The following is a 72,089-nucleotide window of genomic DNA, read 5'->3' as shown; positions in this document are numbered from 1 at the left end:
TGATTTTTGTTCTCTTGTGTACGTCAGTGCTTGGGCGCAGAATCTCATTCTGATTTTTATTTCTTGTTGTTTCACAGCTACAACCGCGAAGACAACATTAGCCACAACTCCCAAAGGTACGAGGAAAGATTAAATTTCAATCTCACTCTGACACAGCCTCTCTGATTGATTGATATTGACTGACACTGATTGACTCTGACACTGATTGGTTGATACAGTCTGATGCTGATTGCTTGATACTGACTGACGCTGATGATTGATTCCAAGTTGATTGATTCTGACACTGATTCATACATTGATTGATACTGACTGACACTGATTGATTGGTACAGATTGTCACGGATTGATTGATACTGACTGACACTGATTGACACAGATTGGCACGGACTGGTTGATACTGACACGTTTTGATTGATAGTGACTGATACTGATTGATTGATACTGACTGATGCTGATTGATTGATTCTAAGTTGATTGATTAATACTGACTGGAGCATATTTATTAATTTTGATGCTGTATGTTACAGACTGTGTGACTGAATCTCACAGTCACTCAATGATACTGACTGACATCATTCTTATGCTCTTCTCTGCCTGATTTTTGTTCCCTCGTGTACGTCAGTGCATGGGCACAGAATCTCATTCTGATTTTTATTTCTTGTTGTTTAACAGCGACAACCGCTGAGACAACTTTAGCCACAACTACCGAAGGTACTAGGAATGATTAAATTTCAATCTCACTCTGAACCAGCCTCTCTGATTGATTGATATTAAGTGACACTAATTGATTGATTCTGACTGGTATGATTGATTGATATAGACTGACGCTGATTGATACTGACTGACACTGATTGATTGATCCTGTCTGATACTGATTGATTGGTACAGATATTCTCGGATTGATTGATACTGACACATATTGATTGATAGTAACTGATACTGATTGATTGATGCTGACTGATGCTAATTGATTGATCCAGTCTGACACTGACTGATTGATACTGACTGACGCTGATTGATTGATTGTAAGTTGATTGATTAATGCTGACCGCAGCATATTTATTGATATTGATGCTGGATGTTACAGACTGAGTTACTGAATCTCACAGTCACTCAATGATACTGACTGACATCATTCTTATGCTCGTCTCTGCCTGATTTTTGTTCCGTCGTGTACGTCAGTGCATGGGCACAGAATCTCATTCTGATTTTTATTTCTTGTTGTTTAACAGCTACAACCGCGAAGACAACATTAGCCACAACGACCGAAGGTACTAGGAAAGATTAAATTTCATTCTCACCCAGCCTCTCTGATTGATTGATATTGACTGATACTGATTTATTGATATTGACTGACACTGATTGACACTGACACTGATTGATTGATACTGTCTGATGCTGATTGCTTGCTACTGACTGACGCTGATTGATTGATTCGAAGCTGATTGATTCTGACACTGATTCTTACAGTCTGATGCTGGTTGATTGATCCTGACTGACTTTGGTTGATTGATTCTAAGTTGATTGATTAATGCTGACTGGAACATATTTATTAATATTGATGCTGGATGTTACAGACTGAGTGACTGAATCTCACAGTCACTCAATGATCCTGACTGACATCATTCTTATGCTCTTCTCTGACTGATTTTTGTTCCCTCGTGTACGTCAGTGCTTGGGCGCAGAATCTCATTCTGATTTTTATTTCTTGTTGTTTCACAGCTACAACCGCTAAGACAACTTTAGCCACAACTACCGAAGGTACTAGGAAAGATTAAATTTCAATCTCACGATGACCCAGCCTCTCTGATTGATTGATATTGACTGACACTAATTGATTGATACCGACTGGTATGATTGATTGATATAGACTGACACTGGTTGATACTGACTGACGCTGATTGATTGATACTGACTGATAATGATTGATTGGTACAGATTGTCATGGATAGATTCATACTGACTGACACTGATTGATTGATACAGATTGACATGGATTGATTGATACTGACATGTATTGATTGTTAGTGACTGATACTGATTGATTGATACTGACTGATGCTGATTGATTGGTACAGTCTGACAGTAATTGTTTGACACTGCCTGAAGCTGGTTGATTGATACTGACTGACGCTGATTGATTGATTGTAAGTTGATTGATCAATGCTGACCGCAGCATGTTTATGAATATTGATGCTGGATGTTTCAGACTGAGTGACTGAATCTCACAGTCACTCAATGATACTGACTGACATCATTCTTATGCTCTTCTCTGCCTGATTTTAGTTCCCTTATGTACATCAGTGCATGGGCACAGAATCTCATTCTGATTTTTATTTCTTGTTGTTTCACAGCTACAACCGCTGAGACAACATTAGCCACAACTCCCGAAGGTACTAGGAAAGATTAAATTTCAATCTCAGTCTGACCCAGCCTCTCTGATTGATTGATATTGACTGACACTGATTGACTCTGACACTGATTGGTTGATACAGTCTGATGCTGATTGCTTGATACTGACTGTCGCTCATTGATTGATTCCAAGTTGATTGATTCTGACACTGATTCATACATTGATTGATACTGACTGACACTGTTTGATTGATACAGATTGACACGGATTTATTGACACTGACACGTATTGATTGTTCGTGACTGATACTGATTGATTGATACTGACTGATGCTGATTGATTGATACAGTCTGACAGTGATTGATTGACATTGCCTGAAGCTGATTGATTGATACTGACTGACGCTGATTGATTGATTGTATGTTGATTGATTAATGCTGACTGGAACGTTTTTATTAATATTGATGCTGGATGTTACAGGCTGAGTGACTGAATCTCACAGTCACTCAATGATACTGACTGACATCATTCTTATGCTCGTCTCTGCCTGATTTTTGTTCCCTCGTGTACGTCAGTGCATGGGCACAGAATCTCATTCTGATTTTTATTTCTTGTTGTTTAACAGCTACAACCGCTGAGACAACATTAGCCACAACTCCCGAAGGTACGAGGAAAGATTAATTTAAATCTCACTCTGACCCAGCCTCTCTGATTGATTGATATTGACTGATACTGATTTATTGATATTGACTATCACTGATTCACACTGACACTGATTGATTGATACAGTCTGATGCTGATTGCTTGAACCTGACTGACGCTGATTGATTGATTCCAAGTTGATTGATTCTCACACTGATTCATACATTGATTGATACTGACTGACTCTGATTGATTGGTACAGATTGTCAGGGATTGATTGATACTGACACGTTTTGATTGATAGTGACTGATACTGATTGATTGATACTGACTGATGCTGATTGATCGATACATCCTGACAGTGATTGATTGACACTGCCTGAAGTTGATTGATTGATCCTGACTGACGCTGATTGATTGATTCGAAGCTGATTGATTCTGACACTGATTCATACAGTCTGATGCTGGTTGATTGATACTGACTGACGCTGGTTGATTGATTCTAAGTTGATTGATTAATGCTGACCGCAGCATATTTATTCATATTGACGCTGGATGTTACAGACTGAGTTCCTGAATCTCACAGTCACTCAATGATCCTGACTGACATCATTCTTATGCTCTTCTCTGCCTGATTTTTGTTCCCTCGTGCTCGTCAGTGCATGGGCACAGAATCTCATTCTTATTTTTATTTCTTGTTGTTTCACAGCTACAACCGCTAAGACAACATTAGCCACAACTACCGAAGGTACTAGGAAACATTAAATTTCAATCTCAGTCTGACCCAGCCTCTCTGATTGATTGATATTGACTGCATCTAATTGATTGATACTGTCTGGTATGATTGATTGATATAGACTGACACTGATTGATACTGACTGACACTGATTTATTGATACTGACTGATACTGTTTGATTGGTACAGATTGTCACGGATTGATTGTTACTGACTGGCACTGATTGATTGATACGGATTGGCACGGATTGATTGATACTGACACGTATTGATTGATAGTGACTGATTCTGATTCATTGATACTGACTGATGCTGATTGATTGATACAGTCTGACAGTGATTGATTGACATTGCCTGAAGCTGATTGTTTGATACTGACTGACGCTGTTCGATTGATTGTAAGTTGATTGTTTAATACTGACTGCTGCATATTTATTAATCTTGATGCTGGATGTTACAGACTGAGTGACTGAATCTCACAGTCACTCAATGATCCTGACTGACATCATTCTTATGCTCTTCTGTGCCTGATTTTTGTCCCCTCGTGTACGTCAGTGCTTGGGCACTGAATCTCATTCCGATTTTTATTTCTTGTTGTTTCACAGCTACATCCGCAAAGATAACATTAGCCACAACTACCGAAGGTTCTAGGAAAGATTAAATTTCAATCTCACTCTGACCCAGCCTCTCTGATTGATTGATATTGACTGACACTGATTTATTGATATTGACTGACACTGATTGACTCTGACACTGATTGATTGATACAGTCTGATGCTGATTGCTTGATACTGACTGACACTGATTGATTGTTTCCAAGTTGATTGATTGTGACCCTAATTGATACAGTCTGATGCTGATTGATTGATACTGACTGACACTGTTTGATTGGTACAGATTGTCACGGATTGATTGATAATGACTGACACTGATTGATTGATACAGATTGGCACGGACTGGTTGATACTGACACGTTTTGATTGATAGTGACTGATACTGTTTGATTGATACTGACTGATGCTGATTGATTGATACAGTCTGACAGTGGTTGATTGACACTGCCTGAAGCTGATTCAATGATGCTGACTGACGCTGATTGATTGATTCTAAATTGATTGATTAATACTGTCTGGAACATATTTATTAATATTGATGCTGGATGTTACAGACTGAGTGACTGAATCTCACAGTCACTCAATGATACTGACTGACATCATTCTAATGCTTGTCTCTGCCTGATTTTTGTTCCCTCGTGTACGTCAGTGCATGGGCACAGAATCTCATTGTGATTTTTATTTCTTGTTGTTTCACAGCTACAACCGCAAAGACAACATTAGCTATAACTCCCGAATTTACGAGGAAAGATTAAATTTTAATCTGACCCAGCCTCTCTGATTGATTGATATTGACTGACACTGATTGAACATAAGAACATAAGAGCATCAGAAATAGGAGCAGGAGTAGGCCATCTCGCCCTTCGAGCCTGCCCCGCCATTCAATAAGACCATGGCTGATCTGTCGTGGCTCAGTTCCACTTTCCCGCCCTCTCCCCATAACCCTTAATCCCCTCTCTTATCAAGAACCCATCAACCCGCTTCTTAAAAATATTTAGCGAGGCAGCCTCCACCACTTCAACGGGCAGAGAATTCCAGAGATTCACCATCCTTTGAGTGAAGAAGTTCCTCCTCAACTCTGTTCTAAACCGCCTCCCCTTTATCTTGAGGCTGTGCCCCCTAGTCCTACTGTCTTTTTTGAGCGGGAAGAGTCTCTCCACCTCTATCCTATCCATCCCATTCATCATCTTATATGTCTCAATGAGATCTCCCCTCATTCTTCTAAACTCTAACGAGTACAAGCCTAGTTTATTCAGCCTCTCCTCATAGCTCAATCCCCTCAACTCCGGTATCAGCCTAGTAAACCTCCTCTGCACTCCCTCCAGGGCCAAAATATCCTTGCGCAGGTGCGGCGCCCAAAACTGCACACAGTACTCCAGCTGCGGCCTCACCAATGCCCTATACAGCTGCAGCAAGACCTCCCTACTTTTATATTCAATCCCCCTCGCTATGAAGGCCAGCACCCCATTCGCCTTCCTGACCACCTGCTGCACCTGCAAGCTGGGTTTTTGCGACTCATGCACAAGGACCCCGAGGTCCCTGTGCACCGTCGCCTGCTGCAGCTTTTCGCCCCGTAAGTAATAGTCCTTCCTACCATTTTTCCTACCAAAGTGGACCACCTCGCACTTGCCAACATTAAATTCCATTTGCCATTTCCTGGCCCATTCGCCCAGCCTATCTAGATCCTTCTGCAGACTCTCCACACCCTCCGCACAATTTGCCTTTCCCCCAATCTTGGTGTCATCAGCAAATTTCGACACCCTGCACTCGGTTCCCTCCTCCAGATCATCTATATAAATGGTAAATAGCTGAGGCCCCAGCACCGACCCCTGGGGCATTCCACTAGTCACCAACCGCCAATCCGAATAGCACCCATTGACCCCCACTCTCTGCCTCCTATTTGACAACCAATCCTCTATCCACGCTAACACCCTACCCCCAACTCCATGTCCCCTGACCTTCTGCAATAACTTCTTGTGAGGTACCTTGTCAAACGCCTTCTTGACACTGACACTGATTGATTGATACAGTCTGATGCTGATTGCTTGATCCTGACTGACGCTGATTGATTGATTCCAAGTTAATTGATTCTGACACTGATTCATACATTGATTGATACTGATTGATTGGTACAGATTGTCACAGATTGATTGATACTGCCTGACACTGATTGATTGATACAGATTGACACGGATTGATTGATACTGACACGTATTGATTGATAGTGACAGATACTGATTGATTGATACTGACTGATGCTGATTGATTGATACTGTCTGACAGTGATTGATTGACACTGTCTGGAGCTGATTGATTGATACTGACTGACGCTGATTGATTGATTCTAAGTTGATAGATTAATACTGACCGCAGCATATTTATTAATATTAATGCTGGATGTTACAGACTGAGTTACTGAATCTCACAGTCACTCAATGATACTGACTGACATCATTCTTATGCTCGTCTCTGCCTGATTTTTGTTCCCTCGTGTACGTCAGTGCTTGGGCGCTGAATCTCATTCTGATTTTTATTTCTTGTTGTTTAACAGCTACAACCGCTAACACAACATTAGCCACAAGTACCGAAGGTAGTAGGAAAAATGAAATTTCTATCTCACTCTGACCCAGCCTCTCTGATTTATTGATATTGACTGACACTGATTGACACTGACACTGATTGATTGATACAGTCTGATGCTGATTGCTTGATACTGACTGACTCTGGTTGATTGATTCTAAGTTGATTGATCAATGCTGACCGCTGCATATTTATTAATATTGATGCTGGATGTTACAGACTGAGTTACTGAATCTCACAGTCACTCAATGATACTGACTGACATCATTCTTATGCTCTTCTCTGACTGATTTTTGTTCTCTTGTGTACGTCAGTGCTTGGGCACAGAATCACATTCTGATTTTAATTTCTTGTTGTTTCACAGCTACAATCGCTAAGACAACATTAGCCTCCACTACCGAAGGTACGAGGGAACATTAAATTTCAATCTCAGTCTGACCCAGCCTCTCTGATTGAGTGATATTGACTGACACTAATTGATTGATACTGACTGGTATGATTGATTGGTATAGACTGACACTGATTGATACTGACTGACACTGATTGATTGATACTGACTGATACTGATTGATTGGTTCAGATTGTCACGGATTGATTGATACTGACTGACACTGATTGATACAGATTGACACGGATTGATTGATACTGACACGTATTGACTGATAGTGACTGATACTGATTGATTGATACTGACTGACACTGATTGATTGAAACTGACTGGAGGTGATTGATTGATGCAGACTGACACTGATTCATATTGATTGACCTTGATTGATACCGAATGATGCTGACTGATTGATACTGACTGACATTGATTGATATTGATTGTCCCTGATTGATTTATACTGACTGATGCTGATTGATTGATAATGACTGACACTGATTGTTCCGGTTGATTGACACTGACTTATGCTGATTGATTGATACAGTCTGGCAATGATTGATTTACGCTGACTGACACTAATTGAATGACAAGCACTGATGCAGATTCACTGATAATGATTGCAACTGATTGACTGGTAATGATTCACAATGATTGATAATGACTGAAGCTGATTGATACTGACTGACGTTGATTGATTGACATCATTTTTACGCTCGTCTCTGCCTGATTTTTGTTCCCTCGTGTACGTCAGTGCATGGGCACAGAATCTCATTCTTATTTTTATTTCTTGTTGTTTCACAGCTACAACCGCTAAGACAACATTAGCCACAATGACCGAAGGTACTAGGACACATTAAATTTCAATCTCAGTCTGACCCAGCCTCTCTGATTGATTGATATTGACTGACACTGATTGATTGATACTGACTGATAGTGATTGATTGGTACAGATTGTCACGGGTTGATTGAGACTGACTGACAATGATTGATTGATACAGATTGACGCGGATTGATTGATACTGACACGTATTGATTGTTAGTGACTGATACTGATTGGTTGATACTGACTGATGCTGATTGATTGATACAGTCTGACAGTGATTGAGTGACATTGCCTGGAGCTGATTGATTCATACTGACTGACGCTGATTGATTGATTGTGAGTTGATTGTTTAATACTGACCGCAGCATATTTATTAATATTGATGCTGGATGTTACAGACTGAGTGACTGAATCTCACAGTCACTCAATGATACTGACTGACATCATTCTTATGCTCTTCTCTGCCTGATTTTTGTTCCCTCGTGTACGTCAGTGCTTGGGCGCAGAATCTCATTCTGATTTTTATTTCTTGTTGTTTAACAGCTACAACCGCTAAGACAACTTTAGCCACAACTACCGAAGGTACTAGGAATGATTAAATTTCAATCTCACTCTGAACCAGCCTCTCTGATTGATTGATATTAAGTGACACTAATTGATTGATACTGACTGGTATGATTGATTGATATAGACTGACGCTGATTGATACTGACTGACACTGATTGATTGATCTTGACTGATACTGATTGATTGGTACAGATAGTCTCGGATTGATTGATACTGTCACATATTGATTGATAGTGACTGATACTGATTGATTGATGCTGACTGATGCTAATTGATTGATCCAGTCTGTCACTGACTGATTGATACTGACTGACGCTGATTGATTGATTGTATGTTGATTGATTAATGCTGACCGCAGCATATTTATTGATATTGATGCTGGATGTTACAGACTGAGTTACTGAATCTCACAGTCACTCAATGATCGTGACTGACATCATTCTTATGCTTGTCTCTGCCTAATTTTTGTTCCGTTGTGTACGTCAGTGCATGGGCGCAGAATCTCATTCTGATTTTTATTTCTTGTTGTTTAACAGCTACAACCGCTAAGACAACATTAGCCACAACGACCGAAGGTACTAGGAAAGATTAAATTTCATTCTCACTCTGACCCAGCCTCTCTGATTGATTGATATTGACTGATACTGATTTATTGATATTGACTGACACTGATTTACACTGACACTGATTGATTGATACAGTCTGATGCTGATTGCTTGCTCCTGACTGACGCTGATTGATTGATTCGAAGCTGATTGATTCTGACACTGATTCATACAGCCTGATGCTAGTTGATTGATCCTGACTGACTTTGGTTGATTGATTCTAAGTTGATTGATTAATGCTGACTGGAACATATTTATTAATATTAATGCTGGATGTTACAGGCTGAGTGACTGAACCTCACAGTCACTCAATGATCCTGACTGACATCATTCTTATGCTCTTCTCTGCCTGATTTTTGTTCCCTCGTGTACGTCAGTGCATGGGCGCAGAATCTCATTCTGATTTTTATTTCTTGTTGTTTCACAGCTACAACCGCGAAGACAACATTAGCCACAACTACCGAAGGTACTAGGAAAGATTGAATTTCAATCTCACGATGACCCAGCCTCTCTGATTGATTGATATTGACTGCCACTAATTGATTGGTACCGACTGGTATGATTGATTGATATAGACTGACACTGGTTGATACTGACTGACACTGATTGATTGATGCTGACTGATAATGATTGATTGGTACAGATTGTCAAGGATTGATTCATACTGACTGACTCTGATTGATTGATACAGATTGACATGGATTGATTGATACTGACACGTATTGATTGTTAGTGACTGATACTGATAGATTGATACTGACTGATGCTGATTGATTGGTACAGTCTGACAGTGATTGTTTGACACTGCCTGAAGCTGGTTGATTGATACTGACTGACGCTGATTGATTGATTGTAAGTCGATTGATTCATGCTGACCGCAGCATATTTATTAATCTTGATGCTGGATGTTTCAGACTGAGTGACTGAATCTCACAGTCACTCAATGATACTGACTGACATCATTCTTATGCTCGTCTCTGCCTGATTTTTGTTCCCTCGTGTACGTCAGTGCATGGGCGCAGAATCTCATTCTGATTTTTATTTCTTGTTGTTTAACAGCTACAACCGCGAAGACAACATTAGCCACAACTACCGAAGGTACTAGGAAAGATTAAATTTCAATCTCAGTCTGACCCAGCCTCTCTGATTGATTCATATTGACTGACACTATTTGATTGATACTGACTGGTGTGATTGATCGATATAGACTGACACTGATTGATACTGCCAGACACTGATTGATTGATCCTGACTGATTCTGATTGATTGGTACAGATTGTCACGGATTGATTGATACTGACACATATTGATTGCTCGTGACTGATACTGATTGAATGATACTGACTGATGCTAATTGATTGATCCAGTCAGACACTGATTGATTGATACTGACTGATGCTGATTGATTGATTGTATGTTGATTGATTAATGCTGACAGGAGCATATTTATTAATTTTAATGCTGGATGTTTCAGACTGAGTTACTGAATCTCACAGTCAGTCAATGATACTGACTGACATCATTCCTATGCTCTTCTCTGCCTGATTTTAGTTCCCACGTGTACGTCAGTGCATGGGCACAGAATCTCATTCTGATTTTTATTTCTTGCTGTTTAACAGCTACAACCGCAAAGACAACATTACCCACAACTCCCGAAGGTAGTAGGAAACATTAAATTTAAATCTCACGATGACCCAGCCTCTCTGATTGATTGATAATGACTGACACTGATTTATTGATATTGACTGACATTGATTGACACTGACCCTGATTGATTGATACAGTCTGATGCTGGTTGCTTGATACTGACTGACGCTGATTGATTGATTCCAAATTGATTGATTCTGACACTGATTGGTACAGTCTGATGCTGATTGATTGATACTGACTGACGCTGATTGATTGATTCTAAGTTGATTGATTAATGCTGACTGGAGCATATTTATTAATGTTGATGCTGGATGTTACAGACTGAGTGACTGAATCTCACAGTCACTCAATGATACTGACTGACATCATTCTTATGCTCGCCCCTGCCTGATTTTCGTTCCCTCGTGTACGTCAGTGCATGGGCACAGAATCTCACTCTTATTTTTATTTCTTGTTGTTTCTCAGCTACAACCGCTAAGACAACATTAGCCACAACTACCGAAGGTACTAGGAAAGATTAAATTTCAATCTCACTCTGACCCAGCCTCTCTGATTGAGTGATATTGACTGTCACTGATTTATTGATATTGACTGACACTGATTGACTCTGACACTGATTGATTGATACAGTCTGAATCTGATTGCTTGATACTGACTGACGCTGATTGATTGATTCCAAGTTGATTGATTCTGACACTAATTGATGCAGTCTGATGCTGATTGATTGATAATGACTGACACTGGTTGATTGATTCTAAGTTGATTGATTGATGCTGACTGGAACATATTTATTAATATTGATGCTGGATGTTACAGACTGAGTTACTGAATCTCACAGTCACTCAATGATACTGACTGACATCATTCTTATGCTCTTCTCTGCCTGATTTTTGTTCCCTCGTGTACTTCAGTGCATGGGCACAGAATCTCATTGTGACTTTTATTTCTTGTTGTTTCCCAGCTACAACCGCGAAGACAACATTAGCCACAACGACCGAAGGTGCTAGGAAAGATTAAATTTCAATTTCACTCTGACCCAGCCTCTCTGATTGATTGATATTGACTGACACTAATTGATTGATACTGACTGGTATGATTGATTGATATAGACTGACTCTGATGGATACTGACTAACACTGATTGATACTGACTGATAATGATTGATTGATACAGATTGACACGGATTGATTGATACTGACACGTATTGACTGATAGTGACTTTTACTGATTGATTGATGCTGACTGATGCTGATTGATTGATACTGACTGACACTGATTGATTGAAACTGACTGAAGGTGATTGATTGGTGCAGACTGACACTGATTCATATTGATTGACCCTGATTGATACTGAATGATGCTGACTGATTGATACTGACTGACATTGATTGATATTGATTGTCCCTTATTGATTGATACTGACTGATGCTGATTGATAATGACTGACACTGATTGTTATTGATTGACCCGGATTGATTGATACTGACTTATGCTGATTGATTGATACAGTCTGGAAATGATTGATTTATGCTGACTGACACTAATTGATTGACAAGCACTGATGCAGATTCACTGATAATGATTGCAACTGATTGACTGGTAATGATTCACAATGATTGGTAATGACTGAAGCTGATTGATATGGACTGACGTTGTTTGATTGATACGGACTGACGCTGATTGATTGATTGTAAGTTGATTGATTAATGCTGACTGGAGCATATTTATTAATATTAATGCTGCATGTTACAGACTGAGTTACTGAATCTCACAGTCACTCAATGATACTGACTGACATCATTCTTATGCTCGTCTCTGCCTGATTTTTGTTCCCTCGTGTACGTCAGTGCATGGGCACAGAATCTCACTCTTATTTTTATTTCTTGTTGTTTAACAGCTACAACCGCAAAGACAACATTAGCCACAACTCCCGAAGGTACTAGGAAAGATTAAATTTCAATCTCACGATGACCCAGCATCTCTGATTGATTGATATTGACTGACACTAATTGATTGATACTGACTGACACTGATTGATTGATCCTGACTGGTACTGATTGATTGGTACAGATTGTCACGGATTGATTGATGCTGACACATATTGATTGATAGTCAATGATACTGATTGATTGATACTGACTGATGCTAATTGATTGATCCAGTCTGACACTGATTGATTCAAACTGACTGACGCTGATTGATTGATTCTGAGTTGATTGATTAATGCTGACCGCAGCATATTTATTAATATTGATGCTGGATGTTACAGACTGAGTTACTGAATCTCACAGTCACTCAATGATCCTGACTGACTTCATTCTAATGCTAGTCTCTGCCTGATTTTTGTTCCGTCATGTACGTCAGTGCATGGGCACAGAATCTCATTCTGATTTTTATTTCTTGTTGTTTAACAGCTACAACCGCTAAGACAACATTAGCCACAACGACCGAAGGTACTAGGAAAGATTAAATTTCAATCTCACTCTGATCCAGCCTCTCTGATTGTTTGATATTGACTGACACTGATTGACACTGACACTGATTGATTGATACAGTCTGATGCTGATTGCTTGATCCTGACTGACGCTGATTGATTGATTCGAAGCTGATTGATTCTGACACTGATTCATACAGTCTGATGCTGGTTGATTGATACTGACTGACTTCGGTTCATTGATTCTAAGTTGATTGATTAATGCTGACTGGAACATATTTATTAATATTGATGCTGGATGTTACAGACTGAGTGACTGAACCTCACAGTCACTCAATGATACTGACTCACATCATTCTTATGCTCTTCCCTGCCTGATTTTTGTTCCCTCGTGTACGTCAGTGCATGGGCACAGAATCTCATTCTTATTTTTATTTCTTGTTGTTTCACAGCTACAACCGCGAAGACAACATTAGCCACAACTACCGAAGGTACTAGGAAAGATTAAATTTCAATCTCAGTCTGACCCAGCCTCTCTGATTGATTGATATTGACTGACACTAATTGATTGATACTGACTGGTATGATTGATTGATATAGACTGACACTGATTGATATTGACTGACACTGATTGATTGATCGTGACTGATACTGATTGATTGGTACAGATAGTCTCGGATTGATTGATACTGACACATATTGATTGATAGTGACTGATACTGATTAATTGATACTGACTGATGCTAATTGATTGATCCAGTCTGACACTGATTGATTGATACTGACTGACGCTGATTGATTGATGGTATGCTGACCGCAGCATATTTATTAATGTTGATGCTGGATGTTACAGACTGAGTGACTGAATCTCACATTCACTCAATGATACTGACTGACATCATTCTTATGCTCGTCTCTGCCTGATTTTTGTTCCCTCGTGTACGTCAGTGCATGGGCGCAGAATCTCATTCTTATTTTTATTTCTTGTTGTTTAAAAGCTACAACTGCTAAGACACCATTAGCCACAACGACCGAAGGTACTAGGAAACATTAAATTTCAATCTCACTCTGACCCAGCCTCTCTGATTGATTGATATTGACTGACACTAATTGATTGATACTGGCTGGTGTGATTGATTGATATAGACTGTCACTGGTTGTTACTGACTGACACTGATTGATTGATACTGACTGACACTGATTGATTGATACTGACTGATACTGATTGATTGGTACAGATTGTCAAGGATTGATTGATACTGACTGACACTGATTGATTGATACAGATTGACATGGATTGATTGATACTGACACATATTGATTGTTAGTGACTGATACTTATTGATTGATACTGACTGATGCTGATTGATTGGTACAGTCTGACAGTGATTGTTTGACACTGCCTGAAGCTGGTTGATTGATACTGACTGACGCTGATTGATTGATTGTAAGTTGATTGATTAATGCTGACCGCAGCATATTTATTAATCTTGATGCTGGATGTTTCAGACTGAGTGACTGAATCTCACATTCACCCAATGATCCTGACTGACATCATTCTTATGCTCGTCTCTGCCTGATTTTTGTTCCCTCGTGTACGTCAGTGCTTGGGCTCAGAATCTCATTCTGATTTTTATTTCTTGTTGTTTAACAGCTACAACCGCGAAGACAACATTAGCCACAACTCCCGAAGGTTCTAGGAAAGATTAAATTTCAATCTCACTCTGACCCAGCCTCTCTGATTGATTGATATTGACTGACACTGATTGACTCTGACTCTGATTGATTGATACAGCCTGATGCTGATTGCTTGATACTGACTGACGCTGATTGATTATATAAGAACATAAGAACATAAGAAATAGGAGCAGGAGTAGGCCATCTAGCCCTTCGAGCCTGCCCCGCCATTCAATAAGATCATGGCTGATCTGTTGTGGCTCAGTTCCACTTTCCCGCCCTCTCCCCATAACCCTTAATCCCCTCTCTTATCAAGAACCCATCAACCCGCTTCTTAAAAATACTTAGCGAGGCAGCCTCCACCACTTCAACGGGCAGAGAATTCCAGAGATTCACCACCCTTTGAGTGAAGAAGTTCCTCCTCAACTCCGTTCTAAACCGCCTCCCCTTTATCTTGAGGCTGTGCCCCCTAGTCCTACTGTCTTTTTTGAGCGGGAAGAGTCTCTCCACCTCTATCCTATCCATCCCATTCATCATCTTGTACGTCTCAATGAGATCTCCCCTCATTCTTCTAAACTCTAACGAGTACAAGCCTAGTTTATTCAGCCTCTCCTCATAGCTCAATCCCCTCAACTCCGGTATCAGCCTAGTAAACCTCCTCTGCACTCCCTCCAGGGATTGATTCCAAGTTGATTGATTCTGACACTAATTGATACAGTCTGATGCTGATTGATTGATACTGACTGACACTGGTTGATTGATTCTAAGTTGATTGATTCATGCTGTCTGGAACATATTTATTAATATTGATGCTGGATGTTACAGACTGAGTTCCTGAATCTCACAGTCACTCAATGATCCTGACTGACATCATTCTTATGCTCTTCTCTGCCTGATTTTTGTTCCCTCGTTGTGAGCAATAGGTAAAGATGTTGTTAACACATATATTTGTAGAGCATGGAGAAATAGCTTGATGTTAAATAGATTGGATATAGTTAGGCATATTGATAACCCACTTTATTGAAACAACTGTGAGTTTAGTCACAAACATAGGACATAAGGTTCGATGCTGCTAACACAGCAATAATTAGGGATAATAAAAAGACTGCCTGTAATGTAGAGATAACATCAGAGATGTGATGTGCAGTGAAGCAAACACCACATCCTGCAGGAATGTAAGAGGCCCACGTTATAAAAAGCAAATGGTCTGCAAGATGTGTTGTTTATACAACTAAACATAAAAGGGGGAAGGGGTCACTGAGATAGTCGGGACAGCAGTGATTAAGTTGGCAAAGGATTGATTACTGCCAATCTGAACTGGACATGTAACAGTATTGGATAAGATGGATGAGTTTGCTGATGCACTCTTGTGATAACAGGAGACATTGTTAGATGGGGAGTAGAGGTGATAGGAACTTAGGGCACCTCGAGCCAATAGGAGAATGTCAACACATAGATGGGACAGGGACCACCAATTAGGAGAGAACATCACATTGCAAAGCCATTACAATGCTTGTAAAAAAGGTATAAAATGTGCTGCAAATCTATGTGAGGTGTGCCTATTTCGCTAGACACCCGGTCTTGCAAGAACGTCAAATAAAATCTTGCTCCTTCAGAACTTGACTTGACTAAATTGTTTAACTGTGAGCTGTGTTTCTCACACTCGTGCACTTCAGTGCATGGGCACAGAATGTCATTGTGATTTTTATTTCTTGTTGTTTAACAGCTACAACCGCGAAGAGAACATTAGCCACAACGACCGAAGGTACTAGGAAAGATTAAATTTCAATCTCACTTTGACCCAGCCTCTCTGATTGATTGATATTGACTGATACTGATTTATTGATATTGACTGACACTGATTGACACTGACACTGATTGATTGATACAGTCTGATGCTGATTGCTTGATCCTGACTGACGCTGATTTATTGATTCGATGCTGATTGATTCTGACACTGATTCATACAGTCTGATGCTGGTTGATTGATACTGACTGACGCTGGTTGATTGATTCTAAGTTGATTGATTAATGATGACCGCAGCATATTTATTAATATTGATGCTGGATGTTACAGACTGATATTGACTGACACTGATTTATTGATGTTGACTGACATTGATTGACACTGACACTGATTGATTGATGCAGTCTGATGCTGGTTGCTTGATAGTGACTGACGCTGATTGATTGATTCCAAATTGATTGATTCTGACACTGGTTAATACAGTCTGAAGCTGATAGATTGATACTGACTGACACTGATTGATTGATTGTAAGTTGATTGATTAATGCTGACCGCAGCATATTTATTCATATTGACGCTGGATGTTACAGACTGAGTGACTGAATCTCACAGTCACTCAATGATCCTGACTGACATCATTCTTATGCTCTTCTCTGCCTGATTTTTGTTCCCTCGTGTACGTCAGTGCATGGGCACAGAATCTCATACTTTTATATTTTGATGTTTCACAGCTACAACCGCGAAGACAACTTTAGCCACAACTACCGAAGGTACTAGGAAAGATTAAATTTCAATCTCAGTCTGACCCAGCCTCTCTGATTGATTGGTATTGACTGACACTAATTGATTGATACTGACTGGTATGATTGATTGATATAGACTGACACTGATTGATACTGACACTGATTGATTGATACTGACTGATACTGATTGATTGGTACAGATTGTCACAGATTGATTGATACTGACTGACACTGATTGATTGATACAGATTGACACGGATTGATTGATACTGACACGTATTGATTGATAGTGACTGATACTGATTGATTGATACTGACTGATGCTGATTGATTGATACAGTCTGACAGTGATTTATTGACATTGCCTGTAGCTGATTGATTGATACTGACTGACGCTGATTGATTGATTGTAAGTTGATTGTTAAATACTGACTGCTGCATATTTATTAATCTTGATGCTGGATGTTACAGACTGAGTGACTGAATCTCACAGTCACTCAATGATACTGACTGACATCATTCTTATGCTCGTCTCTGACTGATTTTTGTACCCCCGTGTACTTCAGTGCTTGGGCAGAGAATCTCATTCCGATTTTTATTTCTTGTTGTTTCACAGCTACAACCGCAAAGACAACATTAGCCACAACTCCTGAAGGTAGTAGGAAACATTAAATTTCAATCTCACTCTGACCCAGCCTCTCTGATTGATTGATATTGACTGACACTTATTTATTGATATTGACTGACATTGATTGACACTGACACTGATTGATTGATACAGTCTGATGCTGGTTGCTTGATACTGACTGACGCTGATTGACTGATTCCAAATTGATTGATTCTGACACTGATTGGTACAGTCTGATGCTGATAGATTGATACTGACTGACGCTGATTGATTGATTCGAAGTTGATTGATTAATGCTGACTGGAGCATATTTATTTATATTGATGCTGGATGTTTCAGACTGAGTGACTGAATCTCACAGTCACTCAATGATACTGACTGACATCATTCTTATGCTCGTCTCTGCCTGATTTTCGTTCCCTCGTGTACGTCAGTGCATGGGCACAGAATCTCATTCTGATTTTTATTTCTTGTTGTTTAACAGCTACAACCGCTAAGACAACATTACCCACAACTCCCGAAGGTACGAGGAAAGGTTAAATTTTAATCTCCCCCAGCCTCTCTGATTGATTGATATTGACTGATACTGATTTATTGATATTGACTGACACTGATTGATTCTGACACTGATTGATTGATACAGTCTGATGCTGATTGCTTGTTCCTGACTGACGCTGATTGATTGATTCCAAGTTGATTGATTCTGACACTGATTCATACAGTCTGATGCTGGTTGATTGATACTGACTGACGCTAGTTGATTGATTCTAAGTTGATTGATTAATGCTGACCGCTGCATATTTATTAATATTGATGCTGGATGTTACAGACTGAGTTACTGAATCTCACAGTCACTCAATGATACTGACTGACATCATTCTTATGCTCGTCACTGCCTGATTTTTGTTCCCTCGTGTACGTCAGTGCATGGGCACAGAATCTCATTCTTATTTTTATTTCTTGTTGTTTCACAGCTACAACCGCTAAGACAACATTAGCCACAACACCCGAAGGTACTAGGAATGATTAAATTTCAATCTCACTGTGACCCAGCTTCTCTGTTTATTTGATATTGACTGATACTGATTTATTGATATTGACTGACACTGATTGACACTGACACTGATTGATTGATACAGTCTGATGTTGATTGCTTGATCCTGACTGACGCTGATTGATTGATTCAAAGCTGATTGATTCTGACACTGATTCATATAGTCTGATGCTGGTTGATTGATACTGACTGACGCTGGTTGATTGATTCTAAGTTGATTGATTAATGGTGACTGGAACATATTTATTAATATTGATGCTGGATGTTTCAGACTGAGTGACTGAATCTCACAGTCACTCAATGATACTGACTGACATCATTCTTATGCTCGTCTCTGCCTGATTTTTGTTCCCTCGTGTACGTCAGTGCATGGGCACCGAATCTCATTCTTATTTTTAATTCTTGTTGTTTCACAGCTACAACCGCAAAGACAACATTAGCCACAACTACCGAAGGTACTAGGAAAGATTAAATTTCAATCTCAGTCTGACCCAGCCTCTCTGATTGATTGATATTGACTGCATCTAATTGATTGATACTGACTGGTATGATTGATTGATACAGACTGCCACTGATTGATACTGACACTGATTGATTGATACTGACTGATACTGATTGATTGGTACAGATTGTCACGGATTGATTGATACTGACTGACACTGATTGATTGATACAGATTGACACGGATTGATTGATACTGACACGTATTGATTGATAGTGACTGATACTGATTGATTGATACTGACTGATTCTGATTGATTGATACAGTGTGACAGTGATTGACTGAAATTGCCTGAAGCTGATTGATTGATACTGACTGTCACTGATTGATTGATTGTAAGTTGATTGTTTAATTCTGACTGCTGCATATTTTTTAATCTTGATGCTGGATGTTACAGACTGAGTGACTGAATCTCACAGTCACTCAATGATACTGACTGACATCATTCTTATGCTTGTCTCTGCCTGATTTTTGTTCCCTAGTGTTCGTCAGCGCTTGGGCATAGAATCTCATTCCGATTTTTATTTCTTGTTGTTTAACAGCTACAACCGCAAAGACAACATTAGCCACAACTCCCGAAGGTAGTAGGAAACGTTAAATTTCAATCTCACTCTGACCCAGCCTCTCTGATTGACATTGACTGACACTGATTTATTGATGTTGACTGACATTGATTGACACTGACACTGATTGATTGATGCAGTCTGATGCTGGTTGCTTGATAGTGACTGACGCTGATTGATTGGTTCCAAATTGATTGATTCTGACACTGATTGATACAGTCTGAAGCTGATAGATTGATACTGACTGACGCTGATTGATTGATTGATTGTTAGTTGATTGATTAATGCTGACCGCAGCATATTTATTGATATTGACGCTGGATGTTACAGACTGAGTGACTGAATCTCACAGTCACTCAATGATACTGACGGACATCATTCTTATGCTTGTCTCTGCCTGATTTTTGTTCCCTCGTGTACGTCAGTTCTTTGGCTCAGAATCTCATTCTGATTTTTATTTCTTGTTGTTTAACAGCTACAACTGCAAAGACAACATTAGCCACAACTACCGAAGGTACTAGGAAAGATTAAATTTCAATCTCAGTCTGACCCAGCCTCTCTGATTGATATTGACTGTCACTAATTGATTGATACTGACTGGTATGGTTGATTGATATAGACTGACACTGATTGATACTGACACTGATTGATACTGATTGATTGGTACAGATTGTCACGGATTGATTGATACTGACTGACACTGATTGATTGATACAGATTGACACGGATTGATTGATACTGATACGTATTGATTGATAGTGACTGATACTGATTGATTGATACTGACTGATGCTGATTGATTGATACAGTCTGACAGTGATTTATTGACATTGCCTGAAGCTGATTGATTGATACTGACTGTCGCTGATTGATTGATTGTAAGTTGATTGTTTAATTCTGACTGCTGCATATTTATTAATCTTGATGCTGGATGTTACAGACTGAGTGACTGAATCTCACAGTCACTCAATGATACTGACTGACATCATTATTACGCTCGTCTCTGCCTGATTTTTGTTCCCTCGTGTTCGTCAGCGCTTGGGCATAGAATCTCATTCCGATTTTTATTTCTTGTTGTTTAACAGCTACAACCGCAAAGACAACATTAGCCACAACTCCCGAAGCTAGGAGGAAACATTAAATTTCAATCTCACTCTGACCCAGCCTCTCTGATTGATTGATATTGACTGACACTGATTTATTGATGTTGACTGACATTGACTGACACTGACACTGATTGATTGATGCAGTCTGATGCTGGTTGCTTGATAGTGACTGACGCTGATTGATTGATTCCAAATTGATTGATTCTGACACTGATTGATACAGACTGAAGCTGATAGATTGATACTGACTGACACTGATTGATTGATTGATTGTAAGTTGATTGATTATTGCTGACCGCAGCATATTTATTGATATTGGCGCTGGATGTTTCAGACTGAGTGACTGAATCTCACAGTCACTCAATGATCCTGACTGACATCATTCTTATGCTCGTCTCTGCCTGATTTTTGTTCCCTCGTGTACGCCAGTGCTTGGGCGCAGAATCTCATTCTGATTTTTATTTCTTGTTGTTTAACAGCTACAACCGCGAAGACAACATTAGCCACAACTCCCGAAGGTACGAGGAAAGTATAAATTTCAATCTCACTCTGACCCAGCCTCTCTGATTGATTGATATTGACTGATACTGATTTATTGATATTGACTGACACTAATTGACACTGACACTGATTGATTGATACAGTCTGATGCTGATTGCTTGAACCTGACTGACGCTGATTGATTGATTCCAAGTTGATTGATTCTGACACTGATTGATACAGTCTGATGCTGATTGATTGACACTGACTGACAGTGGTTGGTTGATTGTAAGTTGATTGATTAATGCTGACCGCAGCATATTTATTAATATTGATGCTGGATGTTACCGTCTGAGTTACTGAATCTCACAGTCACTCAATGATCCTGACTGACATCATTCTTATGCTCGTCTCTGCCTGATTTTTGTTCCCTCGTGTACGTCAGTGCATGGACGCAGAATCTCATTCTGATTTTTATTTCTTGTTGTTTCACAGCTACAACCGCTGAGACAACATTAGCCACAACTAACGAATGTACTAGGAAAGATTAAATTTCAATCTCACGATAACCCAGCCTCTCTGATTGATTGATATTGACTGACACTAATTGATTGATACTGACTGGTATGATTGATTGATATAGACTGACACTGGTTGATACTGACTGACACTGATTGATTGGTGCAGATTGTCAAGGACTGATTGATACTGACTGACACTGATTGATTGATACAGATTGACACGGATTGATTGATGCTGACATGTATTGATTGTTATTGACTGATACTGATTGATTGATACTGACTGATGCTGGTTGATTGATGCAGTCTGACCGTGATTGATTGACATTGCCTGAAGCTGATTGATTGCAACTGACTGACGCTGATTGATTGATTCCAAATTGATTGATTCTGACAGTGATTGATACAGTCTGAAGCTGATGGGTTGATACTGACTGACGCTGATTGATTGATTGTAAGTTGATTTATTAATGCTGACCGCAGCATATTTGTTGATATTGACGCTGGATGTTACAGACTGAGTGACTGAATCTCACAGTCACTCAATGATCCTGACTGACATCACTCTTATGCTCGTCTCTGCCTGATTCTTGTTCCCTCGTGTACGTCAGTGCATGGGCTCAGAATCTCATTCTGATTTTTATTTCTTGTTGTTTCACAGCTACAACCGCAAAGACAACATTAGCCACAACTCCCGAAGGTACTAGGAAACATTAAATTTCAACCTCAGTCTGACCCAGCCTCTCTGATTGATTGATATTGACTGACACTAATTGATTGATACTGACTGGTATGATTGATTGATGTAGACTGACACTGGTTGATACTGACTGACACTGATTGATTGATACTGACTGATACTGATTGATTGGTGCAGATTGTCACGGTTTGATTGATACTGACACATATTGATTGATAATGACTGATACTGGTTGATTGATACTGACTGATGCTAATTGATTGATCCAGTCTGACACTGATTGATTGATACTGACTGACGCTGATTGATTGATTGTATGTTGATTGATTAATGCTGACCTCAGTATATTTATTAATATTGATGCTGGATGTTACAGACTGAGTTACTGAATCTCACAGTCACTCAATGATCCTGACTGACATCATTCTTACGCTCGTCTCTGCCTGATTTTTGTTCCCTCGTGTACGTCAGTGCATGGGTGCAGAATCTCATTCTGATTCTTATTTCTTGTTGTTTCACAGCTACAACCGCTAAGACAACATTAGCCACAACTACCGAAGGTACTAGGAAACATTAAATTTCAATCTCAGTCTGTCCCAGCCTCTCTGATTGATTGATATTGACTGCCACTAATTGATTGATACTGACTGGTATGATTGATTGATATAGTCTGACACTGATTGATACTGACACTGATTGATTGATACTGACTGATACTGATTGATTGGGACAGATTGTCACAGATTGATTGATACTGACTGATACTGATTGATTGGTACTGATTGTCACGGATTGATTGATACTGACATGTATTGATTGATAGTGACTGATACTGATTGATTGATACTGACTGATGCTGATTGATTGATACAGTCTGACAGTGATTGATTGACATTGCCTGATGCTGATTGATTGATACTGACTGACGCTGTTCGATTGATTGTAAGTTGATTGTTTAATACTGACTGCTGCATATTTATTAATCTTGATGCTGGATGTTACAGACTGAGTGACTGAATCTCACAGTCACTCAATGATACTGACTCACATCATTCTTATGCTCGTCACTGCCTGATTTTCGTTCGCCTCGTGTACGTCAGTGCATGGGCACAGAATCTCACTCTTATTTTTATTTCTTGTTGTTTCACAGCTACAACCGCTAAGACAACATTAGCCACAACTACCGAAGGTACTAGGAAAGATTAAATTTCAATCTCACTCTGACCCAGCCTCTCTGATTGATTGATATTGACTGACACTGATTTATTGATATTGACTGACAGTGATTGACACTGACACTGATTGATTGATACAGTCTGATGCTGATTTCTTGATCCTGACTGACGCTGATTGATTGATTCCAAGTTGATTGATTCTAACACTGATTCATACAGTCTGATGCTGGTTGATTGATACTGACTGACGCTGGTTGATTGATTCTAAGTTGATTGATTAATGCTGACCGCAGCATATTTATTAATGTTGATGCTGGATGTTACAGACTGAGTTACTGAATCTCACAGTCACTCAATGATACTGGCTGACATCATTCTTATGCTCGTCACTGCCTGATTTTTGTTCCCTCGTGTATGTCAGTGCATGGGCACAGAATCTCACTCTTATTTTTATTTCTTGTTGTTTCACAGCTACAACCGCTAAGACAACATTAGCCACAACTACCGAAGGTACTAGGAAAGATTAAATTTCAATCTCAGTCTGACCCAGCCTCTCTGATTGATTGATATTGACTGCATCTAATTGATTGACACTGACTGGTATGATTGATTGATATAGACTGACACTGATTGATACTGACTGACTCTGATTTATTGATACTGACTGATACTGTTTGATTGGCACAGATTGTCACGGATTGATTGTTGCTGACTGACACTGATTGATTGATACAGATTGACACGGATTGATTGATACTGACACGTATTGATTGATAGTGACTGATACTGATTCATTGATACTGACTGATGCTGATTGATTGATACAGTCTGACAGTGATTGATTGACATTGCCTGAAGCTGATTGTTTGATACTGACTGACGCTGTTCGATTGATTGTAAGTTGATTGTTTAATACTGACTGCTGCATATTTATTAATCTTGATGCTGGATGTTACAGACTGAGTGACTGAATCTCACAGTCACTCAATGATCCTGACTGACATCATTCTTATGCTCTTCTGTGCCTGATTTTTGTCCCCTCGTGTACGTCAGTGCTTGGGCACAGAATCTCATTCCGATTTTTATTTCTTGTTGTTTCACAGCTACATCCGCAAAGACAACATTAGCCACAACAACCGAAGGTACTAGGAAAGATTAAATTTCAATTTCACTCTGACCCAGCCTCTCTGATTGAGTGATATTGACTGACACTGATTTATTGATATTGACTGACACTGATTGACTCTGACACTGATTGATTGATACAGTCTGATGCTGATTGCTTGATACTGACTGACGCTGATTGATTTATTCCAAGTTGATTGATTGTGACCCTAATTGATACAGTCTGATGCTGATTGATTGATACTGACTGACACTGGTTGATTGATTCTAACTTGATTGATTCATGCTGATTGGAACATATTTATTAATATTGATGCTGGATGTTTCAGACTGAGTTACTGAATCTCACAGTCACTCAATGATACTGACTGACATCATTCTTATGCTCTTCTCTGCCTGATTTTTGTTCCCTCGTGTACTTCAGTGCATGGGCACAGAATCTCATTGTGATTTTTATTTCTTGTTGTTTACCAGCGACAACCGCCAAGACAACATTAGCCACAATGACCGAAGGTACTAGGAAAGATTAAATTTCAATCTCAGTCTGACCCAGCCTCTCTGATTGATTGATATTGACTGACACTAATTGATTGATACTAACTGGTATGATTGATTGACATAGACTGACACTGATTGATACTGACTGACACTGATTGTTTGATCCTGACTGACACTGATTGATTGGTTCAGATTGTCACAGATTGATTGACACTGATTGATTGATACAGATTGACACGGATTGATTTTTACTGACACGTATTAACTGATAGTGACTGATACTGATTGATTGATACTGACTGACACTGATTGATTGAAACTGACTGGAGGTGATTGATTGATACAGACTGGCACTGATTAATATTGATTGACCCTGATTGATACTGAATGATGCTGACTGATTGATACTGACTGACATTGATTGATATTGATTGTCCCTGATTGATTGATACTGACTGATAATGACTGACACTGATTGTTATTGATTGACCCGGATTGATTGATACTGACTTATGCTGATTGATTGATACAGTCTGGCAATGATTGATTTATGCTGACTGACACTAATTGATTGACAAGCACTGATGCAGATTCACTGATAATGATTGCAACTGATTGACTGGTAATGATTCACAATGATTGATAATGACTGAAGCTGATTGATACAGACTGACGTTGATTGATTGATACTGACTGACGCTGATTGATTGATTGAAGTTGATTGATTAATGCTGACTGGAGCATATTTATTAATATTGATGCTGGATGTTTCAGACTGAGTTACTGAATCTCACAGTCAGTCAATGATACTGACTCACATCATTCTTATGCTCTTCTCTGCCTGATTTTTGTTCCCTCGTGTACGTCAGTGCATGGGCACAGAATCTCATTCTGATTCTTATTTCTTGTTGTTTCACAGCTACAACCGCTAAGACAACATTAGCCACAACGACCGAAGGTACTAGGAGAGATTAAATTTCAATCTCACTCTGACCCAGCCTCTCTGATTGATTGATATTGACTGATACTGATTTATTGATATTGACTGACACTGATTGACACTGACACTGATTGATTGATACAGTCTGATGCTGGTTGATTGATCCTGACTGACGCTGGTTGATTGATTCTAAGTTGATTGATTAACGATGACCGCAGCATATTTATTAATATTGATGCTGGATGTTACAGACTGAGTTACTGAATCTCACAGTCACTCAATGATCCTGACTGACATCATTCTTATGCTTGTCTCTGCCTGATTTTTGTTCCCTCGTGTACGTCAGTGCATGGGCACAGAATCTCATTTTTATTTTTATTTCTTGTTGTTTCACAGCTACAACCGCTAAGACAACATTAGCCACAACTACCGAAGGTACTTGGAAAGATTAAATTTCAATCTCACTCTGACCCAGCCTCTCTGATTGATTGATATTGACTGACACTAATTGATTGATACTGACTGGTATGATTGATTGATATAGACTGACACTGATTGATACTGACACTGATTGATTGATACTGACTGACACTGATTGATTGGTACAGATTGTCACAGATTGATTGATACTGACTGATACTGATTGATTGGTACTGATTGTCACGGATTGATTGATACTGACTGACACTGATTGATTGATACAGATTGACACGGATTGATTGATACTGACACGTATTGATTAATAGTGACTGATACTCATTGATTGATACTGACTGATGCTGGTTGATTGATACATTCTGACAGTGAGTGATTGACAATGCCTGAAGCTGATTGATTGATACTGACTGACGCTGATTGATTGATTGTAAGTTGATTGTTTAATTCTGACTGCTGCATATTTATTAATCTTGATGCTGGATGTTACAGACTGAGTGACTGAATCTCACAGTCACTCAATGATCCTGACTGACATCATTCTTATGCTCGTCTCTGCCTGATTTTTGTTCCCTCGTGTACGTCAGCGCTTGGGCATAGAATCTCATTCCGATTTTTATTTCTTGTTGTTTAACAGCTACAACCGCGAAGACAACATTAGCCACAACTCCCGAAGGTTGTCGGAAACATTAAATTTCAATCTCACTCTGACCCAGCCTCTCTGATTGATTGATATTGACTGACACTGATTTATTGATGTTGACTGACATTGATTGACACTGACACTGATTGATTGATGCAGTCTGATGCTGGTTGCTTGATAGTGACTGACGCTGATTGATTGATTCCAAATTGATTGATTCTGACACTGATGGATACAGTCTGAAGCTGATAGATTGATACTGACTGACGCTGATTGATTGATTGTAAGTTGATTGATTAATGCTGACCGCAGCATATTTATTCATATTGATGCTGGATGTTACAGACTGAGTGACTGAATCTCACAGTCACTCAATGATCCTGACTGACATCATTCTTATGCTCGTCACTGCCTGATTTTTCTTCCCTCGTGTACGTCAGTGCTTGGGCTCAGAATCTCATTCTGATGCTGGCCTTCATCGCGAGGGGGATTGAATATAAAAGTAGGGAGGTCTTGCTGCAGCTGTATAGGGCATTGGTGAGGCCGCAGCTGGAGTACTGTGTGCAGTTTTGGGCGCCGCACCTGCGCAAGGATATTTTGGCCCTGGAGGGAGTGCAGAGGAGGTTTACCAGGCTGATACCGGAGTTGAGGGGATTGAGCTATGAGGAGAGGCTGAATAAACTAGGCTTGTACTCGTTAGAGTTTAGAAGAATGAGGGGAGATCTCATTGAGACGTATAAGATGATGAATGGGATGGATAGGACAGAGGTGGAGAAACTCTTCCCGCTCAAAAAAGACAGTAGGACTAGGGGGCACAGCCTCAAGATAAAGGGGGGGCGGTTTAGAACGGAGTTGAGGAGGAACTTCTTCACTCAAAGAGTGGTGAATCTCTGGAATTCTCTGCCCGTTGAAGTGGTGGAGGCTGCCTCGCTAAATATTTTTAAGAAGCGGGTTGATGGGTTCTTGATAAGAGAGGGGATTAAGGGTTATGGGGAGAGGGCGGGAAAGTGGAACTGAGCCACGACAGATCAGCCATGATCTTATTGAATGGCGGGGCAGGCTCGAAGGGCTAGATGGCCTACTCCTGCTCCTATTTCTTATGTTCTTATGTTCTTATTTTTATTTCTTGTTGTTTCACAGCTACAACCGCGAAGACAACATTAGCCACAACTACCGAAGGTACTAGGAAAGATTAAATTTCAATCTCACTCTGACCCAGCCTCTCTGATTGATTGATATTGACTGACACTAATTGATTGATACTGACTGGTATGATTGATTCTGACACTGATTGATTGATACAGTCTGATGCTGATTGCTTGATCGTGACTGACGCTGTTTGATCGATTCGAAGCTGATTGATTCTGACACTGAGTCATACAGTCTGACGCTGGTTGATTGACACTGACTGACGCTGGTTGATTGATTCTAAGTTGATTGATTAATGCTGACTGGAACATATTTATTAATATTGATGCTGGATGTTACAGACTGAGTGACTGAATCTCACAGTCACTCAATGATACTGACTGTCATCATTCTTATGCTCTTCTCTGCCTGATTTTTGTTCCCTCGTGTACGTCAGTGCATGGGCACAGAATCTCATTCTTATTTTTATTTCTTGTTGTTTCACAGCTACAACCGCGAAGACAACATTAGCCACAACTCCCGAAGGTACGAGGAAAGATTAAATTTAAATCTCACTCTGACCAAGCCTCTCTGATTGAGTGATATTGACTGACACTGATTTATTGATATTGACTGACACTGATTGACACTGACACTGATTGATTGATGCAGTCTGATGCTGATTGCTTGATCCTGACTGATGCTGATTGCTTGATTCGAAGCTGATTGATTCTGACACTGATTCATACAGTCTGATGCTGGTTGGTTGATACTGACTGACGCTGGTTGATTGATTCTAAGTTGATTGATTAATGATGACCGCAGTATATTTATTAATATTGATGCTGGATGTTACAGACTGAGTTACTGAATGTCACAGTCACTCAATGATACTGACTGACATCATTCTTATGCTCTTCTCTGCCTGATTTTAGTTCCCTCGTGTACGTCAGTGCATGGGCACAGAATCTCATTCTGATTTTTATTTCTTGTTGTTTAACAGCCACAACCGCTAAGACAACATTAGCCACAAATCCCGAAGGTACGAGGAAAGATTAAATTTAAATCTCAGTCTGACCCAGCCTCTCTGATTGATTGATATTGACTGACACTGATTTATTGATATTGACTGACACTGATTGACACTGACACTGATTGATTGATACAGTCTGATGCTGATTGCTTGATACTGACTGACGCTGATTGATTGATTCCAAGTTGATTGATTCTGACACTGATACAGTCTGATGCTGATTGATTGATACTGACTGATGCTGATTGATTGATTCTAAGCTGATTGATCAATGCTGACCGCAGCATGTTTATGAATATTGATGCTGGATGTTACAGACTGAGTTACTGAATCTCACAGTCACTCAATGATACTGACTGACATCATTCTAATGCTTGTCTCTGCCTGATTTTTGTTCCCTCGTGTACGTCAGTGCATGGGCACAGAATCTCATTCTGATTTTTATTTCTTGTTGTTTCCCAGCTACAACCGCGAAGACAACATTAGCCACAACTACCGAAGGTGCGAGGAAACATTAAATTTCAATCTCACTCTGACACAGCCTCTCTGATTGATTGATATTGACTGACATAATTGATTGATACTGACTGCTGTGATTGATTGATATAGACTGACACTGATGGATACTGACACTGATTGATTGATACTGAGTGGCACTGATTGATTGATCCTGACTGATACTGATTGATTGGTACAGATTGTCACGGATTGATTGATACTGACACATATTGATTGATAGTGACTGATACTGATTAATTGATACTGACTGATGCTAATTGATTGATCCAGTCTGACACTGATTGATTGATACTGACTGACGCTGATTGATTGATTGTATGTTGATTGATTAATGCTGACTGGAACATATTTATTAATATTGATGCTGGATGTTACAGACTGAGTTACTGAATCTCACAGTCACTCAATGATACTGTCTCACATCATTCTTATGCTTGTCTCTGCCTGATTTTTGTTCCATCGTGTACGACAGTGCATGGGCGCAGAATCTCATTCTGATTTTTATTTCTTGTTGTTTCACAGCTACAACCGCTAAGACAACATTAGCCACAACACCCGAAGGTACTAGGAAAGATTAAATTTCAATCTCACTCTGACCCAGCTTCTCTGTTTATTTGATATTGACTGATACTGATTTATTGATATTGACTGACACTGATTGACACTGACACTGATTGATTGATACAGTCTGATGTTGATTGCTTGATCCTGACTGACGCTGATTGATTGATTCAAAGCTGATTGATTCTGACACTGATTCATATAGTCTGATGCTGGTTGATTGATACTGACTGACGCTGGTTGATTGATTCTAAGTTGATTGATTAATGGTGACTGCAGCATATTTATTAATATTGATGCTGGATGTTACAGACTGAGTTACTGAATCTCACAGTCACTCAATGATACTGACTGACATCATTCTTATGCTCGTCTCTGCCTGATTTTTGTTCCCTCGTGTACGTCAGTGCATGGGCACAGAATCTCATTCTTATTTTTATTTCTTGTTGTTTCACAGCTACAACCGCGAAGACAACATTAGCCACAACTACCGAAGGTACTAGGAAAGATTAAATTTCAATCTCAGTCTGACCCAGCCTCTCTGATTGATTGATATTGACTGCATCTAATTGATTGATACTGACTGGTATGATTGATTGATACAGACTGCCACTGATTGATACTGACACTGATTGATACTGACTGATACTGATTGATTGGTACAGATTGTCACGGATTGATTGATACTGACTGACACTGATTGATTGATACAGATTGACACGGATTGATTGATACTGACACGTATTGATTGATAGTGACTGATACTGATTGATTGATACTGACTGATTCTGATTGATTGATACAGTGTGACAGTGATTGACTGAAATTGCCTGAAGCTGATTGATTGATACTGACTGTCACTGATTGATTGATTGTAAGTTGATTGTTTAATTCTGACTGCTGCATATTTTTTAATCTTGATGCTGGATGTTACAGACTGAGTGACTGAATCTCACAGTCACTCAATGATACTGACTGACATCATTCTTATGCTTGTCTCTGCCCGATTTTTGTTCCCTCGTGTTCGTCAGCGCTTGGGCATAGAATCTCATTCCGATTTTTATTTCTTGTTGTTTAACAGCTACAACCGCAAAGACAACATTAGCCACAACTCCCGAAGGTAGTAGGAAACATTAAATTTCAATCTCACTCTGACCCAGCCTCTCTGATTGATATTGACTGACACTGATTTATTGATGTTGACTGACATTGATTGACACTGACACTGATTGATTGATGCAGTCTGATGCTGGTTGCTTGATAGTGACTGACGCTGATTGATTCCAAATTGATTGATTCTGACACTGATTGATACAGTCTGAAGCTGATAGATTGATACTGACTGACGCTGATTGATTGATTGTAAGTTGATTCTTTAATTCTGACTGCTGCATATTTATTAATCTTGACGCTGGATGTTACAGACTGAGTGACTGAATCTCACAGTCACTCTATGATCCTGACTGACATCATTCTTATGCTCGTCTCTGCCTGATTTTAGTTCCCTCGCGTACGTCAGTGCATGGGCACAGAATCTCATTCTGATTTTTATTTCTTGTTGTTTAACAGCTACAACCGCTAAGACATTAGCCACAACTACCGAAGGCACTAGGAAAAATGAAATTTCTATCTCACACTGACCCAGCCTCTCTGATTGATTGATATTGACTGACACTGATTTATTGATATTGTCTGACACTGATTGACACTGACACTGATTGATTGATACAGTCTGATGCTGATTGCTTGATTCTGACTGACGCTGATTGATTGATTCCAAGTTGATTGATTCTGACACTGATACAGTCTGATGCTGATTGATTGATAATGACTGATGCTGATTGATTGATTGATTCTAAGTTGATGGATCAATGCTGACCGCAGCATGTTTATGAATATTGATGCTGGATGTTACAGACTGAGTTATTGAATCTCACAGTCACTCAATGATATTGACTGACATCATTCTTATGCTCTTCATTGCCCGATTTTTGTTCCCTCGTGTACGTCAGTGCATGGGCACAGAATCTCATTCTTATTTTTATTTCTTGTTGTTTCACAGCTACAACCGCTAAGACAACTTTAGTCACAACTACCGAAGGTACTATGAAACATTAAATTTCCATCTCACTCTGACACAGACTCTCTGATTGATTAATATTGACTGACACTAATTGATTGATACTGACTGGTATGATTGATTGATATAGTCTGACACTGATTGATACTGACTGACACTGATTGATTGATCCTGACTGATACTGATTGATTTGTACAGATTGTCACGGATTGATTGATACTGACACATATTGATTGATAGTGACTGATACTGATTGATTGATACTGACTGATGCTAATTGATTGATTGTATGTTGATTGATTAATGCTAACCGCAGCATATTTTTTGTTATTGATGCTGGATGTTCCAGACTGTGTGACTGAATCTCACAGTCACTCAATGATCCTGACTGACATCATTCTTATGCTCCTCTCTGCCTGATTTTTGTTCCGTCGTGTACGTCAGTGCATGGGCACAGAATCTCATTCTTATTTTTATTTCTTGTTGTTTCTCAGCTACAACCGCTAAGACAACATTAGCCACAACGACCGAAGGTACTAGGAAAGATTAAATTTCAATCTCAGTCTGACCCAGCCTCTCTGTTTGATTGATATTGACTGATACTGATTTATTGATATTGACTGACACTAATTGACACTGACACTGAATGATTGATACAGTCTGATGCTGATTGCTTGATCCTGACTGACGCTGATTGATTGATTCGAAGCTGATTGATTCTGACACTGATTCATACAGTCTGATGCTGGTTGATTGATACTGACTGACGCTGGTTGATTGATTCTAAGTTGATTGATTAATGCTGACCGCAGCATATTTATTAATATTGATGCTGGATGTTACAGACTGAGTTACTGAATCTCACAGTCACTCAATGATACTGACTGACATCATTCTTATGCTCGTCCCTGCCTGATTTTTATTCCCACGTGTACGTCAGTGCATGGGCACAGAATCTCACTCTTATTTTTATTTCTTGTTGTTTCACAGCTACAACCGCTAAGACAACATTAGCCACAACTACCGAAGGTACTAGGAAAGATTAAATTTCAATCTCTGTCTGATACAACCTCTCTGATTGAATGATATTGACTGACACTAATTGATTGATACTGACTGGTATGATTGATTGATATAGACTGACACTGATTGATACTGACTGACACTGATTGATTGATACTGACTGATACTGTTTGATTGGTACAGATTGTCACGGATTGATTGATACTGACTGACACTGATTGATTGATACAGATTGACATGGATTGATTGATACTGACACGTATTTATTGATAGTGACTGATACTGATTGATTGATACTGACTGATGCTGATTGATTGATACAGTCTGACAGTGATTGATTGACATTGCCTGAAGCTGATTGATTGCAACTGACTGACGCTGATTGATTGATTGTAAGTTGATTGTTTAATACTGACTGCTGCATATTTATTAATCTTGATGCTGGATGTTACAGACTGAGTGACTGAATCTCACAGTCACTCAATGATACTGACTGACATCATTCTTATGCTCTTCTCTGACTGATTTTTGTTCCCTCGTGTACGTCAGTGCTTGGGCAGATAATCTCATTCCGATTTTTATTTCTTGTTGTTTAACAGCTACAACCGCAAAGACAACATTAGCCACAACTCCCGAAGGTAGTAGGAAACATTAAATTTAAATCTCACTCTGACCCAGCCTCTCTGATTGATTGATATTGACTGACACTGATTTATTGATATTGACTGACACTGATTGACACTGACACTGATTGATTGATACAGTCTGATGCTGATTGCTTGATACTGACTGACGCTGATTGATTGATTCCAAGTTGATTGATTCTGACACTGATACAGTCTGATGCTGATTGATTGATACTGACTGATGCTGATTGATTGATTCTAAGCTGATTGATCAATGCTGACCGCAGCATGTTTATGAATATTGATGCTGGATGTTACAGACTGAGTTATTGAATCTCACAGTCACTCAATGATACTGACTGACATCATTCTAATGCTTGTCTCTGCCTGATTTTTGTTCCCTCGTGTACGTCAGTGCATGGGCACAGAATCTCATTCTGATTTTTATTTCTTGTTGTTTCCCAGCTACAACCGCGAAGACAACATTAGCCACAACTACCGAAGGTGCGAGGAAACATTAAATTTCAATCTCACTCTGACACAGCCTCTCTGATTGATTGATATTGACTGACATAATTGATTGATACTGACTGCTCTGATTGATTGATATAGACTGACACTGATGGATACTGACACTGATTGATTGATACTGAGTGGCACTGATTGATTGATCCTGACTGATACTGATTGATTGGTACAGATTGTCACGGATTGATTGATACTGACACATATTGATTGATAGTGACTGATACTGATTAATTGATACTGACTGATGCTAATTGATTGATCCAGTCTGACACTGATTGATTGATACTGACTGACGCTGATTGATTGATTGTATGTTGATTGATTAATGCTGACTGGAACATATTTATTAATATTGATGCTGGATGTTACAGACTGAGTTACTGAATCTCACAGTCACTCAATGATACTGTCTCACATCATTCTTATGCTTGTCTCTGCCTGATTTTTGTTCCATCGTGTACGTCAGTGCATGGGCGCAGAATCTCATTCTGATTTTTATTTCTTGTTGTTTCACAGCTACAACCGCTAAGACAACATTAGCCACAACACCCGAAGGTACTAGGAAAGATTAAATTTCAATCTCACTCTGACCCAGCTTCTCTGTTTATTTGATATTGACTGATACTGATTTATTGATATTGACTGACACTGATTGACACTGACACTGATTGATTGATACAGTCTGATGTTGATTGCTTGATCCTGACTGACGCTGATTGATTGATTCAAAGCTGATTGATTCTGACACTGATTCATATAGTCTGATGCTGGTTGATTGATACTGACTGACGCTGGTTGATTGATTCTAAGTTGATTGATTAATGGTGACTGCAGCATATTTATTAATATTGATGCTGGATGTTACAGACTGAGTTACTGAATCTCACAGTCACTCAATGATACTGACTGACATCATTCTTATGCTCGTCTCTGCCTGATTTTTGTTCCCTCGTGTACGTCAGTGCATGGGCACAGAATCTCATTCTTATTTTTATTTCTTGTTGTTTCACAGCTACAACCGCGAAGACAACATTAGCCACAACTACCGAAGGTACTAGGAAAGATTAAATTTCAATCTCAGTCTGACCCAGCCTCTCTGATTGATTGATATTGACTGCATCTAATTGATTGATACTGACTGGTATGATTGATTGATACAGACTGCCACTGATTGATACTGACACTGATTGATACTGACTGATACTGATTGATTGGTACAGATTGTCACGGATTGATTGATACTGACTGACACTGATTGATTGATACAGATTGACATGGATTGATTGATACTGACACGTATTGATTGATAGTGACTGATACTGATTGATTGATACTGACTGATTCTGATTGATTGATACAGTGTGACAGTGATTGACTGAAATTGCCTGAAGCTGATTGATTGATACTGACTGTCACTGATTGATTGATTGTAAGTTGATTGTTTAATTCTGACTGCTGCATATTTTTTAATCTTGATCCTGGATGTTACAGACTGAGTGACTGAATCTCACAGTCACTCAGTGATACTGACTGACATCATTCTTATGCTTGTCTCTGCCCGATTTTTGTTCCCTCGTGTTCGTCAGCGCTTGGGCATAGAATCTCATTCCGATTTTTATTTCTTGTTGTTTAACAGCTACAACCGCAAAGACAACATTAGCCACAACTCCCGAAGGTAGTCGGAAACATTAAATTTCAATCTCACTCTGACCCAGCCTCTCTGATTGATATTGACTGACACTGATTTATTGATGTTGACTGACATTGATTGACACTGACACTGATTGATTGATGCAGTCTGATGCTGGTTGCTTGATAGTGACTGACGCTGATTGATTCCAAATTGATTGATTCTGACACTGATTGATACAGTCTGAAGCTGATAGATTGATACTGACTGACGCTGATTGATTGATTGTAAGTTGATTCTTTAATTCTGACCGCTGCATATTTATTAATCTTGACGCTGGATGTTACAGACTGAGTGACTGAATCTCACAGTCACTCTATGATCCTGACTGACATCATTCTTATGCTCGTCTCTGCCTGATTTTAGTTCCCTCGCGTACGTCAGTGCATGGGCACAGAATCTCATTCTGATTTTTATTTCTTGTTGTTTAACAGCTACAACCGCAAAGACAACATTAGCCACAACTACCGAAGGCACTAGGAAAAATGAAATTTCTATCTCACACTGACCCAGCCTCTCTGATTGATTGATATTGACTGACAGTGATTTATTGATATTGACTGACACTGATTGACACTGACACTGATTGATTGATACAGTCTGATGCTGATTGCTTGATTCTGACTGACGCTGATTGATTGATTCCAAGTTGATTGATTCTGACACTGATACAGTCTGATGCTGATTGATTGATAATGACTGATGCTGATTGATTGATTGATTCTAAGTTGATGGATCAATGCTGACCGCAGCATGTTTATGAATATTGATGCTGGATGTTACAGACTGAGTTATTGAATCTCACAGTCACTCAATGATATTGACTGACATCATTCTTATGCTCTTCATTGCCCGATTTTTGTTCCCTCGTGTACGTCAGTGCATGGGCACAGAATCTCATTCTTATTTTTATTTCTTGTTGTTTCACAGCTACAACCGCTAAGACAACTTTAGTCACAACTACCGAAGGTACTTGGAAAGATTAAATTTCAATCTCACTCTGACCCAGCCTCTCTGATTGATTAATATTGACTGACACTAATTGATTGATACTGACTGGTATGATTGATTGATATAGTCTGACACTGATTGATACTGACTGACACTGATTGATTGATCCTGACTGATACTGATTGATTTGTACAGATTGTCACGGATTGATTGATACTGACACATATTGATTGATAGTGACTGATACTGATTGATTGATACTGACTGATGCTAATTGATTGATTGTATGTTGATTGATTAATGCTAACCGCAGCATATTTTTTGTTATTGATGCTGGATGTTCCAGACTGTGTGACTGAATCTCACAGTCACTCAATGATCCTGACTGACATCATTCTTACGCTCGTCTCTGCCTGATTTTTGTTCCGTCGTGTACGTCAGTGCATGGGCACAGAATCTCATTCTTATTTTTATTTCTTGTTGTTTCTCAGCTACAACCGCTAAGACAACATTAGCCACAACGACCGAAGGTACTAGGAAAGATTAAATTTCAATCTCAGTCTGACCCAGCCTCTCTGTTTATTTGATATTGACTGATACTGATTTATTGATATTGACTGACACTAATTGACACTGACACTGATTGATTGATACAGTCTGATGCTGATTGCTTGATCCTGACTGACGCTGATTGATTGATTCGAAGCTGATTGATTCTGACACTGATTCATACAGTCTGATGCTGGTTGATTGATACTGACTGACGCTGGTTGATTGATTCTAAGTTGATTGATTAATGCTGACCGCAGCATATTTATTAATATTGATGCTGGATGTTACAGACTGAGTTACTGAATCTCACAGTCACTCAATGATACTGACTGACATCATTCTTATGCTCGTCCCTGCCTGATTTTTATTCCCACGTGTACGTCAGTGCATGGGCACAGAATCTCACTCTTATTTTTATTTCTTGTTGTTTCACAGCTACAACCGCTAAGACAACATTAGCCACAACTACCGAAGGTACTAGGAAAGATTAAATTTCAATCTCTGTCTGATACAACCTCTCTGATTGAATGATATTGACTGACACTAATTGATTGATACTGACTGGTATGATTGATTGATATAGACTGACACTGATTGATACTGACTGACACTGATTGATTGATACTGACTGATACTGTTTGATTGGTACAGATTGTCACGGATTGATTGATACTGACTGACACTGATTGATTGATACAGATTGACATGGATTGATTGATACTGACACGTATTTATTGATAGTGACTGATACTGATTGATTGATACTGACTGATGCTGATTGATTGATACAGTCTGACAGTGATTGATTGACATTGCCTGAAGCTGATTGATTGCAACTGACTGACGCTGATTGATTGATTGTAAGTTGATTGTTTAATACTGACTGCTGCATATTTATTAATCTTGATGCTGGATGTTACAGACTGAGTTACTGAATCTCACAGTCACTCAATGATACTGACTGACATCATTCTTATGCTCTTCTCTGACTGATTTTTGTTCCCTCGTGTACGTCAGTGCTTGGCAGATAATCTCATTCCGATTTTTATTTCTTGTTGTTTAACAGCTACAACCGCAAAGACAACATTAGCCACAACTCCCGAAGGTAGTAGGAAACATTAAATTTAAATCTCACTCTGACCCAGCCTCTCTGATTGATTGATATTGACTGACACTGATTTATTGATATTGACTGACATTGATTGACACTGACACTGATTGATTGATACAGTCTGATGCTGGTTGCTTGATGCTGACTGACGCTGATTGATTGATTCCAAATTGATTGATTCTGACACTGATTGGTACAGTCTGATGGTGATTGATTGATACTGACTGACGCTGATTGATTGATTCTAAGTTGATTGATTAATGCTGACCGCAGCATATTTATTAATCTTGATGCTGGATGTTTCAGACTGAGTTACTGAATCTCACAGTCACTCAATGATACTGACTGACATCATTCTTATGCTCGTCTCTGCCTGATTTTTGTTCCCTCGTGTTCGTCAGTGCTTGGGCGCAGAATCTCATTCTGATTTTTGTTTCTTGTTGTTTAACAGCTACAACCGCGAAGACAACATTAGCCACCACTCCCGAAGGTACTAGGAAAGATTAAATTTCAATCTCACTCTGACCCAGCCTCTCTGATTGAATGATATTGACTGACACTGATTGACTCTGATACTGATTGATTGATACAGTCTGATGCTGATTGCTTGATCCTGACTGACGCTGATTGATTGATTCCAAGTTGATTGATTCTGAAACTAACTGATACAGTCTGATCCTGATTGATTGATACTGACTGACACTAGTTGGTTGATTCTATGTTGATTGATTAATGCTGACTGGAACATATTTATTAATATTGATGCTGGATGTTACAGACTGAGTGACTGAATCTCACAGTCACTCAATGATCCTGACTGACATCATTCTTATGCTCGTCTCTGCCTGATTTTTGTTCCCTCGTGTACTTCAGTGCATGGGCACAGAATGTCATCGTGTTTTTTATTTCTTGTTGTTTCACAGCTACAACCGCGAAGACAACATTAGCCACAACGACCGAAGGTACTCGGAAAGAATAAATTTGAATCTCACTCTGACCCAGCCTCTCTGATTGATTGATATTGACTGATACTGATTTATTGATATTGACTGACACTGATTGACACTGATTGATTGATACAGTCCGATGCTGATTGCTTGATCCTGACTGATGCTGATTGATTGATTCGATGCTGATTGATTCTGACACTGATTCATACAGTCTGATGCTGGTTGATTGATACTGACTGACGCTGGTTGATTGATTCTAAGTTGATTGATTAATGCTGACCGCAGCATATTTATTAATATTGGTGCTGGATGTTACAGACTGAGTTACTGAATCTCACAGTCACTCAATGATACTGACTGACATCATTCTTATGCTCGTCTCTGCCTGATTTTTGTTCCCTCGTGTACGTCAGTGCATGGGCACAGAATCTCACTCTTATTTTTATTTCTTGTTGTTTCACAGCTACAACCGCTAAGACAACATTAGCCACAACTACCGAAGGTACTAGGAAAGATTAAATTTCAATCTCACTCTGACCCAGCCTCTCTGATTGATTGATATTGACTGACACTTATTGATTGATACTGACTGGTATGATTGATTGATATAGACTGACACTGATTGATACTGACTGACTCTGATTTATTGATACTGACTGATACTGTTTGATTGGTACAGATTGTCACGGATTGATTGTTCCTGACTGACACTGATTGATTGATACAGATTGACACGGATTGATTGATACTGACACGTATTGATTGATAGTGACTGATACTGATTCATTGATACTGACTGATGCTGATTGATTGATACAGTCTGACAGTGATTTATTGACATTGCCTGAAGCTGATTGTTTGATACTGACTGACGCTGTTCGATTGATTGTAAGTTGATTGTTTAATACTGACTGCTGCATATTTATTAATCTTGATGCTGGATGTTACAGACTGAGTGACTGAATCTCACAGTCACACAATGATCCTGACTGACATCATTCTTACGCTCTTCTGTGCCTGATTTTTGTCCCCTCGTGTACGTCAGTGCTTGGGCACAGAATCTCATTCCGATTTTTATTTCTTGTTGTTTCACAGCTACATCCGCAAAGACAACATTAGCCACAACGACCGAAGGTACTAGGAAAGATTAAATTTCAATCTCACTCTGACCCAGCCTCTCTGATTGAGTGATATTGATTGACAGTGATTTATTGATATAGACTGACACTGATTGACTCTGACACTGATTGATTGATACAGTCTGATGCTGATTGCTTGATGCTGACTGACGCTGATTGATTGATTCCAAGTTGATTGATTGTGACCCTAATTGATACAGTCTGATGCTGATTGATTGATACTGACTGACACTGGTTGATTGATTCTAACTTGATTGATTCATGCTGATTGGAACATATTTATTAATATTGATGCTGGATGTTTCAGACTGAGTTACTGAATCTCACAGTCACTCAATGATACTGACTCACATCATTCTTACGCTCTTCTCTGCCTGATTTTTGTTCCCTCGTGTACTTCAGTGCATGGGCACAGAATCTCATTCTGATTTTTATTTCTTGTTGTTTACCAGCTACAACCGCCAAGACAACATTAGCCACAACGACCGAAGGTACTAGGAAAGATTAAATTTCAATTTCACTCTGACCCAGCCTCTCTGATTGATTGATATTGACTGACACTAATTGATTGATACTAACTGGTATGATTGATTGATATAGACTGACACTGATTGATACTGTCTGACACTGATTGTTTGATGCTGACTGACACTGATTGATTGGTACAGATTGTCACAGATTGATTGACACTGATTGATTGATACAGATTGACACGGATTGATTGATACTGACACGTATTAACTGATAGTGACTGATACTGATTGATTGATACTGACTGACACTGATTGATTGAAACTGACTGGAGGTGATTGATTGATACAGACTGGCACTGATTCATATTGATTGACCCTGATTGATACTGAATGATGCTGACTGATTGATACTGACTGACATTGATTGATATTGATTGTCCCTGATTGATTGATACTGACTGATGCTGATTGATAATGACTGACACTGATTGTTATTGATTGACCCGGATTGATTGATACTGACTTATGCTGATTGATTGATACAGTCTGGCAATGATTGATTTATGCTGACTGACACTAATTGATTGACAAGCACTGATGCAGATTCACTGATAATGATTGCAACTGATTGACTGGTAATGATTCACAATGATTGATAATGACTGAAGCTGATTGATACAGACTGACGTTGATTGATTGATACTGACTGACGCTGATTGATTGATTGAAGTTGATTGATTAATGCTGACTGGAGCATATTTATTAATATTGATGCTGGATGTTACAGACTGAGTTACTGAATCTCACAGTCACTCAATGATACTGACTCACATCATTCTTATGCTCTTCTCTGCCTGATTTTTGTTCCCTCGTGTACGTCAGTGCATGGGTACAGAATCTCATTCTGATTTTCTTTTCTTGTTGTTTAACAGGAACAACCGCGAAGACAACATTAGCCACAACTCCCGAAGGTAGTAGGAAACATTAAATTTCAATCTCACTCTGACCCAGCCTCTCTGATTGATTGATATTGACTGACACTGATTTATTGATATTGACTGACATTGATTGACACTGACACTGATTGATTGATACAGTCTGATGCTGGTTGCTTGATGCTGACTGACGCTGATTGATTGATTCCAAATTGATTGATTCTGACACTGATTGGTACAGTCTGATGGTGATTGATTGATACTGACTGACGCTGATTGATTGATTGATTGTGAGTTGATTGTTTAATGCTGACCGCAGCATATTTATTAATATTGATGCTGGATGTTACAGACTGAGTGACTGAATCTCACAGTCACTCAATGATACTGACTGACATCATTCTTATGCTCGTCTCTGCCTGATTTTTGTTCCCTCGTGTACGTCAGTGCTTGGGCGCAGAATCTCATTCTGATTTTTATTTCTTGTTGTTTAACAGCTACAACCGCGAAGACAACATTAGCCACCACTCCCGAAGGTACTAGGAAAGATTAAATTTCAATCTCACTCTGACCCAGCCTCTCTGATTGATTGATATGGACTGACACTGATTGACTCTGACACTGATTGATTGATACAGTCTGATGCTGATTGCTTGATTCTGACTGACGCTGATTGTTTGATTCCAAGTTGATTGATTCTGAAACTAACTGATACAGTCTGATGCTGATTGATTGATACTGACTGACACTAGTTGGTTGATTCTAAGTTGATTGATTCATGCTGACTGGAACATATTTATTAATATTGATGCTGGATGTTACAGACTGAGTTACTGAATCTCACAGTCACTCAATGATCCTGACTGACATCATTCTTATGCTCTTCTCTGCCTGATTTTTGTTCCCTCGTGTACTTCAGTGCATGGGCACAGAATGTCATCGTGTTTTTCATTTCTTGTTGTTTAACAGCTACAACCGCCAAGACAACATTAGCCACAACGACCGAAGGTACTAGGAAAGAATAAATTTCAATTTCACTCTGACCCAGCCTCTCTGATTGATTGATATTGACTGATACTGATTTATTGATATTGACTGACACTGATTGACACTGACACTGATTGACTGATACAGTCTGATGCTGATTGCTTGATCCTGACTGACGCTGATTGATTGATTCGATGCTGATTGATTCTGACACTGATTCATACAGTCTGATGCTGCTTGATTGATACTGACTGACGCTCGTTGATTGATTCTAAGTCGATTGATTAATGATGACCGCAGCATATTTATTAATATTGATGCTGGATGTTACAGACTGAGTTACTGAATCTCACAGTCACTCAATGATACTGACTGACATCATTCTTATGCTTGTCTCTGCCTGATTTTTGTTCCCTCGTGTACGTCAGTGCATGGGCACAGAATCTCACTCTTATTTTTATTTCTTGTTGTTTCACAGCTACAACCGCTAAGACAACATTAGCCACAACTACCGAAGGTACTTGGAAAGATTAAATTTCAATCTCACTCTGACCCAGCCTCTCTGATTGATTGATATTGACTGACACTAATTGATTGCTACTGACTGGTATGATTGATTGATATAGACTGTCACTGGTTGATACTGACTGACACTGACTGATACTGACTGATACTGATTGATTGGTACTGATTGTCACGGATTGATTGATACTGACTGATACTGATTGATTGGTACTGATTGTCACGGATTGATTGATACTGACTGACACTGATTGATTGATACAGATTGACACGGATTGATTGATACTGACACGTATTGATTAATAGTGACTGATACTCATTGATTGATACTGACTGATGCTGGTTGATTGATACATTCTGACAGTGAGTGATTGACAATGCCTGAAGCTGATTGATTGATACTGACTGACGCTGATTGATTGATTGTAAGTTGATTGTTTAATTCTGACTGCTGCATATTTATTAATGTTGATGCTGGATGTTACAGACTGAGTGACTGAATCTCACAGTCACTCAATGATCCTGACTGACATCATTCTTATGCTCGTCTCTGCCTGATTTTTGTTCCCTCGTGTACGTCAGCGCTTGGGCATAGAATCTCATTCCGATTTTTATTTCTTGTTGTTTAACAGCTACAACCGCAAAGACAACATTAGCCACAACTCCCGAAGGTAGTAGGAAACATTAAATTTCAATCTCACTCTGACCCAGCCTCTCTGATTGATTGATATTGACTGACACTGATTTATTGATGTTGACTGACATTGATTGACACTGACACTGATTGATTGATGCAGTCTGATGCTGGTTTCTTTATAGTGACTGACGCTGATTGATTGATTCCAAATTGATTGTTTCTGACACTGATGGATACAGTCTGAAGCTGATAGATTGATACTGACTGACGCTGATTGATTGATTGATTGTAAGTTGATTGATTAATGCTGACCGCAGCATATTTATTGATATTGACGCTGGATGTTACAGACTGAGTGACTGAATCTCACAGTCACTCAATGATCCTGACTGACATCATTCTTATGCTCGTCACTGCCTGATTTTTGTTCCCTCGTGTACGTCAGTGCATGGGCACAGAATCTCATTCTGATTTATGTTTCTTGTTGTTTCACAGCTACAACCGCTAAGACAACATTAGCCACAACTACCGAAGGTACTAGGAAAGATTAAATTTCAATCTCACGATGACCCAGCCTCTCTGATTGATATTGACTGACACTAATTGATTGATACTGACTGGTATGATTGATTGATATAGACTGACACTGGTTGATACTGACTGACACTGATTGATTGATACTGACTGATACTGATTGATTGGTGCAGATTGTCACAGATTGATTGATACTGACTGACACTGATTGATTGATACAGATTGACATGGATTGATTGATGCTGACACGTATTGATTGTTAGTGACTGATACTGATTGATTGATACTGACTGATGCTGATTGATTGGTACAGTCTGACAGTGATTGTTTGACACTGCCTGCAGCTGGTTGATTGATACTGACTGACGCTGATTGATTGATTGTAAGTTAATTGATTAATGCTGACCGCAGCATATTTATTAATCTTGATGCTGGATGTTACAGACTGAGTTACGGAATCTCACAGTCACTCAATGATACTGACTGACATCATTCTTACGCTCGTCTCTGCCTGATTTTTGTTTCCTCGTGTACGTCAGTGCATGGGCACAGAATCTCATTCTGATTTTTATTTCTTGTTGTTTAACAGCTACAACCGCAAAGACAACATTAGCCACAACGACCGAAGGTACTAGGAAACATTAAATTTCAATCTCACTCTGACCCAGCCACTCTGATTGATTGATATTGACTGATGCTGATTTATTGATGTTGACTGACATTGACTGACACTGACACTGACTGATTGATACAGTCTGATGCTGGTTGCTTGACAGTGACTGACGCTGATTGATTGATTCCAAATTGATTGATTCTGACACTGATTGATACAGTCTGATGCTGATTGATTGATACTGACTGACGCTGATTGATTGATTGATTGTAAGTTGATTGATCAATGCTGTCCGCAGCATATTTATTAATATTGACACTGGATGTTACAGACTGGGTGACTGAATCTCACAGTCACTCAATGATACTGACTGACATCATTCTTATGCTCGTCTCTGCCTGATTTTTGTTCCCTCGTGTACGTCAGTGCATGGGCACAGAATCTCATTCTGATTTTTATTTCTTGTTGTTTCACAGCTACAACCGCAAAGACAACATTAGCCACAACTACCGAAGGTACTAGGAAAGATTATATTTCAATCTCACGATGACCCAGCCTCTCTGATTGATTGATATTGACTGACACTAATTGATTGATACTGACTGGTATGATTGATTGATATAGACTGACACTGATTGATTGATACTGACTGGTATGATTGATTGATATAGACTGACACTGGTTGATACTGACTGACACTGATTGATTGATACTGACTGATACTGATTGATTGGTGCAGATTGTCACAGATTGATTGATACTGACTGGCACTGAGTAATTGATACGGATTGACATGGATTGATTGATACTGACACGTATTGATTAATAGTGACTGATACTCATTGATTGATACTGACTGATGCTGATTGATTGGTACAGTCTGACAGTGATTGTTTGACATTGCCTGAAGCTGGTTGATTGATACTGACTGACGCTGATTGATTGATTGTAAGTTGATTGATTAATGCTGACCGCAGCATATTTATTACTCTTGATGCTGGATGTTTCAGACTGAGTGACTAAATCTCACAGTCACTCAATGATCCTGACTGACATCATTCTTATGCTCGTCTCTGCCTGATTTTTGTTCCCTCGTGTACGCCAGTGCTTGGGCACAGAATCTCATTCTGATTTTTATTTCTTGTTGTTTAACAGCTACAACCGCTAAGACAACATTAGCCACAACTCCCGAAGGTACTAGGAAAGAATAAATTTCAGTCTCACTCTGACCCGGCCTCTCTGATTGATTGATATTGACTGATACTGATTTATTGATATTGACTGACACTGATTGACACTGACACTGATTGATTGATACAGTCTGATGCTGATTGCTTGATCCTGACTGACGCTGATTGATTGATTCCAAGTTGATTGATTCTGACACTGATACATACATTGATTGATACTGACTGTCACTGATTGATTGGTACAGATTGTCACGGATTGATTGATACTGACTGACACTGATTGATTGATACAGATTGGCACGGACTGGTTGATACTGACACGTTTTGATTGATAGTGACTGATACTGATTGATTGATACTGACTGATGCTGATTGATTGATACAGTCTGTCAGTGGTTGATTGACACTGCCTGAAGCTGATTGATTGATGCTGACTGACGCTGATTGATTGTTTCTAAATTGATTGATTAATACTGACAGGAGCATATTTATTAATATTGATGCTGGATGTTACAGACTGAGTGACTGAATCTCACAGTCACTCAATGATACTGACTGACATCATTCTTATGCTCTTCTCTGCCTGATTTTTGTTCCCTCGTGTACGTCAGTGCATAGGCACTGAATCTCATTCTGATTTTTATTTCTTGTTGTTTAACAGGTACAACCGCTAAGACAACTTCAGCCACAACTACCGAAGGTACTAGGAATGATTCAATTTCAATCTCACTCTGAACCAGCCTCTCTGATTGATTGATATTAAGTGACACTAATTGATTGATGCTGACTGGTATGATTGATTGATATAGACTGACGCTGATTGATACTGACTGACACTGATTGATTGATTGATCTTGACTGATACTGATTGATTGGTACAGATAGTCTCGGATTGATTGATACTGTCACATATTGATTGATAGTGACTGATACTGATTGATTGATGCTGACTGATGCTAATTGATTGATCCAGTCTGACACTGACTGATTGATACTGACTGACGCTGATTGATTGATACTGACTGACGCTGATTGATTGATTGTATGTTGATTGATTAATGCTGATTGGAACGTTTTTATTAATAAAACCCAGCCTCTCTGATTGATATTGACTGACACCAATTGATTGATACTGACTGGTGTGATTGATTGATAGGGACTGACACTGATTCATACTGCCTCACACTGATTGATTGATCCTGACTGATTCTGATTGATTGGTACAGATTGTCATGGATTGATTGATACTGACACATATTGATTGATCGTGACTGATACTGATTGAATGATACTGACTGATGCTAATTGATTGATCCAGTCAGACACTGATTGATTGATATTGACTGACGCTGATTGATTGATTAATGCTGACTGGAACATATTTATTTATATTGATGCTGGATGTTACAGACTGAGTGTCTGAATCTCACCGTCACTCAATCATACTGACTGACATCATTCTTATGCTCTTCTCTGCCTGATTTTAGTTCCCTCGTGTACGTCAGTGCATGGGCACAGGATCTCATTCTGATTTTTATTTCTTGTTGTTTAACAGCCACAACCGCTAAGACAACATTAGCCACAACTCCCGAAGGTACTAGGAAAGATTAAATTTCAATCTCAGTCTGACCCAGCCTCTCTGATTGATTGATATTGACTGACACTGATTGACTCTGACACTGATTGATTGATACAGTCTGATGCTGATTGCTTGATACTGACTGACGCTGATTGATTGATTCCAAGTTGATTGATTCTGACACTAACCGATACAGTCTGATGCTGATTGATTGATACTGACTGACACTAGTTGGTTGATTCTAAGTTGATTGATTCATGCTGACTGGAACATATTTATTAATATTGATGCTGGATGTTTCAGACTGAGTGACTGAATCTCACAGTCACTCAATGATCCTGACTGACATCATTCTTATGCCCTTCTCTGCCTGATTTTTGTTCCCTCATGTACTTCAGTGCATGGGCACAGAATGTCATCATGTTCTTTATTTCTTGTTGTTTAACAGCTACAACCGCTAAGACAACATTAGCCATAACGACCGAAGGTACTAGGAAAGATGAAATTTCAATCTCACTCTGACCCAGCCTCTCTGATTGATTGATATTGACTGATGCTGATTTATTGATATTGACTGACACTGATTGACACTGACACTGATTGATTGATACCATCTGATGCTGATTGCTTGATCCTGACTGACGCTGATTGATTGATTCGATGCTGATTGATTCTGACACTGATTCATACAGCCTGATGCTGGTTGATTTATACTGACTGACGCTGGTTGATTGATTCTAAGTTGATTGATTAATGATGACCGCAGCATATTTATTAATATTGATGCTGGATGTTACAGACTGAGTGACTGAATCTCACAGTCACTCAATGATACTGACTGACATCATTCTTATGCTTGTCTCTGCCTGATTTTTGTTCCCTCGTGTACGTCAGTGCATGGGTACAGAATCTCACTCTTATTTTTATTTCTTGTTGTTTCACAGCTACAACCGCTAAGACAACAGTAGCCACAACTACCGAAGGTACTAGTAAAGATTAAATTTCAATCTCAGTCTGACCCAGCCTCTCTGATTGATTGATATTGACTGACAGTAATTGATTGATACTGACTGGTATGATTGATTGATATAGACTGACACTGATTGATACTGACTGACACTGATTGATTGATACTGACTGAGACTGATTGATTGATTGTAAGTTGATTGTTTAATCCTGACTGCTGCATATTTATTAATCTTGATGCTGGATGTTACAGACTGAGTGACTGAATCTCACAGTCACTCAATGATACTGACTGACATCATTCTTAGGCTCGTCTCTGCCTGATTTTTGTTCCCTCGTGTACGTCAGCGCTTGGGCATAGAATCTCATTCTGATTTTTATTTCTTGTTGTTTAACAGCTACAACCGCAAAGACAACATTATCCACAACTACCGAAGGTACTAGGAGAGATTAAATTTCAATCACACTCTGACCCAGCCTCTCTGATTGATTGATATTGACTGACACTGATTTATTGATGTTGACTGACATTGAGTGACCCTTACACTGATTGATTGATGCAGTCTGATGCTGGTTGCTTGGTAGTGACTGACGCTGATTGATTGATTCCAAATTGATTGATTCTGACACTGATGGATACCGTCTGAAGCTGATAGATTGATACTGACTGACGCTGATTGATTGATTGATTGTAAGTTGGTTGATTAATGCTGACCGCAGCATATTTATTGATATTGACGCTGGATGTTACAGACTGAGTGACTGAATCTCACAGTCACTCAATGATACTGACTGACATCATTCTTATGCTCGTCTCTGCCTGATTTTTGTTCCCTCGTGTACGTCAGTGCTTGGGCACAGAATCTCATTCTGATTTTTATTTCTTGTTGTTTCACAGCTACAACAGCTAAGACAACATTAGCCACAACTACCGAAGGTACTAGGAAAGATTAAATTTCAATCTCACGATGACCCAGCCTCTCGGATTGATATTGACTGACACTAATTGATTGATACTGACTGCTATGATTGATTGATATAGACTGGCACTGGTTGATACTGACTGACCCTGTTTGATTGATACTGATTGATACTGATTGATTGGTGCAGATTGTCACAGATTGATTGATACTGACTGACACTGATTGATTGATACAGATTGTCACAGATTGATTGATATTGACTGACACTGATTGATTGATACAGATTGACATGGATTGATTGATGCTGACACGTATTGATTGTTAATGACTGATACTGATTGATTGATACTGACTGATGCTGATTGATTGGTACAGTCTGACAGTGATTGTTTGACACTGCCTGAAGCTGGTTGATTGATACTGACTGACGCTGATTGATTGATTGTAAGTTGAATGATTAATGCTGACCGCAGCATATTTATTAATCTTGATGCTGGATGTTACAGACTGAGTGACTGAATCTCACAGTCACTCAATGATCCTGACTGACATCATTCTTATGCTCGTCTCTGCCTGATTTTTGTTCCCTCGTGTACATCAGTGCTTGTGCGCAGAATCACATTCTGATTTTTATTTCTTGTTGTTTAACAGCTACAACCGCTGAGGCAACATTAACCACAACGACCGAAGGTACTAGGAAACGTTAAATTTAAATCTGACTCTGACCCAGCCTCTCTGATTGATTGATATTGACTGACACTGATTTATTGGTATTGACTGACACTGATTGACACTGACTCTGATTGATTGATACAGTCTGCTGCTGATTGTTTGATCCTGACTGACGCTGATTGATTGATTCCAAGTTGATTGATTCTGACACTGATTCATACAGTCTGATTCTGGTTGATTGATGCTGACTGATGCTGGTTGATTGATTCTAAGTTGATTGATTAATGCTGACCGCAGCATATTTATTAATATTGATGCTGGATGTTACAGACTGAGTTACTGAATCTCACAGTCACTCAATGATACTGACTGACATCATTCTTATGCTTGTCTCTGCCTGATTTTTGACACGGATTTATTGACACTGACACGTATTGATTGTTAGTGACTGATACTGATTGATTGATACTGACTGATGCTGATTGATTGATACAGTCTGACAGTGATTGATTGACATTGCCTGAAGCTGATTGATTGATACTGACTGACGCTGATTGATTGATTGTAAGTTGATTGTTTAATACTGACTGCTGCATATTTATTAATCTTGATGCTGGATGTTACAGACTGAGTGACTGAATCTCACAGTCACTCAATGATCCTGACTGACATCATTCTTATGCTCGTCTCTGCCTGATTTTCGTTCCCTCGTATACGTCAGTGCATGGGCACAGAATCTCATTCTGATTTTTATTTCTTGTTGTTTAACAGCTACAACCGCTAAGACAACATTAGCCACAACGACCGAAGGTACCAGGAGAGATTAAATTTCAATCTCACTCTGACCCAGCCTCTCTGATTGATTGATATTGACTGACACTGATTGACTCTGACACTGATTGGTTGATACAGTCTGATGCTGATTGCTTGATACTGACTGTCGCTGATTGATTGATTCCAAGTTGATTGATTCTGACACTGATTCATACATTGATTGATACTGACTGACACTGATTGATTGGTACAGATTGTCACGGATTGATTGATACTGACTGACACTGTTTGATTGATACAGATTGACACGGATTTATTGACACTGACACGTATTGATTGTTCGTGACTGATACTGATTGATTGATACTGACTGATGCTGATTGATTGATACAGTCTGACAGTGATTGATTGACATTGCCTGAAGCTGATTGATTGATACTGACTGACGCTGATTGATTGATTGTAAGTTGATTGATTAATGCTGACTGGAACTTTTTTATTAATATTGATGCTGGATGTTTCAGACTGAGTGACTGAATCTCACAGTCACTCAATGATATTGACAGACGTCATTCTTATGCTCGTCTCTGCCTGATTTTTGTTCCCTCGTGTACGTCAGTGCATGGGCACAGAATCTCATTCTGATTTTTATTTCTTGTTGTATAACAGCTACAACCGCTGAGACAACATTAGCCACAACTCCCGAAGGTACGAGGAAAGATTAATTTAAATCTCACTCTGACCCAGCCTCTCTGATTGATTGATATTGACTGCATCTAATTGATTGATACTGTCTGGTATGATTGATTGATATAGACTGACACTGATTGATACTGACTGACACTGATTTATTGATACTGACTGATACTGTTTGATTGGTACAGATTGTCACGGATTGATTGTTACTGACTGGCACTGATTGATTGATACGGATTGGCACGGATTGATTGATACTGACACGTATTGATTGATAGTGACTGATACTGATTCATTGATACTGACTGATGCTGATTGATTGATACAGTCTGACAGTGATTGATTGACATTGCCTGAAGCTGATTGTTTGATACTGACTGACGCTGTTCGATTGATTGTAAGTTGATTGTTTAATACTGACTGCTGCATATTTATTAATCTTGATGCTGGATGTTACAGACTGAGTGACTGAATCTCACAGTCACTCAATGATCCTGACTGACATCATTCTTATGCTCTTCTGTGCCTGATTTTTGTCCCCTCGTGTACGTCAGTGCTTGGGCACAGAATCTCATTCCGATTTTTATTTCTTGTTGTTTCACAGCTACATCCGCAAAGATAACATTAGCCACAACTACCGAAGGTTCTAGGAATGATTAAATTTCAATCTCACTCTGACCCAGCCTCTCTGATTGAGTGATATTGACTGACACTGATTTATTGATATTGACTGACACTGATTGACTCTGACACTGATTGATTGATACAGTCTGATGCTGATTGCTTGATACTGACTGACGCTGATTGATTGATTCCAAGTTGATTGATTGTGACCCTAATTGATACAGTCTGATGCTGATTGATTGATACTGACTGACACTGGTTGATTGATTCTAACTTGATTGATTCATGCTGATTGGAACATATTTATTAATATTGATGCTGGATGTTTCAGACTGAGTTAGTGAATCTCACAGTCACTCAATGATACTGACTGACATCATTCTTATGCTCTTCTCTGCCTGATTTTTGTTCCCTCGTGTACGTCAGTGCATGGGCACAGAATCTCATTGTGATTGTTATTTCTTGTTGTTTACCAGCGACAACCGCCAAGACAACATTAGCCACAACGACTGAAGGTACTAGGAAAGATTAAATTTCAATTTCACTCTGACCCAGCCTCTCTGATTGATTGATATTGACTGACACTAATTGATTGATACTAACTGGTATGATTGATTGATATAGACTGACACTGATTGATACTGACTGACACTGATTGTTTGATACTGACTGACACTGATTGATTGGTTCAGATTGTCACAGATTGATTGACACTGATTGATTGATACAGATTGACCCGGATTGATTGATACTGACTTATGCTGATTGATTGATACAGTCTGGCAATGATTGATTTATGCTGACTGACACTAATTGATTGACATGCACTGATGCAGATTCACTGATAATGATTGCAACTGATTGACCGGTAATGATTCACAATGATTGATAATGACTGAAGCTGATTGATACAGACTGACGTTGATTGATTGATACTGACTGACGCTGATTGATTGATTGAAGTTGATTGATTAATGCTGACTGGAGCATATTTATTAATATTGATGCTGGATGTTACAGACTGAGTTACTGAATCTCACAGTCACTCAATGATACTGACTCACATCATTCTTACGCTCGTCTCTGCCTGATTTTTGTTCCCTCGTGTACGTCAGTGTATGGGCGCAGGATCTCATTCTGATTCTTATTTCTTGTTGTTTCTCAGCTACAACCGCTAAGACAACATTAGCCACAACTACCGAAGGTACTAGGAAAAATGAAATTTCAATCTCAGTCTGACCCAGCCTCTCTGTTTGATTGATATTGACTGATACTGATTTATTGATATTGACTGACACTGATTGACACTGACACTGATTGATTGATACAGTCTGATGCTGATTGCTTGATCCTGACTGACGCTGATTGGTTTATTCCAAGTTGATTGATTCTGACACTGATTCATACAGTCTGATGCTGATTGATTGATACTGACTGACGCTGGTTGATTGATTCTAAGTTGATTGATTAATGTTGACCGCAGTATATTTATTAATATTGATGCTGGATGTTACAGACTGAGTGACTGAATCTCACAGTCACTCAATGATACTGACTGACATCATTCTTATGCTTGTCACTGCCTGATTTTTGTTCCCTCGTGTACGTCAGTGCTTGGGCACAGAATCTCACTCTTATTTTTATTTCTTGTTGTTTCACAGCTACAACCGCTAAGACAACATTAGCCACAACTACCGAAGGTACTAGGAAAGATTAAATTTCAGTCTCAGTCTGACGCAGCCTCTCTGATTGATTGATATTGACTGACACTAATTGATAGATACTGACTGGTATGATTGATTGATATAGACTGACTCTGATTGATACTGAGTGACACTGATTGATTGATACTGACTGATACTGTTTGATTGGTTCAGATTGTCACGGATTGATTGATAGTGACTGACACTGATTGATTGATACAGATTGACACGGATTGATTGATACTGACACGTATTGATTGATAGTGACTGATACTGATTGATTGATAGTGACTGATTCTGATTGCTTGATCCTGACTGACGCTGATTGATTGATTCCAAGTTGATTGATTCTGAATCTAACTGATACAGTCTGATGCTGATTGATTGATACTGACTGACACTAGTTGGTTGATTCTAAGTTGATTGATTCATGCTGACTGGAACATATTTATTAATATTGACGCTGGATGTTACAGACTGAGTGACTGAATCTCACAGTCACTCAATGATACTGACTGACATCATTCTTATGCTCTTCTCTGCCTGATTTTTGTTCCCTCGTGTACGTCAGTGCTTGGGCACAGAATCTCCTTCTGATTTTTTTTTCTTGTTGTTTCACAGCTACAACCGCTAAGACAACATTAGCCACAACGACCGAAGGTACTAGGAAAGATGAAATTTCAATTTCACTCTGACCCAGCCTCTCTGATTGATTGATATTGACTGATACTGATTTATTGATATTGACTGACACTGATTGACACTGACACTGATTGATTGATACAGTCTGATGCTGATTGCTTGATCCTGACTGACACTGATTGATTGATTCGAAGCTGATTGATTCTGACACTGATTCATACAGTCTGATGCTCGTTGATTGATACTGACTGACGCTGGTTGATTGATTCTAAGTTGATTGATTGATGCTGACTGCTGCATATTTATTAATATTGATGCTGGATGTTACAGACTGAGTTACTGAATCTCACAGTCTCTCAATGATACTGACTGACATCATTCTTATGCTTGTCTCTGCCTGATTTTTGTTCCCTCGTGTACGTCAGTGCATGGGCACAGAATCTCATTCTGATTTTTATTTCTTGTTGTTTCACAGCTACAACCGCTAAGACAACATTAGCCACAACTACCGAAGGTACTAGGAAACATTAAATTTCAATCTCAGTCTGACCCAGCCTCTCTGATTGATTGATATTGACTGACACTAATTGATTGATACTGACTGGTATGATTGATTGATATAGACTGACACTGATTGATACTGACACTGATTGATTGATACTGATTGATTGGTACAGATTGTCACGGATTGATTGATACTGACTGACACTGATTGATTGATACAGATTGACACGGATTGATTGATACTGATACGTATTGATTGATAGTGACTGATACTGATTGATTGATACTGACTGATGCTGATTGATTGATACAGTCTGACAGTGATTTATTGACATTGCCTGAAGCTGATTGATTGATACTGACTGTCGCTGATTGATTGATTGTAAGTTGATTGTTTAATTCTGACTGCTGCATATTTATTAATCTTGATGCTGGATGTTACAGACTGAGTGACTGAATCTCACAGTCACTCAATGATACTGACTGACATCATTATTACGCTCGTCTCTGCCTGATTTTTGTTCCCTCGTGTTCGTCAGCGCTCGGGCATAGAATCTCATTCCGATTTTTATTTCTTGTTGTTTAACAGCTACAACCGCAAAGACAACATTAGCCACAACTCCCGAAGGTAGTAGGAAACATTAAATTTCAATCTCACTCTGACCCAGCCTCTCTGATTGATTGATATTGACTGACACTGATTTATTGATGTTGACTGACATTGACTGACACTGACACTGATTGATTGATGCAGTCTGATGCTGGTTGCTTGATAGTGACTGACGCTGATTGATTGATTCCAAATTGATTGATTCTGACACTGATTGATACAGACTGAAGCTGATAGATTGATACTGACTGACACTGATTGATTGATTGATTGTAAGTTGATTGATTAATGCTGACCGCAGCATATTTATTGATATTGGCGCTGGATGTTTCAGACTGAGTGACTGAATCTCACAGTCACTCAATGATCCTGACTGACATCATTCTTATGCTCGTCTCTGCCTGATTTTTGTTCCCTCGTGTATGCCAGTGCTTGGGCGCAGAATCTCATTCTGATTTTTATTTCCTGTTGTTTAACAGCTACAACCGCGAAGACAACATTAGCCACAACTCCCGAAGGTACGAGGAAAGTATAAATTTCAATCTCACTCTGACCCAGCCTCTCTGATTGATTGATATTGACTGATACTGATTTATTGATATTGACTGACACTAATTGACACTGACACTGATTGATTGATACAGTCTGATGCTGATTGCTTGAACCTGACTGACGCTGATTGATTGATTCCAAGTTGATTGATTCTGACACTGATTGATACAGTCTGATGCTGATTGATTGACACTGACTGACAGTGGTTGGTTGATTGTAAGTTGATTGATTAATGCTGACCGCAGCATATTTATTAATATTGATGCTGGATGTTACCGTCTGAGTTACTGAATCTCACAGTCACTCAATGATCCTGACTGACATCATTCTTATGCTCGTCTCTGCCTGATTTTTGTTCCCTCGTGTACGTCAGTGCATGGACGCAGAATCTCATTCTGATTTTTATTTCTTGTTGTTTCACAGCTACAACCGCAAAGACAACATTAGCCACAACTAACGAATGTACTAGGAAAGATTAAATTTCAATCTCACGATAACCCAGCCTCTCTGATTGATTGATATTGACTGACACTAATTGATTGATACTGACTGGTATGATTGATTGATATAGACTGACACTGGTTGATACTGACTGACACTGATTGATTGATACTGACTGATACTGATTGATTGGTGCAGATTGTCAAGGACTGATTGATACTGACTGACACTGATTGATTGATACAGATTGACACGGATTGATTGATGCTGACAAGTATTGATTGTTATTGACTGATACTGATTGATTGATACTGACTGATGCTGGTTGATTGATGCAGTCTGACCGTGATTGATTGACATTGCCTGAAGCTGATTGATTGCAACTGACTGACGCTGATTGATTGATTTCAAATTGATTGATTCTGACAGTGATTGATACAGTCTGAAGCTGATGGGTTGATACTGACTGACGCTGATTGATTGATTGTAAGTTGATTTATTAATGCTGACCGCAGCATATTTATTGATATTGACGCTGGATGTTTCAGACTGAATGACTGAATCTCACAGTCACTCAATGATCCTGACTGACATCACTCTTATGCTCGTCTCTGCCTGATTCTTGTTCCCTCGTGTACGTCAGTGCATGGGCTCAGAATCTCATTCTGATTTTTATTTCTTGTTGTTTCACAGCTACAACCGCTGAGACAACATTAGCCACAACTCCCGAAGGTACTAGGAAACATTAAATTTCAACCTCAGTCTGACCCAGCCTCTCTGATTGATTGATATTGACTGACACTAATTGATTGATACTGACTGGTATGATTGATTGATGTAGACTGACACTGGTTGATACTGACTGACACTGATTGATTGATACTGACTGATACTGATTGATTGGTGCAGATTGTCACGGTTTGATTGATACTGACACATATTGATTGATAATGACTGATGCTGGTTGATTGATACTGACTGATGCTATTTTATTGATCCAGTCTGACACTGATTGATTGATACTGACTGACGCTGATTGATTGATTGTATGTTGATTGATTAATGCTGACCTCAGTATATTTATTAATATTGATGCTGGATGTTACAGACTGAGTTACTGAATCTCACAGTCACTCAATGATCCTGACTGACATCATTCTTACGCTCGTCTCTGCCTGATTTTTGTTCCCTCGTGTACGTCAGTGCATGGGCGCAGAATCACATTCTGATTCTTATTTCTTGTTGTTTCACAGCTACAACCACTAAGACAACATTAGCCACAACGACCGAAGGTACTAGGAAAGATTAAATTTCAATCTCAGTCTGTCCCAGCCTCTCTGATTGATTGATATTGACTGCCACTAATTGATTGATACTGACTGGTATGATTGATTGATATAGTCTGACACTGATTGATACTGACACTGATTGATTGATACTGACTGATACTGATTGATTGGTACAGATTGTCACAGATTGATTGATACTGACTGATACTGATTGATTGGTACTGATTGTCACGGATTAATTGATACTGACATGTATTGATTGATAGTGACTGATACTGATTGATTGATACTGACTGACACTGATTGATTGATACAGATTGTCACGGATTGATTGATACTGACATGTATTGATTGATAGTGACTGATACTGATTGATTGATACTGACTGATGCTGATTGATTGATACAGTCTGACAGTGATTGATTGACATTGCCTGATGCTGATTGATTGATACTGACGGACGCTGTTCGATTGATTGTAAGTTGATTGTTTAATACTGACTGCTGCATATTTATTAATATTGATGCTGGATGTTACAGACTGAGTTACTGAATCTCACAGTCACTCAATGATACTGACTCACATCATTCTTATGCTCGTCACTGCCTGATTTTTGTTCGCCTCGTGTACGTCAGTGCATGGGCACAGAATCTCACTCTTATTTTTATTTCTTGTTGTTTCACAGCTACAACCGCTAAGACAACATTAGCCACAACTACCGAAGGTACTAGGAAAGATTAAATTTCAATTTCACTCTGACCCAGCCTCTCTGATTGAGTGATATTGACTGACACTGATTTATTGATATTGACTGACAGTGATTGACTCTGACACTGATTGATTGATACAGTCTGATGCTGATTGCTTGATACTGACTGACGCTGATTGATTGATTCCAAGTCGATTGATCGTGACACTAATTGATACAGTCTGATGCTGATTGATTGATACTGACTGACCCTGGTTGATTGGTACAGATTGTCACGGATTGATTGATAATGACTGACACTGATTGATTGATACAGATTGGCACGGACTGGTTGATACTGACACGTTTTGATTGATAGTGTCTGATACTGATTGATTGATACTGACTGATGCTGATTGATTGATACAGTCTGACAGTGGTTGATTGACACTGCCTGAAGCTGATTGATTGATGCTGACTGACGCTGATTGATTGATTCTAAATTGATTGATTAATACTGTCTGGAACATATTTATTAATATTGATGCTGGATGTTTCAGACTGAGTGACTGAATCTCACAGTCACTCAATGATCCTGACTGACATCATTCTAATGCTTGTCTCTGCCTGATTTTTGTTCCCTCGTGTACGTCAGTGCATGGGCACAGAATCTCATTGTGATTTTTATTTCTTGTTGTTTCACAGCTACAACCGCAAAGACAACATTAGCTATAACTCCTGAAGGTACGAGGAAAGATTAAATTTTAATCTGACCCAGCCTCTCTGATTGATTGATATTGACTGACACTGATTGAACATAAGAACATAAGAGCATCAGAAATAGGAGCAGGAGTAGGCCATCTAGCCCTTCGAGCCTGCCCCGCCATTCAGTAAGACCATGGCTGATCTGTCGTGGCTCAGTTCCACTTTCCCGCCCTCTCCCCATAACCCTTAATCCCCTCTCTTATCAAGAACCCATCAACCCGCTTCTTAAAAATATTTAGCGAGGCAGCCTCCACCACTTCAACGGGCAGAGAATTCCAGAGATTCACCACCCTTTGAGTGAAGAAGTTCCTCCTCAACTCCGTTCTAAACCGCCTCCCCTTTATCTTGAGGCTGTGCCCCCTAGTCCTACTGTCTTTTTTGAGCGGGAAGAGTCTCTCCACCTCTATCCTATCCATCCCATTCATCATCTTATATGTCTCAATGAGATCTCCCCTCATTCTTCTAAACTCTAACGAGTACAAGCCTAGTTTATTCAGCCTCTCCTCATAGCTCAATCCCCTCAACTCCGGTATCAGCCTAGTAAACCTCCTCTGCACTCCCTCCAGGGCCAAAATATCCTTGCGCAGGTGCGGCGCCCAAAACTGCACACAGTACTCCAGCTGCGGCCTCACCAATGCCCTATACAGCTGCAGCAAGACCTCCCTACTTTTATATTCAATCCCCCTCGCTATGAAGGCCAGCATCCCATTCGCCTTCCTGACCACCTGCTGCACCTGCAAGCTGGGTTTTTGCGACTCATGCACAAGGACCCCGAGGTCCCTGTGCACCGTCGCCTGCTGCAGGTTTTCGCCACGTAAGTAATAGTCCTTCCTACCATTCTTCCTACCAAAGTGGACCACCTCGCACTTGCCAACATCAAATTCCATTTGCCATTTCCTGGCCCATTCGCCCAGCCTATCTAGATCCTTCTGCAGACTCTCCACACCCTCTGCACAATTTGCCTTTCCCCCAATCTTGGTGTCATCAGCAAATTTCGACACCCTGCACTCGGTTCCCTCCTCCAGATCATCTATATAAATGGTAAATAGCTGAGGCCCCAGCACCGACCCCTGGGGCATTCCACTAGTCACCAACCGCCAATCCGAATAACACCCATTGACCCCCACTCTCTGCCTCCTATTTGACAACCAATCCTCTATCCACGCTAACACCCTACCCCCAACTCCATGTCCCCTGACCTTCTGCAATAACCTCTTGTGAGGTACCTTGTCAAACGCCTTCTTGACACTGACACTGATTGATTGATACAGTCTGATGCTGATTGCTTGATCCTGACTGACGCTGATTGATTGATTCCAAGTTGATTGATTCTGACACTGATTCATACATTGATTGATACTGATTGATTGGTCCAGATTGTCACAGATTGATTGATACTGCCTGACACTGATTGATTGATACAGATTGACACGGATTGATTGATACTGACACGTATTGATTGATAGTGACAGATACTGATTGATTGATACTGACTGATGCTGATTGATTGATACTGTCTGACAGTGATTGATTGACACTGTCTGGAGCTGATTGATTGATACTGACTGACGCTGATTGATTGATTCTAAGTTGATAGATTAATACTGACCGCAGCATATTTATTAATATTAATGCTGGATGTTACAGACTGAGTTACTGAATCTCACAGTCACTCAATGATACTGACTGACATCATTCTTATGCTCGTCTTATCATTATCATTATGATAATTATAATAATTATAATAATTATCATTATGATAATTATCATTATCAGTCTGATGCTGATTGCTTGATACTGACTGGCGCTGATTTATTGATTCCAAGTTGATTGATTCTGACACTGTTACAGTCTAATGCTGATTGATTGATACTGACTGATGCTGATTGATTGATTGATTCTAAGTTGATTGATCAATGCTGACCGCAGCATGTTTATGAATATTGATGCTGGATGTTACAGACTGTGTGACTGAATCTCACAGTCACTCAGTGATCCTGACTGACATCATTCTTATGCTCGTCCCTGCCTGATTTTTATTCCCTCGTGTACGTCAGTGCATGGGCACAGAATCTCATTGTGATTTTTATTTCTTGTTGTTTCACAGCTACAACCGCTGAGACAACATTAGCCTCAACTACCGAAGGTACTAGGAAATATTAAATTTCAATCTCTGTCTGACCCAGCCTCTCTGATTGATTGATATTGACTGACACTAATTGATTGATACTGACTGGTGTGATTGATTGATATAGACTGACACTGATTGATACTGCCTGACACTGATTGATTGGTCCTGACTGATTCTGATTGATTGGTACAGATTGTCACGGATTGATTGATACTGACACATATTGATTCATCGTGACTGATACTGATTGAATGATACTGACTGATGCTAATTGATTGATCCAGTCAGACACTGATTGATTGATATTCACTGGCGCTGATTGATTGATTGTATGTTGATTGATTAATGCTGACTGGAACATATTTATTAATATTGATGCTGGATGTTACAGACTGAGTGACTGAGTCTCACAGTCAGTCAATGATACTGACTGACATCATTCTTATGCTCTTCTCTGCCTGATTTTAGTTCCCTTATGTACATCAGTGCATGGGCACAGAATCTCATTCTGATTTTTATTTCTTGTTGTTTAACAGCTACAACCGCTAAGACAACATTAGCCACAACTCCCGAAGGTACGAGGAAAGATTAAATTTCAATCTCACTCTGACCAAGCCTCTCTGATTGATTGATATTGATTTTCAGTGATTGACACTGAAACTGATTGATTGATACAGTCTGATGCTGATTGCTTGAACCTGACTGACGCTGATTGATTGATTCCAAGTTGATTGATTCTCACACTGATTCATACATTGATTGACACTGACTGACACTAATTGATTGGTACAGATTGTCACGGATTGATTGATACTGTCACGTTTTGATTGATAGTGACTGATACTGATTGATTGATACTGACTGATGCTGATTGATTGATACAGTCTGACAGTGATTGATTGACACTGCCTGAAGTTGATTGATTGATACTGACTGACGCTGATTGATTGATTCGAAGTTGACTGATTAATACTGACTGGAGCATATTTATTAATGTTGATGCTGGATGTTACAGACTGAGTGACTGAATCTCACAGTCACTCAGTGATCCTGACTGACATCATTCTTATGCTCGTCACTGCCTGATTTTTGTTCCCTCGTGTACGTCAGTGCATGGGCACAGAATCTCATTCTGATTTATGTTTCTTGTTGTTTCACAGCTACAACCACTAAGACAACATTAGCCACAACTACCGAAGGTACTAGGAAAGATTAAATTTCAATCTCACGATGACCCGGCCTCTCTGATTGATATTGACTGACACTAATTGATTGATACTGACTGGTATGATTGATTGATATAGAACAAAGAACAAAGAACAACACAGCACGGGAAACAGGCCCTTCGGCCCAACGAGCCCGCGCCGCCGTCCTACTATCTCAGTGACCTATTCATGATTTTAGTCTACGCCTAACGTGCGAGGATCAGGGAGGTCCAATTTAGGGACAATTTTAGTACCCAATCAATCAGCCTAAAAGCACATCTTTGGGGGATGTGGGAGGAAACCGGAGCACCCGGAGGAAACCCACGCAACCACGGGGAGAACGTGCAAACTCCCACAGACACAGGCCCAAATCCATGTGTCCGCACAGCAACAGAGATAGTCTCTGAGCTGTCATGTTGCCCTCGAGATGGTCCAGTTTAAGCACACTAACGACATGAAGCAATAGGCAACTCCCGAAGCAACATCCAAGAGCAGCCCACTACAACCTGCCGCCTGCATGCCCCTTGCTGGACTTAAATGCCTGTGGAGACAAAAAAATTCATTATTAAACAGGCAAAGACTAACATTCCTGAGGCAAAACGTATTCCCAAGCCTACAATGTTCAGTAAGGCCTACTATATCCCCCTATATGTAGCCCGCTCATGTGGCTGTCTAAGTGACTCTTAAACAACCCTAGCGTGCCTGCTTCCACCACCTTACTCGGCAGTGCATTCCACACCCCCACTACCCTTTGCGTGAAAAACTGCCCTCTAATATTTGTCTTATACCTAGCCCCCCTCACCCTAAGCCCGTGACCCCTCGTTCTATCCATTTCTTGTAGCGGAAAAAGCTTACCACCATTTACTCTATCTATCCCCTTCATAATCTTATAAACCTCTATTAGATCCCCCCTCAGCCGACGTCTCTCAAGGGAAAACAGCCCAAGTTCATTCAATCTTTCCTCGTAAGACAGCCCTTCCATACCAGGCAACATCCTGGTAAATCTCCTCTGCACTCTCTCCAGGATCTCTACATCCTTCCGGTAGTACGGCGACCAGAACTGGACGCAGTACTCCAAGTGAGGCCTAACCAACGTTCTATACAACTGCAACATCAGACTCCTACTCTTATATTCTATACCTCTTCCTATGAAGGCTAACATACCATACGCTTTCCTCATCACATTCTGCACCTGTACCGACACCTTCAGGGACTTGTGCACTTGCACCCCCAGGTCTCTCTGCGTATCTATACTCCGGATAGTTCTACCTTTTATCGTATAACTCCCCTCCACATTATTCCGGCCAAAGTGCATCACCTCGCATTTCTCCGGATTAAATTCCATTTGCCATCTATCTGCCCAATCTACCAGCCTGTCTATGTCCTGTTGCATTGCCAGGCACTGCTCCTCAGTACCCGCCAATCCAACCATCTTGGTGTCATCAGCAAATTTGCTGATCACACCACCTACCCCCTCTTCCAAGTCATTAATATATACCACAAATAGAAGAGGTCCAAGTACCGAGCCCTGCGGCACGCCACTGGTGACAGGCCTCCAATTGGAAAAGGAGCCTTCCACTACTACTCGCTGTCTCCTCCTCCCAAGCCAGTTCTCCACCCATCTACATACCTGACCTTGTATCCCATGAGCCTTCACCTTTTCTATCAGCCTACCATGAGGGACCTTGTCAAACGCCTTACTGAAATCCATATAGACAACATCAACGGCTTGTCCTTCGTCAACCGTTTTTGTCACCTCTTCAAAAAATTCCACTAGATTCGTAAGGCACGACCTCCCTGTAACGAAGCCATGCTGCGTATCCCTGATCAGATTGCAGCGCTCCAGATGTTCATACATCCTATCCTTGAGGATCCTCTCCATTAGCTTGCCTATAACTGAAGTCAAGCTCACCGGCCTATAATTCCCTGGGTTATCCCTCTGAGACCCTTCTTAAACAACGGTACTACATTTGCAATGCGCCAATCCTCTGGGACCTCACCTGTGTCCAAAGAAGAGACAAAGATTTGCGTCAGAGGCCCAGCAATTTCATCCCTCACCTCCCTTAACAGCCTGGGATAGATGCCATCAGGCCCCGGAGATTTATCCGTCTTTATACTGTCTAAAAGTCCCAACACCTCTTCCCTCGTGATGACTATATCCCTCAACGGATCCTCAAACTCCTCAAGCACAGCACCAGACATCAGGCCCCTCTCCTGCGTGAATACCGACGCAAAGTATTCATTCAGGATCTCCCCCATTCCCCCAGGCTCCAAGCATAGTTCCCCTCCTCTGTCCCTGAGAGGACCAATCTTCCCTCTAACCATCCTTTTATTTCTAACATAGGAGTAAAATGCCTTAGGATTTTCTTTAATCCTACCCGCCAAAGCCATTTCATGGCCCCTTTTTGCCTTTCTGATGCCCCTTTTAAGTTCTCTCCTACATTCTCTGTATTCTTCTAACGCTATCTCTGTCCTCAAATGCCTAGATCTAATGTACGCCTCTCTCTTCCTCCTGACCAGGTCCTCAATATCCCTAGTTACCCACGGCTCTCTAATCCTACCCTTCCCATCCTTCCTCTTGACCGGCACGTGCCTTTCCTGCAAAGATTTTAGTTTTCCCTTGAGAGACTCCCACATACCCAGCTTGTCGACCTGCCATCAAGCAGCTTACCCCAGTCCGTATCTTTAAGATCCTGCCTAATCCGGTTGTATCTAGCCCTCCCCCAGTTTAACACCCTCCCCTTAGGACAGGCTTCATCTTTATCCATTAATATCTTAAACCAGACAGAGTTGTGGTCACTGTTAGCCACCTGCTCTCCTACTTCAACGTCAACCACCTGCCCAGGCTCATTCCCCAGAACCAAGTCCAGTATAGCCCCCTCCCTGGTCGGGCTATCCACATACTGCTCCAGGGATCCTTCCATTATAGATTGACACTGGTTGATACTGACTGACACTGATTGATTGATACTGACTGATACTGATTGATTGATGCAGATTGTCACAGATTGATTGATACTGACTGACACTGATTGATTGATACAGATTGACATGGATTGATTGATGCTGACACGTATTGATTGTTAGTGACTGATACTGATTGATTGATACTGACTGATGCTGATTGATTGGTACAGTCTGACAGTGATTGTTTGACACTGCCTGCAGCTGGTTGATTGATACTGACTGACGCTGATTGATTGATTGTAAGTTAATTGATTAATGCTGACCGCTGCATATTTATTAATCTTGATGCTGGATGTTACAGACTGAGTTACTGAATCTCACAGTCACTCAATGATACTGACTGACATCGTTCTTATGCTCGTCTCTGCCTGATTTTTGTTCCCTCGTGTTCGTCAGTGCATGGGCACTGAATCTCATTCTGATTTTTATTTCTTGTTGTTTAACAGCTACAACCGCGAAGACAACATTAGCCACAACGACCGAAGGTACTAGGAAACATTAAATTTCAATCTCACTCTGACCCAGCCACTCTGATTGATTGATATTGACTGATACTGATTTATTGATATTGACTGACATTGATTGACACTGACACTGACTGATTGATGCAGTCTGATGCTGGTTGCTTGATAGTGACTGACGCTGATTGATTGATTCCAAATTGATGGATTCTGACACTGATTGATACAGTCTGATGCTGATTGATTGATACTGACTGACGCTGATTGATTGATTGATTGTAAGTTGATTGATCAATGCTGTCCGCAGCATATTTATTAATATTGACACTGGATGTTACAGACTGGGTGACTGAATCTCACAGTCACTCAATGATACTGACTGACATCATTCTTATGCTCGTCTGTGCCTGATTTTTGTTCCCTCGAGAACGTCAGTGTATGGGCACAGAATCTCATTCTGATTTTTATTTCTTGTTGTTTCACAGCTACAACAGCTAAGACAACATTAGCCACAACTACCGAAGGTACTAGGAAAGATTATATTTCAATCTCACGATGACCCAGCCTCTCTGATTGATTGATATTGACTGACACTAATTGATTGATACTGACTGGTATGATTGATTGATATAGACTGACACTGGTTGATACTGACTGACACTGATTGATTGATACTGACTGATACTGATTGATTGATGCAGATTGTCACAGATTGATTGATACTGACTGGCACTGATTAATTGATACAGATTGACATGGATTGATTGATACTGACACGTATTGATTAATAGTGACTGATACTCATTGATTGATACTGACTGATGCTGATTGATTGGTACAATCTGACAGTGATTGTTTGACATTGCCTGAAGCTGGTTGATTGATACTGACTGACGCTGATTGATTGATTGTAAGTTGATTGATTAATGCTGACCGCAGCATATTTATTACTCTTGATGCTGGATGTTTCAAACTGAGTGACTGAATCTCACAGTCACTCAATGATCCTGACTGACATCATTCTTATGCTCGTCTCTGCCTGATTTTTGTTCCCTCGTGTACGTCAGTGCTTGGGCACAGAATCTCATTCTGATTTTTATTTCTTGTTGTTTAACAGCCACAACCGCTAAGACAACATTAGCCACCACTCCCGAAGGTACTAGGAAAGAATAAATTTCAGTCTCACTCTGACCCAGCCTCTCGGATTGATTGATATTGACTGATACTGATTTATTGATATTGACTGACACTGATTGACACTGACACTGATTGATTGATACAGTCTGATGCTGATTGCTTGAACCTGACTGTCGCTGATTGATTGATTCCAAGTTGATTGATTCTGACACTGATTCATACATTGATTGATACTGACTGTCACTGATTGATTGGTACAGATTGTCACGGATTGATTGATACTGACTGACACTGATTGATTGATACAGATTGGCACGGACTGGTTGATACTGACACGTTTTGATTGATAGTGACTGACACTGATTGATTGATACTGACTGATGCTGATTGATTGATACAGTCTGTCAGTGGTTGATTGACACTGCCTGAAGCTGATTGATTGATGCTGACTGACGCTGATTGATTGATTCTAAATTGATTGATTAATACTGACAGGAGCATATTTATTAATTTTGATGCTGGATGTTACAGACTGAGTGACTGAATCTCACAGTCACTCAATGATACTGACTGACATCATTCTTATGCTCTTCTCTGCCTGATTTTTGTTCCCTCGTGTACGTCAGTGCATGGGCACAGAATCTCATTCTGATTTTTTTTTCTTGTTGTTTAACAGGTACAACCGCTAAGACAACTTTAGCCACAACTACCGAAGGTACTAGGAATGATTAAATTTCAATCTCACTCTGAACCAGCCTCTCTGATTGATTGATATTAAGTGACACTAATTGATTGATACTGACTGGTATGATTGATTGATATAGACTGACGCTGATTGATACAGACTGACACTGATTGATTGATTGATCTTGACTGAAACTGATTGATTGGTACAGATAGTCTCGGATTGATTGATACTGTCACATATTGATTGATAGTGACTGATACTGATTGATTGATGCTGACTGATGCTAATTGATTGATCCAGTCTGACACTGACTGATTGATACTGACTGACGCTGATTGATTGATTGTATGTTGATTGATTAATGCTGACCGCAGCATATTTATTGATATTGATGCTGGATGTTACAGACTGAGTTACTGAATCTCACAGTCACTCAATGATCCTGACTGACATCATTCTTATGTTCGTCACTGCCTGAATTTTGTTCCCTCGTGTACGTCAGTGCATGGGCACAGAATCTCATTCTGATTTTTATTTCTTGTTGTTTCACAGCTACAACCGCTAAGACAACATTAGGCGCAACTACCGAAGGTACTAGGAAAGATTAAATTTCAATCTCAGTCTGACCCAGCCTCTCTGATTGATTGATATTGACTGACACTAATTGATTGATACTGACTGGTATGATTGATTGATATAGACTGACACTAATTGATACTGACTGACACTGATTGATTGATACTGACTGATACTGATTGATTGGTACAGATTGTCACGGATTGATTGATACTGACTGACACTGTTTGATTGATACAGATTGACACGGATTTATTGACACTGACACGTATTGATTGTTAGTGACTGATACTGATTGATTGATACTGACTGATGCTGATTGATTGATACAGTCTGACAGTGATTGATTGACATTGCCTGAAGCTGATTGATTGATACTGACTGACGCTGATTGATTGATTGTATGTTGATTGATTAATGCTGACTGGAACGTTTTTATTAATATTGATGCTGGATGTTACAGACTGAGTTACTGAATCTCACAGTCACTCAATGATACTGACTGACATCATTCTTAGGCTCGTCTCTGCCTGATTTTTGTTCCCTCGTGTACGTCAGTGCATGGGCACAGAATCTCATTCTGATTTTTATTTCTTGTTGTTTAACAGCTACAACCGCTGAGACAACTTTAGCCACAACTCCCGAAGGTACGAGGAAAGATTAATTTAAATCTCACTCTGACCCAGCCTCTCTGATTGATTGATATTGACTATCACTGATTCACACTGACACTGATTGATTGATACAGTCTGATGCTGATTGCTTGAACCTGACTGACGCTGATTGATTGATTCCAAGTTGATTGATTCTCACACTGATTCATACATTGATTGATACTGACTGACTCTGATTGATTGGTACAGATTGTCACGGATTGATTGATACTGACACGTTTTGATTGATAGTGACTGATACTGATTGATTGATACTGACTGATGCTGATTGATTGATACAGTCTGACAGTGGTAGATTGACACTGACTGACGCTGATTGATTGATTGTATGTTGATTGATTCATGCTGACTGGAACATATTTATTAATATTGATGCTGGATGTTACAGACTGAGTTCCTGAATCTCACAGTCACTCAATGATCGTGACTGACATCATTATTATGCTCTTCTCTGCCTGATTTTTGTTCCCTCGTGTACGTCAGTGCATGGGCACAGAATCTCATTCTGATTTTTATTTCTTGTTGTTTCACAGCTACAACCGCTAAGACAACATTAGCCACAACGACCGAAGGTACTAGGAAAGATTAAATTTCAATTTCACTCTGACCCAGCCTCTCTGATTGATTGATATTGACTGATACTGATTTATTGATATTGACTGACACTGATTGACACTGACACTGATTGATTGATACAGTCTGATGCTGATTGCTTGATCCTGACTGACACTGATTGATTGATTCGAAGCTGATTGATTCTGACACTGATTCATACAGTCTGATGCTGGTTGATTGATACTGACTGACGCTGGTTGATTGATTCTAAGTTGATTGATTAATGATGATGGCAGCATGTTTGTTAATATTGATGCTGGATGTTACAGACTGAGTTACTGAATGTCACAGTCACTCAATGATACTGACTGACATCATTCTTATGCTCATCTCTGCCTGATTTTTGTTCCCTCGTGTACGTCAGTGCATGGGCACAGAATCTCACTCTGTTTTTTATTTCTTGTTGGTTCACAGCTACAACCGCAAAGACAACATTAGCCACAACTACCGAAGGTTCTAGGAAACATTAAATTTAAATCTCACTCTGACCCAGCCTCTC

The sequence above is a fragment of the Carcharhinus amblyrhynchos genome, chromosome 1 (genome assembly GCF_965287045.1).
Source record: "Carcharhinus amblyrhynchos chromosome 1, sCarAmb.v2.hapA, whole genome shotgun sequence".
In the NCBI taxonomy this organism is placed as follows: Eukaryota; Metazoa; Chordata; class Chondrichthyes; order Carcharhiniformes; family Carcharhinidae; genus Carcharhinus; species Carcharhinus amblyrhynchos.
This window is presented reverse-complemented; position numbering follows the sequence as displayed.